The sequence below is a fragment of the Sorghum bicolor genome, chromosome 4, assembly GCF_000003195.3.
Source record: "Sorghum bicolor cultivar BTx623 chromosome 4, Sorghum_bicolor_NCBIv3, whole genome shotgun sequence".
NCBI lineage: Eukaryota > Viridiplantae > Streptophyta > Magnoliopsida > Poales > Poaceae > Sorghum > Sorghum bicolor.
The window spans coordinates 10,921,694-10,982,641 of record NC_012873.2 but is presented as its reverse complement, the minus strand read 5'-3'; the positions used below and the strand labels follow the sequence as shown (position 1 = coordinate 10,982,641).

Sequence of the window (60,948 nt, the reverse complement as noted above, 5' to 3'; positions counted from 1 at the left end):
CTGATGGCAAGCAGTGGAAGCGGTTTGACGCCAAGTTTCCGAAAGAGTTCGGTGATGAGGCGAGTAATGTCAGGTTCGCACTAAGTACCGATGGGATGAATCCGTTTGGTGACCTCAGTAGCTCCCACAACACATGGCCAGTCATCCTAACCATCTACAACCTACCTCACTATCTATGTCAGAAGCGCAAGTATCTTTTACTAACCATGATTATTTCTAGACCACGACAGCCAGGCAATGATATAGATGTGTTCCTAGAGCCGCTCATGGAGGACATGAAGATACTATGGGAAAAAGGGGTCAATATGATGGATGCATCACGAAAGGAGTACTTCACTCTTAAAGACATCATCTTTGTCACCATCACCGATTACCCTGGCCTTTTTTCACTATCAGGGCAGATCAAAGGTAAGTCAGGTTGTGTAGTCTGCATTGACGGTACATGCTATACTTACCTTAGTGCATCAAAAAAGTTGGTGTACATGAGGCACAGGCGATTCCTTGACAAAAAGCACAGGTACCGACACCCTTCAATGAATCAATTCTTTGATAACCAGGCGGAACCTCAAACTATTGAGCCCAAGAAGACGGGTTATGGGCAAAAGGTGTTTGACATTGTCAAGGGCATAAACTTTGAGTTTGGGAAGAAGAAGAAAGTTGAGCAAGGTGAGACCATAACAACGAAGAAGAGGAAGCGGGGTACGATGGAGGAAGAAGGAAAGACTACCCCTGCTGTTCCTTTTAAAAAGCAGTCGTGTTTCTTCAAGTACCTGTCGTACTGGAAGGAGCTAGATACGCCTCATGCCATCGACTGCATGCACCTAGAGAAGAATGTGTTTGAGAGCACGATCGGAGTCCTGCTAGACATCAAGACTAAGACGAAGGATGGTCTAAAGTCACGTCTGGATCTTGTGAACTAGGACATTAGGACCGAAATTCATCCAACACCGGCCGCACAAAGCGGGAAAGTGGACCTTCCGGGTGCGAGCTACAACCTCACGACAGATGAGAAGCAGGACATTTGCCACTAGCTTAGAGGTGTCAAGGTGCCAACCGATTTCTGTTCCAACATCAAGAGCCTAGTCTCAATGAAGGACCTCACACTCACCAGCTTCAATGCACATGACTGTCATGTCATGTCACAGTTTTCCTCCCAATTGTGATCAAGGCTATCGAACAAGAGTACATGAAGATGGTAATCACACGCCTATGTTACTTCTTCAACTTTATCACACAAAAGGTCATCAATGAAGCTGAGCTGCCAACACTAAAACAGTTCATTGCAGAGACACTTTGCCAACTCGAGATGTGCTTCCCGCCATCTTTCTTCGATATTATGCCACACTTGATGATGCACATGGTTGATCAGATACAGGAACTTGGGCCCGTCTACCTACACGAGATGTGGACGTATGAGAGGTTCATGTCGACCCTGAATAGATATGTCCATAACCGTGCTTACCCGAAGGGCTCTATGATTGAGGCATACACAATAGAGGAGGCCATCAACTGCTGTATGAAATACATCCGGGATGGAAATGCAACTAGGCTGCCCGTCCCTATGCATGAAGGCAGAACCATGGGTATGGGGTGCACGGGGAGGAAAGTACGCACGGATGTACTAGAAGAACAGTTGCAAGAGGCTCATCACAGCACCCTTAATCAGTTAGTGGTCATGGACACTTGGGTTGAGATGCACCTAGAGGAGATTCGCCGTGGTTGTAACAGACGCACAGAGGCATGGGTACAAAGACAGCATAAGATGAATTTCACAACGTGGATCCAACAGCAGGGCATACCTCCCTATGGTGAAACTGATGAAGCAAAGCTTGCATCCGGTCCATCCTCCCAGATAACCTCATGGCATGGATACGATATCAATGGATACAGGTTTCACACAAAACAGAAGGACGGGAAGAGCGCAGCACAGAATAGCGGTGTTTGATATGAGGGCATCGACGAGGCCACAGGGGAGACCAAGCCATACTATGGGCAGATTGAAGAGATATGGGAACTTTACTACGGTGGTGAACTACAGATACCAATCTTTCGGTGCCAATGGGTCAAGCCAAAGGCAATTGTCGTGGACGAGTATGGGCTAACCACCGTGGAGCTCCAAAGTGTCGGCTATAAAGATGATCAGTGGGTACTAGCAAACCGTGTCGCGCAGGTAGCCTACTATACAAAGCCCAAAGACCCGAAGAGGCATGTGGTTGTGTCTGGAAAGCAGAGGATCATGGGAGCAGATGGAGTCCAGAGTCCCGAAGAACACAACCACTACGCAGAGTTCTCGCTCTTTACCGACCATCCGCGCAAGATCAAGCAAGTCGAGAACCGTTTAACCAAGAGTGGCATGAAGCCTTGGTTCCGCTCCGACGGTCAAAAGAAGTGTGTCATAGGATCACTCCCAAAATGAGATGTATGTCAAATGTAATCGTACTACTTTATTTGTAATAATGTACAAACTTATCGATTAGCAATAACTGTTTGTGTTACTAATTTTTATGTAATGGAACCAAATGTAATCGTACTACTACTATTAGTACTACTACTACCAAAATACTCAATCCATCCCAAATTGTAAGTCGTTTGACTTTTTTAATATCAAGTTTGACCACTCGTCTTATTCAAAGTTTTGTACAAAATATCACTTTTTTGTTGTGTATTGGTTTATTAATAAAAGTTCTTCAAGAAAGGGATGGAGGGAGTATTTGATAGTGTCATCAAAAAAGGGAAAATCATAACTGTGGCGGGCACTCTACTCTACCCGCCACAGTTAATACATTAACCGTGGCGGGCGCCCTTAACCGCCCGCCACAGTTAACATTAATCGTGGCGGTTGGCCTAACCTGCCCGCCTCGGTTAATATACGCCTATATAAGGCTGCGGTCAGCCTGCTCTTCTTCCCCATTCGGCTGCGCGCTTTCCCACCCAAAAGGGCTGCCAAAATTTCTCGCGTGCGCGCTCCGCCCTAACCCTAGCGCCACTAAAGTTTCGGGTGCGCGCTTCCCCGTCTCGGGTGCGCGCTCTCCGTCCCGGCTCCGTCTCCGTCTCCGTCACCGGCTCCGTCTCCGGCGGCTCCATCTCCGTCTCCGTCTCCACCTCTTTCTCGAGCTCTGAGGAGATCCAGTGCCGTCTCCGTGTTCGGCTCCGTCTCCGTCTCCGTCCCCGGCTCCGTCTCCGTCTCCGTCACCGGCTCCGTCTCCGGCGGCTCGATCTCCGTCTCCGTCTCCGCCTCTTTCTCGAGCTCTGAGGAGATCCAGTGTCGTCTCCGTGTTCGTGGTTGGCCTGCCTATCTCGGGCACAGAGGAGTGACCCTGCATCTTCATCTCTCGCTCCACTCTGGTGAACCCTAGCTGCTGCCCTCTTCCTCGCCTATGTTGTCTGTGATGTATGTTTTGGTTGAATTTGAATGTTATGCTACCTGTGATGTAATTGTACTGTCAATTTGCACTGAGCATATGCCACATGCCAATGATTTTCATAATTAGTTGCCTATCATGCATTGCCATTGATTTTGAGCTTATTTTGAAACCATCTTATCAGCTACTACTACTGCTAGCTACTACTACTCCTACTCAACTATTTCTACTACTTTGTTCTCCTACTACTCACCATTTGAGATGAATTAGGCAAAATTAAGATGAATTTTAGATTAATTGGGAGTACATTGCAGTCCTATACATATGCAACACTGTCAATTTTCACTCATCTACTATACTGTCTACTACTTATCTACTATTGTTACATTGAAGGACTTAGCACTACTACTCTACTGTCTACTCCCTCTTACTACTGCTCCTACTCCCTCCTCTTACTACTGCTCTACAACTCCTCTTACTACTGCTCTACTAGTACTCTCTACTTAACTTTGCACTACTACTACTACTGCTGCTATTGATGCTCCTCTACTCCTACTACTCTCTACTCTCTCCAACTGACCACGCAGTAGTAGGAAGTGGCATAAGCAATGATGAACTATTCAAAAATTTAAAAATGTGCTGAGGAAGTGGCATATGCAATGATGTGATACTTTTTATGCTGAGGCAGCGGCTATGATGATGAAATTGCCCCCCTACTTGTGAGCCGCTAAACTAGGATGGCTTGTATACCAAATACAAGCAACCAGTTTAGAAGCGATGTGATTACAAGGGGCAAATCTAAGCCAAAAATGTAAATGATTTTTTTCTATTCTACATTTTTGTATTTTTCTTATACTCTTTTGTAATTTTCTTAAACTCTTCTGTAATTTTCTTAAACACTTTTGCAATTTTCTTAATGTGTACCATACTAGCATGAAAGAATGATGTAATCTTGTTTTCAGATGAATATATATAAGTCATGATTCCATTATATATGTTTTTAGATGAATGTAAATAATATCATTTTCATACAATTGCGAAATGTCCCTATAACTATATCTTCGTCATAGCTTCCAATGTCGGTCGAGCGTGCTGGAGAATGGCGCGAGCCAAGCCCGGCATCGAGTTATAAGGAAGGCTCGTCGTCTTCAGACAACAGCACCTCGTACGAGGAGGAGGTGCTAACACCAAGGCCAGAGAAGAAAGGTAGAACGGAGGAAGAATAGGATCCGACCTATACGCCAGAAAAGACGGGGCCTTCATCACGGAATTCACGCACCACAGCACATAGTGAAGAGGGCCGCGTAAGTAATCAAGTAATACAATGTCAGGGGATCTTGTTTAAAGAAGGAAACTAATGTGCGTTCTTCTCCTATCCAGCTACCAGTGGTTCCTATGGCTTTGGAGTTCCCTGGGGAAGAAAAGGCAGCAGAGGAGGGGCATGCCTCCGTTCTCACCCCGAGCACTTCAACCAACACCGCCAGTGAAAAGATGTCTGGCCTAAAAAGGGGCCAACACGGGCCACACAAGGTGAGCAAGAAGGTGCATGTCATAACCAAGATAGGGCCACATGGAGAGCCCTTGGAGCCACTAACTGTGATCGGTGTCTTCAGCAACCAATGCTCCTGTCTAGTCAGAGAGCATGTGCCGATCACTTGTATGGGTTGGAGAAAAGTCCTGGAGGACCTCAAGGATAAAGTGTGGAGCGATGTGAAGAAGCGGTTCGAATATACACGGGACCAATTCAATGAAGAACTTTGCAAGGGGCATGCTATGGTTATTGCGGGCAAAGCACTTCGCAGCTTGAGGTCAAAACTCAATAAGAACTATGTGCAGAAAGGTAAGACACCTTTTGAGGACTACAACTTCATCAAGCATCATGTCTGGGAGGAGTTCGTCAAAAAAATGAGTACCAAAGAAGTAAAGGCCAAGAGTGAGAAGTTCACTGACCTTGCAAAGTGGAATACGCTCCACCACCACGTGGGCATGACAGGGTACGCCGCTAAGAGGCTGAAGTGGCGACAGGAGGAAAGGGAGGTAGCTGAGGCCGGGCTGGATAATCCGTTCGAAGGAGTTGACGAGCGAGCACGTGACTTCTTCTATGCCCGTCGGTCGAAGAAGCTAAAGGAAGGAAGGAACAAGTACAATGAGCCACAGACCGAGGAGGTAGAGAAGGCATTGCTCGCGATCAAGGCGGCCAAGGAACGAGGGGAGTTCCAACCTCGCAGGGATCACGACGAACTGACCGAGGCGTTGGGAAACCCCGAGCACCGTGGCCGCGTTCGGGGAGTATCCTCGAGGCAGAGCTGGAAGAATGTAGAATCATGGCAGTCCGACGCTGCCTCTTACCACACTAGGCAGAGATACAAGGAGGAAATATTCCAGAAAGGCAAAGAAGAGGCCATGAGAGAAATAGTCATGGGGACGATACAAGATGCTTTCACCAGCACTGACCCGAAGATGGTAGAGTTGAGGGCGCAGATGTTCCGACAGGCAGGTGTGCTACCACGACATGGTGAAGCCGCCGTACAAGGACAAATGGTGATGCATACCTCAGAATTCCAAAAGAACCCGGTCGATGAGATCGTGGTGCAAACACTCTATACGCTTCAGGTGCCCTGGGGTAGGTCGGGGAGGAAGAAGGATGTGGCACAGGGAATGGTACAATCGCATAACCCTAAAGCCATGTACAATGGCAAGCCCATCCCGCCCGACTATGCCTTGGTGGATGTGGCCTGGACACACAATGACTATGAGGAGGATGAACTTGACTTTCCGACTGAAGATGGAGTTAGGTTGATTGGCGGAACTAGGCTCGCGCGTGCTGTGGAACAAGGCAGACATTTTGTTAGAAATGCCAACACCAGCATCTCAGCCCTCGCGACCATCATCGTCTCCCCCAGGTGGCCCAAGTGATGACGACGATGATGACAATGGTGGCGAGGGTAACAACAATGTTGGCGGACCAGACAGTAGTCCTGGACGTACCCCGTGTCCCATCCCTAGCAACCCATCACAAGGTGGTTCAGGGGGTGCACCGGGCAACGACACACCGCCTCCAAGCCAAGGCAAACGACAATGTCCACCTGCGCCAAAGAAGGTTGTAGAAGAAGAGGGGACAAACCTGCTAAACTAACAGAGATGGAATGGGCGGTGTACAGAATAGCACAAGAGTATCAGTACACAACAACATTCCAAAGGTATATGCGCTAATGGCAACTAAATCTAGCCAATAGATTATGTGACGTTCGATAATGCTAACAGACTTCTTGTCTCGATTATAGGGAGCGAACCCCACCGTCAATTTGGCCTCTTTCTCCAGATTGCCCGGATAACTTTGAGAATGGCAAGTTCATGTTGTCGTTGGGCCAGCTCGTTCAGGAGGAGCCATGGGCGGTTCGGAGGTTCCATCTCTGGTATATGCAAGCGGCAAAATTAGGCATGAAGGAGTTCATTGTGAGGGTCCCCAAGGAGTACTTCCACTTGGATGAGGATGCTTATTGCCCTATTGTCTTTCACAACATGTGTAGGCTACTGCGGTGCAAGGATCTAGATGTCGCCCAAGTCACTCTTTTTGCCCTGTAAGTTTTATAACCCTGCATTGCTGTAGGTATGCAAATTCATTACGATCAAGCTAAAAAGCTTGTACGACAACTTGTGTTTGCAGGATGCAATCATATGTGTGCAAGGAACTAGATAAAGATATTATCTACCTATCTCCTATGCATATTTCTCAAAGAGCCATCATTGGATTTGATATACCAGACACGGATCCTAGGCTGGTGAAGCTGAAGGGGATGGAGCGAGTGCTAGCTCGGAACTTGATGCAAGGAGAGATCAAATTTAGAAAGAGACATATGTCTTAGAAGCCATGAAGAAGATCAGGGGAAATGGCTGCATTCTTGCCGCCCACCAGTTTGGGTAAGTCAAAACGATACTTACAATAGCTACTAGTTTTGTCACTTGTTATATTTAAAAATTTGAGATGAATATTATTTCAATGGTATAGCTTGGGCGTCATGGGCTACTGGATTGTATTTATGATCTATCCTCAGGATGGAAAGGCTGTCGTATTCGACTTCTCGCGACACTCGAACAAAGAAGGATACAAGTATTTCGAAAGTATCCTGCGATAGTAAGTGACGACACACCTCATGCACTCAAAGTACGTATGAAATTTGTTGTTGACACTAGTTTTCATACAGTGCTTACCGAAAGTACGTGGAAGACCCCAACTGCTATGATCGGAGGTCTGAGAAAGACAAGCAAAAGTATGGCCACAAATTGGTGGTGAGGCGAGACTTCCCGGTACTTACTCCGCCTGCCTCTAGTTCTACTACTACTGATGGTTGTTTTGTAGGGATACTACTACCAGTCATAATTCTCATGTGTTACCTTCATCTTGCATGCATGCAGTGCGCTAAGCAACCTGAAAGCTCAGTTCTGTGTGGGTACTATGCTTGTGAGTACCTCAGGGCTTGCGGGAAATTCAACAATAGCTGGAGGCAGCTGCAGAAATCCCAAAGTTGGTGGAAAAAAGAAACAATTGATCGAAGGAACATCACACAAACAGTAGCTGACATTTGTAAGTTTGTCACGGATCAATGTTGTCATGTTGACGGACAGTTCTTTTATATCGGGAGCGAGCTAGCGACAGAAGAGAGGTTCGAGAAGCTACGCAGCTGGAGAACCAGCGGCTTAGATATGAACGACTATAGGTTGCCGGATATTTTTGAGTGAACATTATTTTAGATGTGCTTTTTATGAACATTATGTACATTGATGTAATATGAACATAGTTTGTGACATGCATGGACCGTGGAATGATAAAGATAACATATATGGATGTAATATATGTGCTTATCCTTATGTCTTTTGCTGTGTATATGTTTCAATCTAGCAAATTTCGGATTCAATGTGGTCATCCTTTATACATATGTATTTTGCTTTGTATATGTTTCAACCTAACAAATTTTGGATTCAAATTTGAAAATAAACTGAAAATGAGGTTTTTTTTACTCTGGATACACTTAAAGGAGGCGGGCAAGTTACAAAAACCGCCTCTGTTAATTAATTAAAGGAGACGGGCATTTTAAAGAAACCGTCTCGGTTAAATTGTTAACGAAAGCGGTTGCTTTATAACGGCCGCCTCCGTTAAAGCAATTAACCAAAGCGGTTTTCTAACAGCGGGCGCCTCAGTTAACACCGTGGCGGTTGGACAACCGCCATGGTTAAGGCAACAATTAACCGTGGCCTTTCATCCGCGGCGGTTGCCTTGCCCGCCACGGTTAACCTGTTTTGCCGGCCACGGTTAAATATTTCTGTAGTAGTGTTGATTGTCAACCACACAAATGTCTTATACAATATAAAGAATAACACCATAAATATATCCGGTGGAGGAACCCATGCGCAAGAGTAAGTCATCGGCCGCTCCATGTGCGCTAGTCGACATAGTGCCTTGCTCGATATCAAACTATAGTCAATGCAAGATGATATTTGCAGTATAGCCCCTCGAACGTTCAACAAAAAGAAGACGATGTTGTCGATTAGATTGGTAGCGAGCAGTTGCATTAGACGTCCCAAAAAAACTTGATCGCCCGAGACACACACGAGCAGGTATCGCAGACGTGGATGTGGTTCCGCGCGCAGGTCTACTCTTCCAATCCACCATGTGCCCAGAAGATCAGAACTGAAAAGAGGGTGCATTGTGTCTTGTACGCGCAGTTGAAGGCAAGCGCTCCTTATAATCACGAAAGGTGGAAGATAAAGTGTAATGTGTAGAGGATGAACTTGAACATCATGAAACGTCCATTAACTATCAATAACCACCGTCATAAACACAGGGTTAATAGTAACTATAACCATAATCATGAGAGTTACCAGTAACCGTAACCATCAACTACATCCAGTCCACCATTTTATATATGGCGCCTAGCATCTAATGTACTCTTAGAATTTATTTGACTTAATTAAATAAAATATGAGGCCAGCCCACGTTAATCCAACATGACTAGGACCGTTTTTGCCGAAGTCAAAAAATACCAACTGGAACGAAGAAGTCAAATTAAGCTGTTCAGAAATGTATGGTACATACAGCAGCAGCAGCTAGCTAGGTAGATTGGATAGCAGAGTGCAAGACCTGAGTGGGTATCTTAAACGATAGACTCCATAGAATCAACGCCACTCACGTCTTTGGCAATGTCGTTATCAGTGGACATCTGGTTCCGGCCACACTGGACGAGCCGGTGGAGGACCTCGCTCATGGGCGGCCTTAACGCCGGATCCTCGCCGGTGCAGGTCACCCCGAGCTCGAACACGGCTACCATGTCGTCCAGGTAGGCAGGGTCCTGAATTTCACCGTCGACCAACAAGCCCACGCACGGGCTGCCGCCGTTGTTGAACCGCTTGGACGCCCATTTCGCTAGACAGCTGCCGGATTCCGTGCCGCCGTCCTGTGGCCCCCTTCCTGTGGCGAGCTCCAGTAGCACCACTCCGAAGCTGTAGACGTCCACCTTCTCGTTCACCTTAGCCCTGTTAACATACTCTGCAGACCAATGCAAATTAGTACAAGTCAAGTCAGGCACACACGCATCAAATTAAGTCCACGCATGGAATATTTGCAAAGAAGATGCAATGATAATCACCTGGGGCAATATAACCGAAGGTTCCGCAGACAGCCGACACCGGCTCCGACTCGCCGGACTTGGTAAGGATCCGAGCAAGCCCAAAGTCAGCGATCTTGGCTCGGAACCCACGGTCGAGCAAGATGTTGCTGCACTTGATGTCGCGGTGGATGATCGGGCTCGTGAAGCCGTGGTGCATGTAGCTGAGGCCCCTCGCGACGTCGATGGCGATGTTCAGCCTCATCGGCCAGTCCAGCGGCCCGGACATGGCCGCGCGCTTGCCGCCGTGGCGGCGGTGCAGCCACCGGTCCAGGCTCCCGTTCTCCATGTACTCGTACACGAGCAGCTTCGTGTCGTCGCCGGAGATGCAGCAGAGCAGCCTGACGATGTTGCCATGGAGGAGACCGCCCAGTGACCTCGCCTCCGCTTCAAACTCCTTGTCGTTGCTCGCGTCGGGCTTGCCGTCCTTGCCGATCTTCTTCACGGCCACCGTCGAGTGAGAGTGACCAGCCCCGTCGTCCGCGTCGCCACCATGTTTGTGGCTGCCTAGATTGATGCGGTACACCTTTCCTGACCCACCTCTGCCGATCACATTCTCCTCGCTAATGTTGCCGATTATGTCCTGCTCGGTAAAACTCAGAGACCCGAATGGTATCATCTTCCACGACGTTGTCACATGCTTGCGCCGCCGGAGGGCAAACCATCCCGTGACACAAACGAAGCTGATGAAAGAAATGCCGGAAATTGTTGCAGTCACGTTGCTGATCATTCTGGCAGAACTGCGGCCTCCTCCTCCTCCTCCTCCTTGTTGGCACGTCGGGAGGGGCATGCCGGAGTCCTGTCTGGCGCACAAGCCAGGGTTGCCAAAGAAGGCGGCGTTGAACGTGCGAGCCTGTAGTGCGTCTGGCACCTCTCCGACGAGCTGGTTGGACGAGAGATTCAGGTACGAGAGATGCATGAGATTGTTCAAGTCCTCTGGTATCTGGCCTTCGAGCTGGTTGTTTGAGAGGTCAAGGACGGTGAGTGCCGGGAGCAATCCAATGGCGGCTGGCGGGATCGCTCCTGTTATCTGGTTGCCGCTGAGATTGAGGTAGCTAAGAGCCCCAAGGGCTGAGATGGACACTGGTATGCATCCGCTAATCTGATTCCCGGCAAGAGACAGCACGGTAAGGTTGGCGAGCTTGGTCATGTCCCCCGGGAGCCCATAGGAGAATTGATTGTTCTCCGCCATGAATGATCTCAAACCAGTGGCAGATGTTGGTATTGCGCCAGAGAACATGTTGCTTCCGATGTCAATCCGCCTGATGTTAGCGGGCATCTCAGTTGGAAGAGCTCCACTGAACAAATTGTTCTGTATCATGACGGTGCTCAGGTTGGGGGACGCCGACCATACTGCCCTTGGGAGCGTTCCGACGAATCGGTTGTTGTACGCCTTTATGTTCTTCACTGTGTGGCACTCCGCAAGCATAGCCGGGAACACGCCGCTGAAATTATTGTTGAACACCTCGATATTGTAGAGCTTCTTGTTGAAGCAGAGGGTGGGTGAGAGCTCTCCGGAGAGGAAGTTGTCGCTCACTTCTAGGTTGCCCAGCGGCGAGTACCTACCGAGCGCCGGCGGGAGGGGGCCAGAGAGCAAGTTGGAGAATAGTCGGATGTCCGCGAGGTTCGGCAGCAGCACGACGCTCGACGGAACCGGCCCGGTGAGGTTGTTCAAGTGCAGGTAGAGCAACGACAACGTCGTCAAGTTGCCGATGCTCTCCGGTATCGATCCGGTGAGCCAGTTGGTGGAAAGGTCGATCTCTTGAATGTTCGTGGCGGTGATATTTGACATAATTGGACCACTGAAGCTGTTGTCATAAAGGTACAGGATCTCAAGCTTCTGAAGCTTCCAAACCCACGCCGGAATTACACCGTGAAGATGATTGTCGGACAAAGCCAACGTCGTCAGCTCAGTGAGCGAGGAGAGTGTGTCAGGGATGCCACCAGTCAGGTTCATCCCTGACATCCACAGCATCTGCAGCTTCTTCAACTTGCCAAACTCGTCAGGGATGGAGCCTGGCGCGAAGGGGTTACTTGCCAGGGTTAGCGTCTCGAGCTGCGTGAGGTTGCCGATGGCGGCACCCGGGTAGCTCCCATCGAAGCTATTGGTGTCGAGGACCAACGACTTGAGCTTCGGGAACCCGGCGATTGCCAACGGCACACTCCCGCTGAAACCGTTGCTTGACAGGTTGAGGTGCTCCATCCACGGAGACAGCTCGTTGATGTCAGTCGGGAGGACGCCGGAGAAGATGTTGTTCGACAGGTCGAGGAACCGCAGCGCCGAGCAGCCATAGAGTGCTGCCGCCGGGAATTCACCGGTGAGGTTGTTGTGGGAGAGGTCTATGTACGTCAAGTTCCTGAGGCTGCAAATGGACGCTGGGATTGGGCGGCTTATGTTGAAGTTTTGGAAGGAGAGGGCGGTTACTTGGCCGTTGGTGCATGCAATCCCAGCCCACCGGCAGTGAGTGGACGAAGCAGAGGCAGCGGTGGTCTCGCTGCTTCTGTTGCTCATCTTCCATGATCTGAGGGCAGCAGGGTTGCCCCAATCTTTCTTCATGGTCAAGAGAGCTCGGAGTTCAGGGTCGCTGGCCTTCGCCGAATGGCTGATGGAATTAAGCAACAGGGGGGTAATAAGGAGGAGGACGAGAAGGTTAGGCATGGCTACTGTGATTGTGAATGGACTAGACAAGCGTGTAGCAGTGTGTGTCGATGGAATTGAGACTTGAATGTTCATAGACGAATGTGGTGTGCATATAGACCGTGTGGAGCAGGGTCATCTAGTAGCTACCGCGGCTTGCCTTGCCGTGTTAGCTCCGGCTGGAAAAACGAGGTTTCTCTCTGACCACACCACTCAAACGGGATCATCCGTCAAGTCTACTGTAAGCAAATATGGGCTGTGTTTGGCGGCCTTTTTTATATTTTAATCTTCTATTTAATAAATACTCAATATTAATCCTGTCAAAAAATATATTGCATCACATAGTCTCTTTGGTCGTGTCATCGGGCTTTCCATGTGGCGCGACAAGTGCCACACCATTGTATATGGCGCCACTATGGTATTTGGTCGTGTCATCGGGCTTGGCACGACAAAAAGAACTATGTAATGCAATATACTTTTTGAAATATTTATTAAAAAAGAATTAAAATATAAAAACCCATGTTTGGCCGGGTGGCCAGCCCCTAGCTTGAGGCCTTGTTTAGTTCCCAAAAATTTTCAAGATTCCCCGTCACATCGAATCTTGCGGCGAATGCATGGAGCATTAAATATACATGAAAACAAAAACTATTTGCACAGTTCATCTGTAAACCGCGAGATGAATCTTTTGAGCCTAGTTACTCTATAATTGAACAATGTTTGTCAAATAAAAACGAAAGTGCTACAGTGTCGTTTTTCAAAGGTTTTTGCAAACTGAACAAGGCCTGACTCTATGTAGATAATTTTAGAGCCTGTTTGGTTGAGTGCGGTAAAATTTACCGTCCGTCACATCGAATATTTAGACACATGAAGTATTAAACATATACTATTTACGAAACTAAAAACATAGCTAGAGAGTAATTTATGAGACAAATCTTTTGAGCCTAATTAGTTTATGATTGGACAATAATTATAAAATAAAATGAAAATACTATTGTACTCGTTAAAACTTTAACAACCCTAACCAAACATCTGCTTAGTCTGTTTCCAGTAAGAAGGCTAGGGCCTTGTTTAAATGTGAAGTCTTTTTAGATTTCGCTACTGTAGCACTTTTGTTTGTTTGTGGCAAATATTGTCCAATCATAGATTAACTAGGATCAAAAGATTCGTCTCGCGATTTAAACGCAAACTATGTAATTAATTTTTATTTTTATCTATATTTAATGCTTTATATATATGTCATAAGATTTGATGTGATGAGCTTCAAAATTTTTTGGGTTTTGAGTGAACTAAACAAGGCCTAGGGCATGGTTTGGGGGCTGCTGGGTCCGTCCATCGAGCGTGTCAAATAATTTCGCAGAGAGAAGAAAGGGCGGCGGATGCTGCCAGCCTGCTATGCTGGCCCATGTCGACCTCACCGACGTGATTTTTTTAACTCAAATTCGAAATATATTGCAAATTTGATTTGGTTTCAAAAAAAATTCAAAAGTAGTTCGTTTGGCTCCGCCATCATACATGGTGGAGCAAAGAACTGTACCCCAACATGCATGGTGGTTGAGTACAGCTGCCACGTGGCATGCAGCATCATGCACCTGCTGACGTGTACCCCGTCATGATCCATGGCGGGTTAGGCGTTCCCCGCCCCCATTATGACGGGGTATTCCGTTCTAAAATAATAGTTATTTATATTTCTTGAAAAAAATAATTTTGATTAAAATATATATGACAAAGTTATTTAAAATACGTAATTAGTATTAGTGGAAAGATTTTTAAGTCTAGTTTTTTAACAAATGTATTTAAAGATATAAGTATTGTATATATTTTTTATAAATCGAGTGATACGGGAAAAAATGACACTTAAATAGGAACTAACGGAGTACTCAGTATTTCAAAGCTGTTAAAGGCATGCGGTCGTAAATAACGGTGCAAACAACTTTGACTTAATTTATAAAAGATACCATTTCTAATTTCAAATAAATTTATTAAAAATTAAATTTAAATATCTATTTAATGATACTAATTTTATATTATAAATATTAATATTTTTAATATACATGTAATCAAAGTTATTTTCCGAGAAGAAAAAACATTTAGGAATAAGGAGAGACAGCACAGATGACAGCATGCGGGCATAGTGCCACTGACGAGCACAGTGCTGCGTAGGCGAGCACTGTGCTGCACAGTGCAGCAGCAGGCGAGCACAATGCTGTGCCTCATGCAGCAGCATGCGGGTATAGTGGCGCTGTGTTGGTGATTAATAATATTGTTAATGTACTTTCATCTAATTAAGGATTTGAATGCTTTACTCATATTTAGTAATATGTTGTTTAAATAAAAGAGTTATAATAAAAGTTTGTCAACTTAAAAAGCTCACCTGCAGTTAAACAGTGTCAGTTTTTCTTTTGATTAAGCCTTGCATGTCATTATACTTTCCGTCTGTATTTGTTGAGTTCGACATGAACTCATCCTTGCTATTTTTCCCACACCCCCAGTGTGTAGTAAAGTGCTGCTCAGAAGAAGGATAAAGATGTCATAGAGTTTTCTAAAGGCCCAGCAGAAGTGCTTGGCGTACGAAGCCCCTAGTCAGCCGTCCCTGAGAAGATTACTCTATTATAAATATGTTTTCCGCTATATATAACATTGTTTTTGATATTTCTATTTTTTTTATATGTGTGAACTTTCTGGCACACATATGATGACTCTAGTCTTCTTTTGAAAACCAGGGTGTAACAAGTAATGAATACTTAGTTTACGGATTATATAATTTCTTGGCTAAATTCATCCTTGACCGGTTCATATGCCAGTATAGTCCAATCGTTCATGTGCTTCTAGTAAATTCAATCTTCTTTCTACCTACATGGTAGTATTGCACAAAGAACGATAAACCTTCATGGTTAATTAAGGCTTCTTTGTGGATAAAACAATGCAAAACTTATTTAGATAGGCAAAAATAGACAATTGTTTATATGTGAAACATATAATTCTAATTCATTCCATGCAAGATTAACACATATTACTGCAAGTAAGAATTGCAACTAAGAATATTAAATGCTTGATATTAGTCTTCAAGCTAATAAAATAACCATAAACTCTTTTACAAGTTTATAAATTCTACTTAATTCAACGGGAATTAAAACTTAAAGCACTGCCACCACTAATACTTTAATTTCAAAGACAAAACAAATATATAGGCACATAATTTAAGTTCTTCTTCTAGAGAAATCTTAAAAATCCATTTCTCATTATTTCATGTCTTCTATGCTTGACGTTTAGCAGCTTCATGCATGCTTTATTTCATAATAGTAGTGATATATAATAATAATCCTTCTAGGAGGGTAACATATACAAGTCATATATCCTGATTCATAATGTCGTCTAAAAATTCTAACTCAACTTCTATTTGAGTAATTTCTGATGATAAATTTAAATACTTCATGTATTATATTGCTCTTTGATATTCTATATACAAGAGAAATTTCTTTAAAAATATTTATTGATAAAATCTTTATTTACTATCATGTCTTCTATGAAAGCTTTGGGCAATTGTATTTGTTTACAGAGCAACACACACACACACACACACACACACACACATATATATATATATATATATATATATATATATATATATATATATATATATATATATATATATATATATATATATATATATATAGAACTATTACTCTGGCTACAAAATAACTTATTTTGTAGCCACTTTGAGTTACGATAATTACTATATTAATTTACAAGATTATAGTAACTCCTTACTAAGTGGTTTACTATAACATTACGGTAAATATCCCCATGTGTTATAGTAACCCAACTATCATAAATATGTATACATCAAGGAAAAAAATTGCGGGCTATCAAAAATAGTGTTGGCTGATTCTGGCCGCTATTTTCCGCTATAGCGACCGCTATACGACGTAGCGGTCGCGCTATGGCGCCGCTATAGCTCCGCTATAGCCCGCTATTTAAATACAGCACACACCAGATGAAAAGTTTAAAACTAAAATCTCACAAGTGACAAGTAACTCACAAGTCACAATCCATGATCTAATAATCTGTTTATTACAATCCAAATTCAAAAGCAAAAGGCATAAAGCCACAAGTGCCATAGTTCAATAAGCAACTGAAAGTATGAAACATAAATGAAATGACAAGCACTAAGCAGTAAGCACACAAGTTACTGCATCTCTTCATCAGAAACAGAAATGGAATCAGAATGCATCATAGTGTCATTTTCTCCATCAGAAGATGAAGCAGATAACTCATCATCACCAGTAGGAATCAGTCTCTTTCTCTTCCTGCTCTGGTTACCTCTCTTCCTTGGTGGTGGTGCAGCTACAACCTCTTGTGAGGTACCTCCAATTCCTCCTTCCTCATCCTCTTCTATTTCTGTTTGCTCAACACCAGTGATCCACTCATTGTCTTCATCTTCTAAGACATCACTAACAGGTTTCTCAAGTGGATCTCTATCCTTGTTGTCCTTCTTTTGTCTCAGTTTTGAGTTGAATTTGACAAACACAAGATCCCTCATTCTGTCATGCAGCAGCCTATTGCGTCTCTTGGTGTGGACCTACATACAATTGGAATCAGTAAGAGACTAAGAGTCTAAGAGACTAAGAATGTAAGAGTAAGAGTGCAAGACCAATTCTTACTTGTTCAAATGAACTCCAGCATCTCTCACAAGCTGATGAACTGCATGTCAAACTGAGAATTCTAGCAGCTAGCTTTCTAAGGGTTGGTGCACTACTTCCATGATTCAGCCACCACTTAGATACAATACAACAAAGAAGTGGAAAATAGAGGACAATGTAAATTATTTGCCAACAAAGAAATTTATTTGCTAGAGGTAGAAGACAATTTTTCATACCAAGATTAAAATGAATATTTTTGCACTGCCTTTTAGCAATTTCTTTGCCAAAGGATCCTTCAGCATCTTGGAACTTTTGAAGCTCTTCAATAATCTTGTCCTGAGTCTCTATATCTGGAACAAGCTTTGTAATGCAAGTTATGACACCATCTCTAAATGTTTCATTGTCCTCTATAGCCACCTTGTTTTGATAATAGTAGAAAGGGTTGAGGTAGTAACCACCCCTATGCAAAGGAGTTTTCAGCTTACTGTCCCACCTCTTGTCAATGAACTGAAAAACTTCCTCGAACTTTCTCCTGTCATTATTGAACCTCTTAGAGATCTCATTCTTAGCCTCCTGTAGATACCCATATAAGAAACCCATTGCTGGCACATCACTGTCCATTCTCCTCAAGACATGAGCTAATGGCTCAAAGTAAATAACAGCAGTCTCAACATCTCTCCAGAAAGTTTTAGATTTGGCAACCTTCTCTGCTTTCTTCCCTTTGGCACTCTTTAGGTAGCCTAGTTCATGGAGCTCATCCTCCCTAAAAAGCCTTTGCAATTGCTTCTTGTTTTCTAGCATGCTTTTCAAGTTGAGATAAGCTGTAGCAAACCTTGTAACACCACACCTCACCAAATCTCTAGAAAGGTACTTCCTCATCAGGTCCAAAACTCTAGTATGGGCATAAAGAAAAACAGTCAAGCACTTTGCTTTGCTAATTGTTGCAGCAACTCTGGGCATCTTTCCTATATCTTCCAACATTAAATCAATGGTATGGGCTGCACAACCATTCCAGAAAATAGAGGGGTGCTTTGCTCTCAACAAACTAACCGCTGCCTCATTTGGTCTTGCATTGTCAGTCACAACTTGAACTACATTTTGCACCCCTATTTCCTCAATACACTTATCAACCAACTCAAAAATGTATCTGCCATCTTTCTTCACAGCTGAGCAATCCACAGAATCAAGAAAATAAACACCATATGCATTGTGAACTACCAAGTTCATCACACCTCTACCTCTCTTATCTGTCCAAGCATCAGTCATAACTGAGCATCCATGTAGCTCCCAAGACTCTTTGTGAGCCTTTACTAATTCTTGCACTTTCCTCTTCCTTTTTTGCAAGAATTTCCCACTCATCTCATATGGAGTTGGACCTCTCAAGCCCCTGCCAAAGTCTCCAATAGCCTCAAGCATGAGCTCAAAGCTTGGAAGTGTCGTCACATTGTGTGGGATGCTAGCATCATAAAAAAAATTACAGATGTACTCACATGCTCTGTCCCTCTTCTCTTCTCTTTTTTCAGTTGATATCTTGGATTGAACCTTCTCAGAAAGAACACCTTTGCCCTTCCTTGCAGCCACTATTTCTTCTGTTGTTAGTCTACAGAATTTATCAATAGGACCTGAATGACCTTTGCTACTCATCTTCTTCACCACAATAACTGAATTTCCTTCAGCATCACTGTGTTCCTCTCCTTCAGAATGACTCAAATCAACTACAGATCTATCTTCTTCTTTCTCTTCAGCCTTCTTTTGCTTGTTATCTGACTTTATGGCCAGCACTTCAAGGATTTCGTGTTGCACATCAGATGGAACTTTTTTACACTTTGCAACATTGGATTTAGGAACTTTACCAAGGTGGTACTTGATTCTTGTTATTCCACCATGATAGATGCCGCTACAGAAGGTGCACTGGAGAGAACCTTTCTTGTTCACATCTGGCATTGTGCAGTACTTCCAAGCTGGGTCAGTTGGTTCATTTGATTCAATGCCCGTGGATGCAGTGCTAGATAAGCCTACAAAGTGGACATAACAGGGACAATAAGTGCTTGCTCATTGTAGGACTAACTGAACTGCAGCAGATGACTAAACTAAGACAGTAGAACAGGGGAGATTCGGGAACTTGCCTACTGTTGGCGCTGGCGCTAGCGCTGGCGGTGCACTTCGCTCAGGGCTTCGCTCGTTTGCACCTGGGGTATTCTTGGCGGAGTCAGTCTGGCCCTGCTTCCTCGGTCGCGCTGGGTGGCGATCCTTCCTCGATCCGGCAGAGTCGCGGTCGTGCGGTGGGGCGGGCGGAGGCCGCGGTGGGGCGGAGGCCGTGGTGGTGCGGGCGACCGCGCGGTGGGGCGGAGTCCGCGGTGGCGCGGAGGCCGCGGTGGTGCGGGCGGTCGTGCGGTGGTGCGGGCGGTCGCGCGGTGGGGCGGAGTCTCTATCGCGCGGTGGGGCGGGCGGAGGCCGCGATGGTGCGGGCGACCGCGGTGGCGCGGAGGCCGTCGTGGTGCGGGCGGTCGCGCGGTGGGGCGGGCGGAGGCCGCGGGAGCGGGCGGTCGCGCGGTGGGGCGGGCGCCGCCGCGGTGGGGTGGAGTCGGGGGAGGAGTTGGGGGAGCAGAGTGACTGAGTGTTAGGGTTACGTTTTGGGCTCCAGTTTGGGCTAAAGTTCGGGCTCAATTTCGGCCCAAATGCCACTTCAGGCTTAGCGGCAAAATAGCGGCGCTATGCCGATATAGCGGTTTAGCGGCGCGATAGCGGAAAATAGCGGAGATAGCGTTGATAGCGGAAAAATAACTGATATCGTCGCGGCGTTTTAAATATCCCGCTATAGCGGCGCTATAGCGGAAAAATAGCCCGCTATTTTTTCGGTGGTATACATATTATCGTAAATTAGTATATAAAATTATCGTAAATGGAGGTGGCTATAGAATAACATATTTTGTAGCTAGCTACAGAGTATACTCTCCCTAGAACTATTACTCTGTAGCTGGCTACAAAATAACTTATTTTATAGCGACTTTGAGTTATATATATATATATATATATATATATATATATATATATCATAGGGTAGGGCGTTTTCTAAAATTTTTCATGCATTGAGTACCACATGACCTTTGAGATACTCATTCTTGAGAGTAATACCATAAACTATAGTACCTGAGTCCACAACACTTCAATGGTAGTAGAATATTCTACTAGGATTTAACAATGACCATGCTATATAATTCTTTTATTCAAAGCAAGTCCAGGATATCCTTCGTCATGAAGGTATGCATATATATCATTATAACTAGAATCATTATGTGCGCATAAATTTACTGCATGTAAAGAAGTAGCAAGGTTCAAAAAAAATAGTGGATGGTTATAAAAAAAATATTCATAGAAGCATCGTAGCATTTTTTAGGATTATAGTATATGTAAATTTTCAGAATTAATACCACTCATTCTCCTAAAATTTTCATTGTACTAGGAGAAATAAGGCCTTGTTTAGTTCCAAAAAATTTTGTAAAATAGGAATAGTAGCACTTTCGTTTGATTTGACAAATATTGTCCAATCATGAACTAACTAGGCTCAAAAGATTCGTCTCGTCAATTCCGACCAAACTGTGTAATTAGTTTTTATTTTCGTCTATATTTAATACTCCATGCATGCGTCTAAAGATTTGATGTGACGAGGAATCTGAAAAATTTTGCAAAATTTTTTGGGAACTAAACAAACAACATAGGGTTAAACAAACAAAAAAACTATAATATGTATAAAAGCGGATATAGCGACAAATAATCTGACGCTAAAAACTTATAGCGTACTTCTGCAGCCGCTGTAAGTCCTGACGCTAAAAATCTTTAGCGTCGGATAATACTTTTAGCGTCAGATAGTCTGTTGCTCTGAATATAGCCTGCCAGTACTCTACAGCGAGAGACAGCCTGCCAGTAGTCTATAGCGACAGATCATTTGGCATTATAAATACTTTTAGCGACAGATGGTTCGACGAGATCATTTAAATGCATTTAAAAAAATAAAAGACAACTTTGTTGTAATTTAATTCAAAAGTAACATCATTGTGCACATTTCTCGTATAAATAAATTCATTCATGACCAAGTCTAATCACTCATACATACAAGATCAACCATTACATTACAAACATGAAACACTGATTCATCAATGATAAGTCTAGTACCGGCTACCTTTATCAAAATGATCCGAATTGTTACTTGCTACATGAACCAAAAAGATAAAAAACAACAGATTAAAAAAGACAAGGGGAAAGATAACAAGAAAATAAGACTAAGGTTGATGTCGACTCCACTTCCCAGTTCATGCTGACAGAAGTCCACCAAACCAAGTGGTATGTTCTCATGCCTACAATCAGACTAAACTGAGGTAGATAAAATGATATCAGAAAAATTAAGTTTACTAATAAAAATGTTTGCAAAGTACTAAACTAATTTGCAGAGCCAAAGATGTTGGCTGCTAACTATAAAAAACATCAACAGCCACAAGAATCAATTTTTAATTAAAACTATGATAAATATATGTGAAAATTGAAGTAAAGTATGGTCTCAATTTTCCCAAATTCAATTTTAATTAAAACTATGATAAAAAAGAGGTATGATACTTGTCATAAACCTAAATTCATTGGATTGGGATAATAGAACTGCACAATGGTAAAAAGGTCTAAATTTTTTAGTCACAGCATGGCTGTCATAAGGACTAAGAGTAATTACAAAATGATTTAAACCAGGATATATTTATCATAAATATAAATAAATAAAAGCATGTGGGAAGTCCATAAATAACAGCAGTCATTACTTGTCGTAGACATAATGTGCCCCAAAAGCAAATCATAAGTTGGATACAATCAAAATACAATCCTAATTGTAGTATGGTTTCATGTCTTGACAACTAATCTATGCACTCATGTGTCCAAATATTAGACTACTCATTTGATTAATTTTGATAAAATTGCAATAATGAATAAGTAAAGCCAGCACATGCATCTGGAGCTTCTATGGAATCGAACATGTTGAGCTGCTTACATGCATCAAGAGCTGCTATCAGGGAATAGTGGAGACAAATGTAATCCCTGCAGAATACAAGTTTTTCTCTAGTACCTCACTGCACATGCTGTTTTCACTGTTGTTATAGAGAGCTACACTTGATGTAAAAAGGGAAGATCCTTCACCACTTCAAACAATCCAAATCTGTGTCCTTGGGTGCAGCTAATGGCTTACGCCTGCTCGGTACCTGCAGTTCACAAAGCAACAAATCAGGTGCATTGGACAAGGGTTGAGATTAAACTAAAATCTGCATCTATTCTCAAATACAGCCCAAGACAAGCTTATTCCTGGACTTTATTTGCACTAACCCTCTCAAAAACTATGCACTACTCCACTGCCCAATCTGCATATATACAATGAAAAAAATGGTAGCTGATGTATAAGCTAAATAACAATCTTTCCTGTAGAATATAATTTTTTTACGGTCTCTTGTAGAATATAATAGCTTGCGTAAATATGTAGATGATCTCTTGTGCGAAGACTTGTTAAGTATTGCTAGTTCTATTTTTAACATGTTACACATTTCCTGTGAGGAAGCAGAGTCCTGAATATACCATAAGAATGACCAAGTACCATGAGACTGCTAATTTGCACTTAAAAGTTTGCTAAACAAGCAGAGAAAGGACCTCTGGCTGCTGATTTGCACAGAAAGCTATTACCAGCCAATTAAAGGTCATGCAATGGGTACTTGAATTATAAAATACTGTAGCAAAAAGAATTCGCAAGACAGAGGAGACAATTAAAATAATAAAGCTAATCATATAAATAGTTGTAGCCTTTAGGATTTAGGTAATAAAATTAAAAGATAAATACAGTAGACCACATGCTTACCATCCAGCTAACTTAACATCCTCCTTGTCGCTAAATCATCCATTCACTCTGAACATTAACATCCGTCAGATCCATAGTTTAATTTAGAGACTAGAAGACATCAACTAGGAGCAATCCACGTGCATATCAATAAGAACCAAGTCAACACATGCTTATATACCCTAAAATAATTGGTGTATAATACCTTGCTGGTTGGAGGGGCTGAGCTTGATGGATGCCATTGGTTCAGTTCAAAGCACCTCCAGGAGGATGGCAAGTTTGGGACCGGCAAGGAGAGGGCGCTGGAGCTTCAGTGGGTGTGGCAGATCTGCCTCCAAGATCCATTGACGAGGAGGATGCCGATGTTGGAGATTTGCTCGCTAGCACCACGGAGAGGACCTGAGCACGCCGGCTGCTGGCTGCCGGCGTGGGGATCCTCATCTGCTGCCCCCCACTAGCATGGGTGACGAGAGTTGACCTGGCTGGGCCGGCATCAGGGTCCGCATCTGCTGGCCTTGTAGAATGTCGTGGTTGGCCATAGTCCTCGCTGGATCAAAATCGGCGCAGGGGCGCCCAACCCTATTCAGGAACGCAGAGTTTGGGCAAGGCGTCGGCGAGCTCGCCCCTGGGGCACTTGATGCCGCGGATCCGATGAAGTATCTGGCGGAGGAGTGGAGGACGCGAGGGCGTGAAGTAGGACGGCGGCCGCCGCAGTTGCTAGGGGCATGGATGAGGTGCCTGGTGGTGTGGGATGCATAGAGGATGTAGCCTCTGGCGCCCGACGATGCTGGGGGCTGCGCTGGCACGGAGGAGCAAGGGACGGGGGAGGAGCGAGAGGAGCGTGTCGCAGGCTTGTAGCACGGGCTCGTGGCTCTCGTGGCGGCGTGGGGAGGGCAAACTTCGTGAGGCCAGTGGATCTTGCACCGAGCAGATCTAGGCGTTGTTTAGTTCAAAAAAAATTTTGTAAAATTTTCCAGATTCTCCATCACATCGAATCTTTAGACGTATATATGAAGTATTAAATATAAACGAAAATAAAAACCAATTACACAGTTTAGTCGGAACTGACGAGACAAATCTTTTGAGCCTAGTTAGTCTATGATTGGACAACATTTGTCAAATACAAACAAAATTGATACTATTCATATTTTGCAAAATATTTTGCAAGTAAACAAGGCCCTAGGGTTTTGTGGAATAGAGAACATGGGCCTTTTAGCAGGCCATGGCAAGCACAGGGCCGCGTAAGGAGCGTGCTTAAGCTAGGTGGAGCCCACTTATTTTTTAGCGATAGATAGTGTAACGGTATACGTATATTTAGCGACAGATAGTTCAACGCTAAATATAAATATGTATAGCGACAGACAGTAAATCGCTAAATCGAGATTTAGCGTCAGATGGTCTCTGAGTTATCTTTAGCGTCAGATCATCCATCGCCAAATATAATTTTTACTATCAGATGTCTGACGGTAATGCGGTGTTGTGGTGTAGTGAATTTTTAGAAACAGTAGATATTATTCTGCAAGAATATAGAGCATAAAATCTTTCAGATTTTGTGGACTATAAAATTTTGGATTTATATAAGTCTCATACTTATTTTATGAAATTCTTATAGATTTATTTTTTTCTCGGAAATTTTCATAACATATTTCCTTTTCTTGGCCCAATTCATTTTCTTTCAATTCTGTAGGTACCAAGGAGTCAAGGACTACTTGATCCGACATGGACTACCTCCGATCCCTCTAGTCAGCACGAACGGCGACGTGGGAGCTGCATATCAGTGGAGACAATGAGGTATTAGAGCACTCCCAATGCAGAAGCCATCATAGTTTCTATAGATATTAATTATGGTGCCACCTAAACATTTTGCTGATGTGGCAAGGTAGTTATTGAAGAGAGAGAGCAAAAATCATAGAAACTGGGTCTAAGTTAGAAACCATGTCTATGCGAGATCCAAGACATGAAGTGATATGATTGGTTGAGAATGGAGAGAGAATGAATGTGATTGAATAACAAATTATTATATAGAAACTATTTATTGGGACTATAGTTTCTATACATAGTGTCTATAGAAATTAATAGGTATAGAAACTACATGTGGTTTTTAGCATTGGAAGTGCCCTTAGCATGCATGCGCTGCAACATCAAGGAGTGATTTTCAAACATGTAGGCAAAGCGGCATGCATGTCATAAGGGCACTCACAATGCAAGACTCTATCACAGAGTCCAAGACATTTAATTACATATTATTTATGGTATTTTGCTGATGTGGCAGCATATTTATTGAAGAAAGAGGTAGAAAAAATAAGACTCTAAGTCTTATTTAGACTCCAAGTCCACATTGTTCGAGGTAATAAATAACTTTGGACTCTACGATAGAGTCTGTATTGTGAGTGCCTCTAAAAATTTGTGAGGGCGACAATGAGTTGGCCATTAATACGCGACAGGCTGAACGGCTGCTGCCAGCAAACCGTGAGCTATGGTGCCGCATTCGTAGATGTGCAAAGCTGATTTAAAGAAACTTAACCAATTATATTTTTATGTAATCTCAAACAATTAACACTACTACACAAAATATTAACCGAGGCGGGCAAAAAAGATTAACTGAGACGTTTTAGCCAACCGCCTCGGATCAAAGGTCACAGTTAATGAGATCTTTTTCGAAGCGGTTTGATGCCCGCCTCGGTTAATAACATAAAAAAACAAAAAAAATCCAGCGATCCCATCGATGGAGCCCGCAGAGCCCATCGACGAGGCCCGCCAAGCCCATCCAAGCGCAACGCCACCGCTGGTCGGATCTAGCAGCACTGTTGGGCTCCGGTGGTGCCACCGGTGAAGAGGGAGAGGTGAGGCCGGCGCCACCACCGGTGAAGAGGTGTGCTGCCACTGTGGCCGATGGAGAAGGACGTGGCGCCCCTGCTCGAGACCACGGTCGCCGGAGAAGGCCATGGTGACCCTGCTCGACGTTGTGGCGCCCTTGGTCGAGGTCGGAGAAGGTCGTGGCGCCCCTGCTTGTGTGCGTGGACGCCGGAGAAGGTCATGGCCGCGTGGATTGCAAAGAGAGGCCTCTCCGGACCCGCAATCTAGACAAGAACACCACCGCGGAGAGAGAGAGAGAGCGTCTGGCCTCACCGTCGAGCGCCTGGGCTCACCGCAGAGAGAGAGACTGTGCTCAAGAAGGGAGGTGCGCAGAGTCGGGGAGGAGAGGTGTGTTTTTGTTAGGACATTTTAAGGTGACCGTCTTGGTTAATCGATTTTGCGAGGTGATTACTTATAACCGCCTCGGTTAATAAAAAATGACCGCCTCGGTTAATCCGAGGCATTAACCGAGACGGTTCAAAATTATGCCTACCTCCGAGGGAGGTTTGAAAATGTCGTGGTTAATTTTTTTTGGTAGTGTATATTAGCTTGATTCGAGTACGAGTCATATTTGCTTGCAACAATTTCAATGTGTCTTTGTATCCTTTAGAGATACGTTAATAATGTTGACTTCATGCCTAACTTGCAAATATTAGGATGGTTGTGGCATACATGCCACAATCGTTATCGAGAAAGACTAGTTCAATGGCGAATAGCCTAAGCGTGCTGCGTTCAGGCCATACTCAGTGCATTTAGGGATACCAGAGTTCCAGTCGTATTCCAGAGAACATACGACATACTTCTAGTATACATGACATAATCGGAGGAAACAAAAGCCTTTTTTATTTTTAACCCTAGATACAAACTCTGTAATTTTTTATTTACTCTATAAATATATACTTCGTGTATATTTATATACTTCGAGTATATAGATACTTCGTGTACGATTCAATATGCATAGAAAATTTAGACCACCTCAATGACCGGTATAAGCAATCCACTAGATGTGTTTCATACCTTGTAGAGGATGCCAATTTAATCTACCTCACATGCCGCGTAGGACAGTGGTTAGTAGATACATACCGCATAGGGCGTTTGGCATTGTCGTAGATCCGTCTGCTCGATGACGTAATACATGATTTTGTCGATATAGTAGATAAGATCCAGGTAGAGGTAGCAAATCAGTTTCGCTAACAACGTCGGGAGTCGACGTCGTCGAAGTAGTCATGTCCGGAACGTTGGCGGCATGAGCGTCGGCGTCGAAGATCGGCGGCGGCTTCAACGGCGATGTTGACGAAGAGCTTGTCGTGCTGATAACGTGTTATAAAACATGTTGCTAGCGGTTGGAACCTTTCCCTCTCTGTCTCTCATGATCAGCATAGTAGATGAAAGTAGAAGAACAAATTAAATAGACACAAGATAGGGAGACTATTCTTTATTCCTTTGAATATCGGTGATTACAAAACATAGAGCTTTCACGTATATATAGTCCTGCCAAGGGCTAAGAATTTTAGTAAGAGTCCACGTATAAACGGACTAGGATTAGGATTCCAACTTCTTCTTTCGTTCTAAGAATTAAGTTTGTATGTTTTACAACAGAAACTACATGGGGGCACAGCGCCTGGAGGGGAAAAAAAGGAAAACAAAAAAAAAACAAAAAGTGAAAGTGTGGAACCACACTATGGCGAGGCGCGTTCGTTCCTGGGAGGGAGGAGAACGACCCAACGCCGTTTCTCAATTTTGGGTACAGAAGTAGACTTGGCCGAAGACCCAGCAGCCCAGGTCATTAGTCCAGCCGGAGCTAACACGGCAAGGCAAAGCTTCATTGAGCCCAGGTCCACGGTCTACTGCACATCACATTCGTCTATCCACATTTTTCAATTTCTTCTGATAGTGTGGGGTTCTTCTAGTATTTTAGCATTCAAAATTTAGTATAAATTTTTCCTAGTAAATACCTCCTAGTGAGGATTTCCTAGTATTTTGACTAGTGTTAGTGTTTTATTACTAACTAAAAACACTAGGAGAACTCCATTTTGGTAGTGATCATCAACAGTCGAAGAGTCTCAAGTCCAACGACACGGAAGCTGCTACACGCTTCTTCCGGTTCATTCACCATTACCAGTAGCCATGCCTACCCGAATTCTCGTCGTCCTCCTTATGATCCTCCTCTTGCTTACTTCCATCTCCGGTTCGGCGCAGACCAACGACGCCGAGCTCCGAGCTCTCCTGACCATCAAGAAAGATTGGGGCAACCCTGCAGCCCTGAGATCATGGAAGAACAGCAGCAGTGCCTCTGCTTCGTCCACTCACTCTCACTGCAACTGGGCTGGGGTTACATGCAGCAGCAGCAACGGCCAAGTGACCGCCCTCGTCTTCCAAAACTTCAACATGAGCCGTCCAATCCCAGCGTCCATTTGCAGCCTCAAGAACCTGACGCACATGGACCTCTCCTACAACAACCTCACCGGCGACTTCCCGGCTGCTGCACTCCACGGCTGCTCCGCTCTTCAGTTCCTTGACCTGTCCAACAATCACTTCTCCGGTGCCCTCCCAGCTGACATCGATAAAAAACTGTCGTCGTCGGCGGCGGCGGCGATGGAGCATCTCAACCTGTCAAGCAATGGCTTCACAGGCAGTGTGCCGTTGGCGATCGCCGGGTTCCCGAAGCTCAAGTCGTTGCTCCTCGACACTAACAGCTTCAATGGGAGCTACCCGGGTGCCGCCATCGGCGACCTCACGCAGCTCGAGACGCTAACCCTGGCAAGTAACCCCTTCGTGCCAGGCCCCATCCCTGACGAGTTTGGCAAGCTGAAGAAGCTGCAGATGCTGTGGATGTCAGGGATGAACCTGACTGGTGGCATCCCTGACAAACTGTCGTCGCTCACTGAGCTGACGCTGTTGGCTTTGTCCGACAATCATCTTGACGGTGAAATTCCGGCGTGGATTTGGAAGCTTCAGAAGCTCGAGATCCTGTACCTCTATGCTAACAGCTTCACTGGTGCGATTGGACCGGATATCACCGCCGTGAGCCTGCAAGAGATCGACCTTTCCATGAACTGGCTCACCGGACCGATACCGGAGAGCATCGGCAATTTGAAGAACTTGTGGTTGCTCTACTTGTACTTCAACAACCTCACCGGGCCGATTCCGTCGAGCGTCGGGCTGCTCCCGAACCTCGTGGACATCCGGCTATTCACCAACAGCCTCTCCGGCGCCCTCCCGCCGGAGCTCGGGAAGCACTCGCCGCTGGGCAACCTAGAAGTGAGCAACAACTTGCTCACCGGCGAGCTCCCGGACACGCTCTGCTTCAACAAGCAGCTCTACGACATCGTGGTCTTCAACAACAGATTCTCCGGCGCGTTCCCGGCGAACCTCGGGGACTGCGACACGCTGAACAACATCATGGCGTACAACAACCAATTCACCGGAGAGTTCCCGGGGACAGTATGGTCGGCGTTCCCTTACCTGACCACCGTCAAGATACAGAGCAACAACTTCGCTGGAGTCCTACCAGCAGAGTTGTCATCTAACATCACGCGGATCGAGATCGGAAACAATAGATTCTCCGGCGCAGTACCAACATCTGCCACTGGCTTGAAAACATTCATGGCGGAGAACAATTGGTTCTCCCATGGGCTCCCGGAGGACATGACCAAGCTCGCCAACCTCACTGAGGTGTCTCTCGCCGGGAACCAGATTGGCGGATCCATACCAGTGTCCATCTCAGCCCTTGGGGCTCTTAGCTACCTCAATCTCAGCAGCAACCAGATAACCGGAGCGATCCCGGCAGCCGCCATTGGATTGCTCCCGGCACTCACCGTCCTTGACCTCTCAAACAACAAGCTCGACGGCCAGATTCCAGAGGACTTTAACAATCTCCACCTCAGTTACCTGAATCTCTCGTCGAATCAGCTCGTCGGAGAGGTGCCAGCCGCACTACAGAGTCCCTTGTTCGCCGCCGCCTTCGCTGACAACGCTGGCTTGTGCGCCGGACAGGACGCCGGCATGCTCCTCCCGACGTGCGACCAAGGAGGAGGAGGAGGAGGTCGTAGTTCGGCCAGAATGATCATCATCCTAACAGCAACAATTTCCAGCATTTCTGCCATCACCTTCGTCGCTGCCATGGGATGGTTTGTCCTCCGGCGCAAGAGCAACTCGCTGGATGTGACGTCGTGGAAGATGACAGCGTTCGGGACCCTGAATTTTGGCGCGCAGGACATCATCAGCAACATCAGCGAGGAGAACGTGATCGGCAGAGGTGGGTCAGGGAAGGTGTACCGCATCCATCTTCACAAGGCAAGAGGAGGGCACGGTGGCGACGGCGACGGCGACGGGGCCGCCGGTCACTCGACGACGACGTCGACGGTGGCCGTGAAGAAGATCCGCAACAACGACGACGGGAAGGTGGGCGTGAACGACGACAAGGAGTTTGAGGCGGAGGCGAGGTCACTGGGCGGTCTCCTCCACGGCAACATCGTCAGGCTGCTCTGCTGCATCTCCGGCGGCGACACGAACACGAAGCTGCTCGTGTACGAGTACATGGAGAACGGGAGCCTGGACCGGTGGCTGCACCGCCGCGCGGCCGCGGCGTCAGAGGCGGAGCCGCCGCTGGACTGGCCGACGAGGCTGGGCGTCGCCATCGACGTCGCCAGAGGCCTCAGCTACATGCACCACGGCTTCACGAGCCCGGTCATCCACCGCGACATCAAGTGCAGCAACATCTTGCTCGACCGTGAGTTCCGAGCCAAGATCGCCGACTTTGGCCTTGCTCGCATCCTCTCCAAGTCCGGCGAATCGGAGCCGGTGTCGGCTGTCTGCGGAACGTTCGGTTACATTGCTCCAGGTGTGTGTGCCAGAGGACATTGGAAGGCTAAAGATTTCCATGTGTGGCCTGTGATTTGCCTGTGCCTGACACTGAGATTTTGGCTGCAGAGTACGTGAGCAGAGTGAAGGTGAGCGAGAAGGTGGACGTCTACAGCTTCGGGGTGGTGCTGCTGGAGCTCGCGACAGGAAGGGGGCCGCAGGACGGCGGCACGGAGTCCGGCAGCTGCCTGGCGAAGTGGGCGTCGAAGCGGTTCAAGAACGGCGGCGGCCCGTGCGCGGACCTGGTCGACGGTGAAATTCAGGACCCGGCTAACCTGGACGATATGGTGGCCGTGTTCGAGCTCGGGGTGATGTGCACCGGCGAGGATCCGTCGTCAAGGCCGCCCATGAGCGAGGTCCTGCACCGGCTCCGCCAGTGTGACCGGAATCAGACGTCCATTGACGACGACTCTGCTAAAGACGTGTGTGGCGTTCATTCTTTGGAGTCCATGGTTTAACGTGGCCTTTTGAGATGCCCCACCATCTCTTATCTCATTCCTATAATATAAAAACTTGCAATTTAAATGATTGGCATTTGATTACTCGTCCTATACAAAAAAAAAAGTTTCATCAAGTATATAATTACTCATAATTCACCTTCTCTTCCTCAAATATAGGAGATTCACCCCCTCTTGTTCAAATGTAGGAGATTCACCCCCTCTTCCTTTTCACATATAATTGGTATAGTCTGTAAGAAAAGAAAAATCTCCAATAATTATTATAAACATCACATATATAGGCTTTTAAAAGACGAGGGATGTATGTAATATGTTGGAAAGGCTAATCCTACAAAATACCACTTTAATTGAAAACAAAGAAAGCAACAGTTAGAAATTCAGGTGGTATATTTTAATCTAGAAATATATAAAGATATTTCTGACAATAATTATGTGCATGTATGGTTTACTCGTTATTCACTTATTCTAAACATGCTGAGCAAATTGATCATGTGAAAAAAAAAGGCAAAGCAACAAAAGTCAGTACAATGTATCCAGAGGTAGGACCAATGCTGAAGGCACTTTCAGCCCCGGCATCATCGCTCCCATTGGTGGACATGGGGCCTATCTGATATAGCTATTCAACACGATTTGGCGTGCACATGCATGTCGCTCTTCACAAATTCTCATGTGGGATTTGAAGCATATAAGGCCAGTCTTGGTAGAAGTTGTATTTGAGTTTCATTCATAATAAATAGGCTACCACATAGGTATTTTGGATGATATGACAGTGTGTTTAAAAAGAGAGAGAAGAAATAGATTTCATCTAGATGAAACTCTCTTGGCACGATTACCAACTCTCTATGAGTCTTGAAATTAAATGCCTATGAAACTATGGAATGAAACTCTCCATTGAGAGTGGATATTTTATCTAAGTTTTATTTCATTTCACATGACATAGCAACCTTGAAAACAACGCTATGAAACTCTCCACTAAGACTGGCCTAAGGCCATTCTCAACGGAAGTTTCATGACACAGTTTCCAATACATCCATATTTTGGAAACAGTGCATAAGGCCAGTCTAAGTGGGGTTTCACCAAGATGTCATGCTGTCGGCGTCTAGACTCGTGGTCTAGACACTAACGAGTATAAGTCTGCGTGACTACCCAAACTTGGATGGTGATGCAAGTGAGACACAGAGGGTTTATACTGGTTCGGGCCACGAATGCCCTACGTCTAGTGTAATCGGGGGTTCTGTATAACCTTGCACCCAAAGGTGCTTGTAGTAGGGGGTACAAGCAGGTTGCGAGAGAGGGCTAAGTCCCAGGTCTCGACTTAGTGGTGGACAGAGTGTGGGGCGCTGCTCTGTGAAAGAGTGTTGTGGGTGTGTGTCAGCTTGATCCTAGCTATGAGCCCTGGCTCCCCTTTTATAGCCTCAAGGGGAGACAGGGATTTACATGGGTAGATTTCCCTCAGTGGAAGAGTTACAGCCCCGACTCTGTTGAAGCCTGTCCGTCTCGTCCTTGAGGGATGGTCGCTCCTGTGGAGGTTTACCGAGCCCTGTAGGAGTCATGGGGGTCGGATCGCCGGTGCTGCTGCATATCGCGTCAACAGTGGGAAGAGACGTCAAATAGTGGTGCTGATTAACCTCCCCCATTCCCCTTTCCACTGTGAGGCGGTACGCCACAGTAAAAAAGGTAAGGTCGCACAGTGAAAGAGGTGGGGCTGCAGTGCTCAGGGTGGTTGGAACAGTCGTCGCCCTGCCCTGCTGCGGTATGGGAGTCATCGCGTCTGTCATGTCGTGGGTACGGGTGCCGTGCGGTGGAAGTCTTGCTGCCCAGGTGCAGTGGGGTCCCGCGCCCGAGCCTGGACGGGGTCGGGCGAGTCGGAACTCGCGTCCGAGGCCCTGAGGGGTCGGGCGAGTCGGAACTTGCGTCCGAGGCCCTGAGGGGTCGGGCGAGTCGAAACTTGAGTCCGAGGCCCTGAAGGGTCGGGCGAGTCGGAACTTGCGTCCGAGGCCCTGGGGGTCGGGTAAGTTTGAATGAACTGGGGCCCGTACCCCGGTGATTGTAGTTAGTATGTTTTTGCGTTTTTTGTTGCTCTAATTTGGGTATCCCCTTTTTATGGTACCCAACAGTAGCCCCCGAGCCTCTGAAGGGGTGGGGTCACCTCTTTAGAGGTTCTCTCCCCGGGGACTGCTTGTTGACTGGGAGCTTTTTTACTTTTCTCCGGAGGGTGCGCGCGAGCGCACCCGCCGGGTGTAGCCCCCGAGCCTTTTGGAGGAATGGTGTTATTCCTTCAAAGGCTTTTACCCCTTGCAGCTATAGTCTGGAGTATTTTTGAGGGATAGGTTGCGCGTTCTTTACACGTAGTGCCTGTTCCCATGGTGCGAGGAAGCCCCCGAGCCCTTTCCCCAAAAGGGTCGATCAGGTTCTTTCTCGTCTTATAATTGCGTCCCTCATTCTTTCTTTCGTTCGGAGGAGGGGTGGGTCGTGCCGTACTACCCTCGATGGGTGAGTGACGACGCTTCCTGGGAGCTGCAGGCGGGTAGATCCAAGTGGATGTCCGAGTCCCATTCGATAGGGGTCGGCTAGTGGCCTTATGGGCACATCTCAAAAAGTACCCGAGGGCAGTCACGGTGGGTGTCGGAACCGTTCGTTAGGTTCCGAGGGCTCGATGCCTCCCTCAATGGGATCCCACTCACGTGACACCCGCATGGGTCTCGGATATGACTTGTAAAGATGCGCCGACCCCCCATGGGGCTCGAACCTTGGCCTCTATTGTGCTCATCTTCAGTCATCCCTCGCTCAGTCATCCTGAGGCGACTGTTCGAACCTGTGTCGCAGGTCAGTCTCGCAACCTCTGGAACGTAGGTGGCCATGGCCTGGGGATTTTGGGCCTCGAAAGGCTTTCTTCAGACTCGTTCTGTAGTGTTGGGGTCAGGCGAGACGGAATCTGCACCCGACGGGAAACCGCCTTGAAACTTCAGCTCGGGGTCTTGATGGGGTCGGGCGAGACGGAAAACTGCACCCGACGGAGACCTTCCTGTGACGCTTGGTCAGCGGGGGGTCGGGCGCCGCGTCCCCTGGAAGGAACCGCCCTGACGTAACTTTTCAGGGCGCTTCTTTTGAGGCGCGGTGCGTGGGAACTCGAAACGGCCGTGCCGTCTCGCTCTGGCTGGATGGGACGTTTCGCCTGTGAAATAAATGCGCGCGCGCAGCGGGCGCGGAAATCGGAGGGAGTTGGCGCTTCGAGTTTTTCACCTGGTGCGGAGTGGGCGACGGTTGCTCTCCTTCCCTCTTGGGCTTCTGCGCAGGAGACGTGGTCGTGGTGCGCCCATTCTATAAAAGCGGCCGCTGGGGGCTTGGTTTCTTTCCTCTCGCTCCTGCGCCAAAAAAGCCCTTGCCTCCTGCCTTTTCTTCTGCCGTCGTCTTCTCCACATCTGCCGCACAGACGCTCCTTTTCCTCCCAAAGCCATGGCCGGCGTTGAGGCGTGGCCGCCCTGCAATGTGACCAAGTCCGCGATGGAGGCGCGCGTGAAGGCCGGGATTCTCCGTCCTCTCAAGGATGTTGAGTTCCCGGAGTGGATCGTTCCCTCGGCGAACGACAGGGAGCCAAACCCGCCACCGGGCTATGCGGTTTGCTTCCTGTCGTTCCTGGACCGGGGGTTCGGGATTCCGGCCGGTCGCTTGATCAGGGCGATCCTCCACTACTACGAGGTGGAGCTACACAACCTGAATCCCAACTCGGTGATGCAGGCTGCCGTCTTCGCCACGGTTTGCGAGGGATTCCTGGGGGTTCCTGTCAATTGGAACCTCTGGCTTCACCTCTTTAAGGCGGAGATGTCGGCCCGTTACGTGGGGAAGGAGAAGTTCCCCCTACGGGCTGGTGGCTGCACGCTGCAGCTTCGTCAGCAGCGGGCCGGGCTGTACATCTGGAGCTCGATGCCCTCGTCAAACCGGGGGTGGCAGAGCGGGTGGTTCTACCTTCGGAATGACGGCGGTCTGCTGCCGAAGTATACCGGGAAGATGGTGACGGAGGTTCCCCAAAAGTGGGCGTGGGGCGCTCCGGCCGAGGAGCAGAAGAGGCTCGCCCCGCTTCTCGCGGGGCTTCAAAAGTTGCGAGATGCCGAAGTCACCGCGGCCACGGTAGCAATCGCCTTCCACAAGAGGAGTCTGCTTCCGCTGGCGCAGCGGCGAGCGTATATGTTCGAGATGACTCGGGACGTCCCCTGGGCTGGGACGAGGATGCTGGCCGAGCCGATATCGGCATCGGACATTACCGCCCGGGTGGAGAGGACGACACACTCGGACATGAAGATTTCCCGGGTGGTTCCGATGCGTCCTGAGAAGGGTTATATTTCTCTGGTAAATGTGGATTTTTTTTTGCGCCTTCTTCTCTTTTCCTTTTTGCCTTTTTCTTGACCCCTGACTATTTGCAGAGGATGGGGGTCGTCAAGGATTCCCCGCCCCCTGTTCCGGAGGACAAGGAGATCCGGGCCAAGAATCGGGCCCGAAATGAGGAGCAAAAGAAGGCCAAGGAGGACAAGAAGGCCAAAGCAGCGCGGAAAGCGCAGCGGCGGGAGATCTCCGCCAAAAATCACCGTGAAGCCGAGAAGGCGGGGGTCGCCCCGTCCCCCTCTCCCGAGACTTCGGTCTCAGAGATAGAGGGCGGGGGCGGCGACACCGACTGGCTTGACGAGCTGATGGAGGAAGACGACGCAGTCCCTCCTGCCGGGGGGATCGAGGCCCCGGAGGGGTCAAAGGCCCGAGGTGGGTCGGAGGCCCCCGAGGGGACCCAGGCGCCGGGGGGCGGACAGTCCGTCCCCCACATCATTGTGGACGACGAGGACAGCACCCCTCGTGAGGGTTGAGCCCCCGTGGGTCCTCAAGAGGGGGGGAAGGAGTCGGGGGCCGAGCCCGAGGTGCCTCCTCATCCGGTAGTGCCGGAGAGTCTGGCCGAGCCCTCCCCAGCGTCCGGGGCAGGAACCGGTGCCCTGGTGGGGGCGTCGCAGGCCGAGGCCACCATGGTGCCCCCTGCGCCGTCGGCACGCGAGGCGGGGGTCCGACCGACGGCCCCTAGCGCCGCGGGAGACCCCCAAGGAGCTCCGAGCTCCCATAAGAAGTCTGCTCCCCGAGCGAGGTACATATAGGATTTCTGATCCTTCTGCTGATTTTTTGTTTTTCTCTTTCTTCTAACCTAGTGTTGTTCCCCCAGCCGTAAGCAAAAGGCGCCTTCGGTGGCGCTGGCCCCCCTGAAGGTTGTGAAGAGGGGGGCTCAGTCGACTCCCGGGTCGGCTAGGACCGTGTCGCCGCCGCCTCCGGGCTACGAGGAGGGAGGGCGCCACCAGGGGCAAGACACAGGGGCGCCGAAGCCCCAAGGACCGGAGGAGATGGCCCTTGCCCCCGGGGCTGCGCCTCCTCCGGAGGATGCTGATCTGGGAGGTGCGGTCCGACCTGCGCATACTGAGGAAGGCCGAGCCATCGTGGCGTCCAGCGCGGCGCCCGAGGCCCCCACGGCGGGAAGGGAGTAAGATGCCGGATGGGGCAAGAGCCCCGTAATTTGGCCTAACCTCGGCGTTGCCGAGGGGGGGCCCAGATTCGTTCTGGACGACCCGTCGAAGAATTACCACTGGCAGGGTCTGGAATCATGTGGGCGTGCCAGCGTCGAGGCCATCAACCGAGCTTCTCAGCTCGTGGCCCGGGACATGTTCAATTTGGCCCAGGTAAGGCTTTCACCCATGTTGTAAAGTATTTTTGTTCTTATTTTGCAATGCTAACTCCTTGTGTGACTTCCGATTCTGTAGGCGCTCAAGGCAACATCCCTTGAGAAGTCAGTTTTTCTCCGCTGGGAAAGGGATGCCTGGGCGTCTTATGAGAATGAGAGGGCTGCCAGGGAGGCGGCCGAGGGGGAGCTCGCGAAGGAGTGCGAGATTTCTGCCGAGCTTCGGCAGAAGTGCTCGGCACTGGCTACCGAGGCTCGGGAGGCCCGGGACGAGGTCGCCCCCCTGGAGGAGAGGATTGGGGCTCTTGCCCAGGAATCCGAGGTGCAGAAGGCGGCGGCTGAGGGGTACAAGGGTGAGGTTGCTCGACTTGAAGCTTTGCTCGCCGAAAAAGACCTTGCCCTGAACCAAGCTCAGACTGACCTAGCCGGGGCTCTCAGCCAGGTGGCCCGCTGGCATCAGAGCTCGGCGGAGCACGAGAAGCTGTTGATGCAAAACTGATCTGCAAACACAAAGGGCTAATACCCGATTCAAACGTTAAGGCGTGCCAGCCGATTTGACCTTGCTATCGGCAAAGGTGATAACTCGAATACTTTAGTCCTGACAACAGCGATGCGCCCGGATGTCACGGCTAAGAGGTACTCACGCGGAACTTGAGAACACGCCGAGCTTAAGTCGACGAATTCCTAAGAACTCGTAACAAAAGGAAAAAGTATGACGAAGTCGTCGAAAAGTAAATGCTGGAATATGAGTAAAAACGTGTGTTTGATTCATTGATTCATTTTTACAAGGCCCTAGGGTCTATATTTATACCCTGCTCAAAGAGCTACAACCAGACACGATTAGAATTCGAATTCCAAATTACACGGAATCCGTATACAAAACGATGCAAATAATTAAGGAAATAACAAAACTATCCCTCGTGACAAACCGAAACTCCTCCACATAACGACCGGCAGCTTCCGGACTCCCTCTTTGCATCATCGGCAGACCCTTTGCCATAGTCATCGGCAGATTTTCTTATCTAGCCATCGGCACCATATTACTGCCTGTGGACTTAGTCACGTTCAACTTCTCCCTCATCGGCAACCATCCTCATCGGCAACCCACTTTGTAAACATCGTACTGCCACCTTATCCTGCCATCCTAGACACGTGCCCAAAAACGGTGTCAACACATGCCCCCCAGTTTCGGAGTATAAAACTATTAATGCTCCGAAATTCTCTGCAGTAATGATGCCTTTTCCCGCAATTAATGCTCCTAATCTGGTAACCGACAACCTCAATCTGAACAACTCTGATCCTATTCCTCCGCAGATTTCTCGAAATCCCCAACTTCCTAAACGGGCATTTTTCTCAGCCGTACATCGGCAACAATACCGTTACAAAGATCTGTCGATGTTCTGACCAGGATATTCGCACAAACAGTTACTTCCCCTCTATCCGCCCATCGGCAATATGACCGTTATAGAATATTGCCGATGGACCGACCAGGAGATCTCGCACAGTAAAATATCTTCAGATAATGACCGCTTCCCGTCAAATCACCTGCACAATCCCTAGATTACCGTGCGAACAGTTACCATATCCACCTGAGTACCCTCGGATTTCTCGGATGCGGCAAAGAGATAAGTCGGATTTGCCCTTGCCCATTTTGTCCTATAAATAGTTCCTTCTTGGGTTCTCCTTCCCCATCACACCATTCTACTACCCAACTTTACTTTTCCAGCGGCGGCGCCACCAAAAACTCTCAAGGTCTCCGACAAGTACCCCTCTTCACCAACTCCGGCGTCTTCAAACGCTTCCTTCGCAGCAAGATGGCCGTCGGGTTCGTCGTCCCTGAGGTCAAATCTCCACCCCGTCTTCTGTATTTTTCTTCATATCCCTGTTCACTCGCAATTCATTTTACTGAACATCTTCCTTTTCTTTCCTCTTTGTATTTCTTTTTACGCCCAAAATCACTAGGAATTGTCCAACAAAATCGTCATCCCCACCGATCAACCACACCTTCAATGCCTCGGCCCTCTAGGGGACCCAGATCCAACTGACCTTATCAACGCAGAAACCAACAGGATCCCCTTCAGAGCCGAAAATTTTTCCTTAGATCTGTGGAAGGACACCTTCCGCTCTTGGCCCAGCCCAACTGTAGGGTGGAAAGACTGGTTCTTGAGGGTCAGCAACTCTAATGAAGTTCAGTGGGGTGAAAGGAATCTAGCCCAATGCATTAGATTGTCCATTGCCGATATGCATAGGAACGAGTCACTGCTGATAGCTGCATCCTACTTTTGGTCAGACACCCTCAATGCTTTTGCCTTTGGCCACGGCCCTGCTTCTCCTACTCTTGCCGATGTAGCCATGCTTACTGGTCTAGATATATCTTCTGCCGATAGCACCCACTTTTTTGATACTGCCCCTAGTGCCAAAGTGGAGACTCGCGCTATCGGCGGTTGGTCGGGGTACATTCAGAAGTACCGTGGGAAAGGATCTGTCACCATAAAGGAACAAACCACCTTTTTGAACATGTGGCTGGACAAGTTTGTATTCTGTGGTCGATCGGCAGGACCGACTTCTGTCTACCTATCAGCAGCAGAAAAACTGGCTAACGGTGGCCGATTCCCTCTCGGCCGATACTTGCTTGGCGCTGCTTACCACCTTCTCCATCAAGTAGCCCAGAAACTTCTGCTCGGCCAATCCACTGGCAACTTGGGAGGCCCCTGGTGGTTTGTCAACATGTGGCTCAATCTGCATCTGCACAAGCGTCTCAACTTCAACCTGTTCACACAGCGTATTGGGTGAAGAGGAATCGGCAACACGCGCCCCCTTGAACTTTGGCGAAGCTGTCATAGTTCTGCCTGGTTCAGGGGGTAATCCAGATCAGATCGGCCGATTCTTCCAGACACTGTATGAGGGTTTGACCAGAGACGAACGACCATGGTTGGCTTATGATGACCCAGATAGCATGCTCCCTCTGACCTTCAATCCATTTGATGAAGCTCTCGACAGGGACAATGAGGCGATGATGGCAATTGTGACTCCCAGAATCATTCCAGTGAATTTCTTTGGTAACAAAAACCTCCCCTCAAACTTACGAATTTTACAATCCATCGGCATTAGCTCGCCAGTTAGCTTTCGGCCTGTTGCCGATTGCACTTCCTTATGCCGATGTGATAAAACCCAGAGAAACTATCAACAACCTTCTTGAGTGGACTCGAGCAGCCCAACTACCACCAAACGCCGATATAGATGTAGATCTGTCAGAATGGGTTCCGGCTGCTTTTATCACTCAGGCATACAAGTTATGGTGGGCAGAATGGAAAGAGCATCTATTCTGCAGATCGGCACTTTCATACCGCGGCATGATTGACTCCGAATACGAAGTTCCTGATGACACTGTAAGTAACTCAAACCAACGTTTCATTTTCCCAATATTACCTCCATCGGCAGCTTACCCTTGTATTCCTTTTGTAGGTTGACAATATTCCTCCATTGGTTAGCAGGAGTGGCAGGCCGATCGACTTGTTTCCAAGGCCCGATTTCCTCAATCGGCCACAATGCCCCCACTCTATCTTCCATCGTGCATCGGGGTGTACGCCTCAGGAAAGTCACCACCAGAAGAACCCAGACATCACCAACGGTAGCTGCTCCCACTCTTGCGCGGGCTTTCAAGGTAATTTGTCAAATATTTTCCTTTATGCTGACTATCTTTATATCGGCTATATTTATGCTTATAAACTCTTGTTCATTATTGCAGCAAACCGGCGCATCGGCGAAAGCCAGGCGTGAGAGTACCGATGCCCCCCAGTCTAGCCAACCCAAGAGAAAGGGCACCACGGGTGTTAAGACTGGAACAAAGCGCCAGAAGGTAGCAATTCCCCCTCCTCCTCCGGTATCTCCAATTCCGGTGGAGTCTTCTCCTTCTTCTCCAGAAGCCCAGCCACAGCAAGCACCATCTCCCCCACCTATGCAGGAAGCACCACAGATAGAAGAACCCCAACAGGAAGGATCTCAAACAGAAGATACATCAGCTGACATGGGTGAACAAACAACTGGCCCGGTGGGTCCAGTTATACCGGCAGTTCTCCCGGTTCAGACAACCGTTGTCCCTCCTCCAGGTAACATACTTTAACAATATCGCTACCGATGAACTTATTCTTATTTAGTCTCATAACTCCTTTTGTCTTCTTTCAGTTGATATCGTTCCATCGGCAATCTCAGCCGATCAACCTGTAGCTCCATCGACATCTTTGGCCGATCAGCCTGCAGCTCCGTCAGCACTTCTCAGTCAAAGACAAGAGATCGCCTTGAAGCAAGTAAGTCACCGTTTACCGTTAGCACTATTTGCCGATTCTCTAAGTATGAGCTAATTTTGCTTTCCCTCCCAGGAACAAGATTCTCCCGATAGCCTGTTCTCCTTCGCCATCGATCTCTCTGAAGAAGAAGGTGAAGAAGCAAGCTCTTCTCAGACGGTCGGCATCACATCGGCAGAGATCAGGGTCAGGCTGGAAGAATTGTCAGCTCTCCTTCACCAGGACACAGCGCAATTGGTTGATGACTCCGACCCTACCAAGACCCTGTTCAGAACTCTCAGAGGCCAAATCCCAGCCGATGTTGAAGAAATCCTGTTCCAAGCCGCTCATCTGGAGAGTCGCCAGCTGCAGTACCAGAGAGCTTCTCGGCGTCTTGCCGATAGAGCCGCTCAGACTCAACTCTCCGATGAAATGAGGAAAGAGAAGCTTTTGACTGATGAGAAGCACAAGAACATCGGTATCCTGAGATCTTCTGGAGACGCGCTGAAGCAGAAGATATCCGATCTGTCGGCAAGAAAAGAATCCCTGTTGGCGGAACTCAAGGAAGTAGAGAACGCTCTGTCCCAAGCCCAACAGGAAGAGAGCCAATTGCTAGAGACCATCAGGCTTCTTGAGCACGAGCGAAATGCCCATGGTCGCAAGGCACTTCAACTGAAGAAGAAGCTGAAGCCGATAGAAGGTTCTGCCGATGATGACATCAAGGAGATAGAAACAGCCAACCAAATTCGGCTACGCGCTATATCGGCAATCCAGACGCTGCTTAACACATAGAGTTTCCATCGGCATTATATCTGCGCTTTCCTGCTTCCTCAGCTTTTAGTCTAGCCGATAGGACTGTTATCGGCACCTAAACTTTTGAAACACCAAGTCTTGTCCCCAAGCATTTGGATCCAGCCGATAGGAGTGTTATCGGCACCTAAACTTCTATGCATCGACCCATATACTGGGGTAGTACTTCTTTAAATATTTGCCGTTTAATGCTCTTGGAAATTCAATTCCTTCGAGGGTTTCTAGAATGTAGGCATTACCAGGAGCCGATCGACTTATCCGATAAGGACCCTCCCAATTAGGAGACCACTTTCCAAACTTCAAACTTTTGGTCCCAATTGGTAAAATTAATTTCCATACCAAATCCCCATCGGCAAACTCTTTAGCCTTCACTTTCTTATCATACCATCTAGCAACTCTCTTCTTATTTTCTTCTATACTCATTAAAGCTTTTAACCGATGCCCTGCTAGATCGTCCAATTCATCGGTCATCAAAGTGGCATAACCATCGGAAGTTAATTGATCTTGAAAAGATAATCGCCTAGATCCGGCCTTAATTTCCCAAGGCAACACTGCATCATGTCCATACACCAATTGATAGGGTGATACTTTGGTCGATCCATGACAAGCCATCCGATAAGACCACAATGCTTCATTTAATAATGTATGCCACCGCTTAGGATTTTCTTCAATCTTTCATTTAATAAGCTTGATAATTCCTTTGTTAGACGCTTCGGCCTGCCCATTGGCTTGAGCATAATAAGGAGAAGAATTCAACACTTTAATTCCCATACCGATTGCGAATTCATCGAACTCCCCCGATGTGAACATGGTGCCCTGATCGGTAGTAATCGTCTGGGGAATCCCAAATCGGTAAATAATATGCTCCTTCACAAAATCAATCATATTGGCCGATGTGACTTTCTTCAAATGAATAGCTTCAACCCACTTAGTGAAATAGTCAGTGGCAACTAGAATGAACTTATGCCCTTTGCTAGATGGTGGATAAATCTGGCCGATCAGATCGATGGCCCATCCCCGGAACGGCCAAGGCTTTATTATAGGATTCATAGCCGATGCGGGTGCTCTCTGGATATTACCAAACTTTTGACAACCTTGACATCCCTTGAAATATTTAAAACAATCTTCAAGTATGGTTGGCCAAAAATATCCATTCCTTCGAATCATCCACTTCATCTTAAAAGCTGACTGATGCGCTCCACACACTCCTTCATGGATTTCCCCCATCAAACTTCTAGCTTCATCATCACCCAAGCATCGGAGAAGAATTCCGTCGATAGTTCGATAATACAATTCATTTTCAAGGAGCACATACTTGGTTGCTTGAAATCGAACCCGTCTTTCAACTTTTTTGGATGGATCTTTTAGATAATCAATAATTTCTTTCCTCCAATCACCGGCACCGACTGCCGATGTCGCATTAATTATTGGCTGATATCCCGAGGCATGCTGAGCTAACCGATTAGCGTTTTCATTATGCAATCGGGGAACATGCTCCAATCGGAAATCCTTGAATTCCTTTAACAGTTGCATACTTCTCTCGAAATAAGTTATGAGAACTTCACTTCGGCATTCATAGCTTCCGGCCAATTGATTTATAACCAACATACAATCCCCGAATATTTCAACAGCATCAGCACGAACTTCTCTTAACAACTCCAATCCCTTGATCAGAGCCTGATACTCAGCCTGATTATTTGTTGATGTGGCAACAATCGGCAAGGAAAACTCATACTTCCTCCCCTTAGGGGAAACTAATACAATGCCGATTCCTGCCCCCCGGTCACAGGTAGATCCATCAAAGAAGAGCGTCGAGGGTACAATTTCCAAGGTTTCCACTAGACCGCAATGCTGAGTCACAAAATCGGCCATAATCTGCCCTTTGACTGCCTTAGCCGATTCGTAACGCAAATCGAACTCCGACAGCGCTAAAATCCATTTACCGATCCTACCACTCATAATCGGCATAGATAGCATGTATCGGACCACGTCATCTTTGCAAACAACAGTGCATTCGGCCGATAACAGGTAATGTCTCAGCTTGATACATGAAAAATATAAGCATAAGGATAGTTTCTCAATGGCCGAATACCTGGTTTCAGCATCAATCAACCTCCTACTCAAATAATAAATTACCCTTTCTTTCCCTTCAAATTCTTGAACTAAAGCTGAACCGATAACCGATCCATCGGTAGATAAATACAATCTGAAGGGCTTCCCTTGTTGAGGTGGAACTAGAACTGGGGGATTTACTAGATACTTCTTGATTTCATCCAGAGCCAACTGCTGTTCTTCTCCCCAAATAAACTCTTGATCGGCTTTCGATTTAAGAAGAGGACTGAAAGCACGAATCCTACCAGACAAATTCGATATAAATCTCCTGATAAAATTTACCTTGCCGATCAAGGATTGGAGCTCGGTTTTGTTGGTAGGGGCCACTATTTTATTGATGGCATCAATAGATCTTCGACTAATTTCAATACCCCTCTGATGTACCACGAAACCAAGAAACTGCCCTGCCGATACACCAAATGCACACTTGTTGGGATTCATCTTCAATCCAAGCTTCCTTGTGCACTCTAACACTTTTTGTAAATCGGCAAGATGCTTTGAGAAATCTCCAGACTTAACCACCACATCATCAATATAAATCTCCACGAGCTTGCCGATGAACTCATGAAATATAAAATTCATAGCCCTTTGATAAGTAGCACCAGCATTCTTCAACCCAAAAGTCATGACTATCCATTCAAATAGCCCAACATGACCAGGACACCTGAATGCGGTTTTTGGAATATCCTCCTCCGCCATGAATATTTGATTGTAACCTGCATTACCATCCATGAAGCTGATGACCTGATGACCAGCCGCAGCATCAACCAGTAGATCGGCGACAGGCATTGGGTGTCCATCCATCGGCGTAGCTTTATTGAGATTCCTGAAATCAATGCACACCCGAAGCTTCCCGTTCTTCTTGTAAACCGGAACAACATTGGAAATCCACTCGGCATACCGACACTGCCGAATAAACTTAGCTTCAATAAGTTTGGTGATTTCGGCCTTAATATCAGGTAGAATGTTAGGATTACATCGGCGGGCTAGTTGCTGATGTGGCCGAAATCCAGACTTGATGGGTAACCGATGTTCAACAATTGATCGGTCTAAACCAGGCATCTCGGTATAATCCCAAGCAAAGCAATCTTTATATTCCTTTAACAAACTAGTCAATTGTTGCTTACTCTCAGGATCTAATTTAGCACTAATAAAAGTAGGCCTAGGCTTATCACCACTACCTATATCTACTTCTACCAAATCATCGGCCGATGTGAATCCCTGGCCTAATTTTCCATCATCGGCGAATCTATCCATTAAAAACCGTCGTCAGAACCGACTGCTTGGATCGGTGGAATCTCATAATCGGCAACTTTGAGAAAATCTTTCTCCCAAACTTCTCCTGAAATGCACCTGGTCCTTTCGTAAGTATCCGCTTCTGCCGATGCGATAACATAAGAAGAATCTCCTGGGACAATCTCAATCTTGTCACCTACCCACTGAACCAAGCATTGATGCATTGTAGATGGGATACAACAATTGGCATGAATCCAATCTCTTCCCAATAATAAGTTGTAAGCACCTTTTCCGCTGATCACGAAAAAAGTTGTCGGCAAGGTTTTGCTGCCGATGGTCAACTCTGCACATATCGCCCCCTTGACTGGAGACACGTTCCCTTCAAAGTCTTTGAGCATCATATCGGTCTTGGTCAAATCTTGATCCCCTTTCCCAAGCTTCCGATATACTGCATACGGCATAATATTAATAGCAGCTCCACCATCAACTAGGATCTTGGTCATTGGCTGCCCATCAACCCTTCCTTTGAGGAACAGAGCTTTAAGATGCTGCCTCTCGTCACCGGCAGGTTTCTCAAAGATAGCCGTCATCGGATCCAGAGCCAACTGAGCTATCTGATCAGAAAATTCCAACTCATCATCACTGGCTGGTGCAAGAAACTCCATCGGCAACATGAAGACCATGTTGACGCCTGCCGATGGACCTTCCCTCTTAGTGTCTGACGGCTGCCGACTTCCAGAGTTCTCTCCCTTGTTTAGCTCTTCTTGCCTTTCACGTTGCAATCTCCTTTTATGTGTCTTGGTTAATCCTCCAGGGCACCATGGAGGAAGTGGCCTTTGCCTTGCCGTCGGGCGTCGGTTCTCCCTTGACTCCATACGATGCGTGTTAGCATCCCTGCAAAATATGAATTCATCGGGAACCCGCGCATCAGCCATTTCCTCGAGCTCTTCTTGGTTCCTGGGAAAATACTGGACACGGTCACTAAGTCTGTCGTGCCCACTAAATCTGCCCCCCAGCCGGTCATGAACTGACACCCTTCCTCTGATCGGCCCATTAAATCGCCGTTCATCATCATGATAATGCCGATCGATCCTTTCGTACCGATCATAACCGTTGCACTCAGGGCAGTCTCTGATAGTAGGAAGCTTGATATTTTCCTCCCAACAATGGATGAAGAATGGACAATTCCAATGATCCCTGTGCCGATTCCACTCCTGTCGGCGTCTTTCTTCTTCCCGTCGATAATCTTCCTGCTGGCGCCGATACCGATCTTCCCGTCGTTGCCAATTTTCTCGAGGCCTTCTATGAGTTATGACGATACCAGATCGAGGAGGCCTTCCTGAGCTAGTTCCTTCCTGGACCAAGCCCTTACTTCTTGCATCGGCAGTAGTAACTTGATGCTGAGGATCTACCGATGCACTCTTCTCAGCTGTCTCCGATGTTAAGACCTTAGCCTTCCCCTTAGCATCCAACATGTTTGTCGGGAAAGGATGTTGGTCTATCTTCATCGGCTTCTGGGCTTTGGAACTGTCAAACTTGATTCTCCCTGACTCTATAGCCGATTGCAGCTGCTGTCTGAATACTTTGCACTCGTTCGTGTCATGGGAAGTTGCATTATGCCACTTGCAATATCTCATCCTCTTCAACTCTTCTGCCGATGGGATCACATGGTTAGGTGACAGTTTGATCTGACCTTCCTGAAGTAGAAAGTCAAATATCCTATCAGCCTTAGCGGTGTCAAAAGCAAACTTCTCTGGTTCCTTCTGCCCAAAAGGACAAGACATCGGCTTCTTGTTTTTTACCCACTCTGCCAAGCCGATTACTGGTTCTTCATCAGAATCTGAGCTTGTTGCTTCATCGACAAATGACACTTTCCTATTCCATGCTCTTTTAGGCTCGAAAGGCTTGATGTCTTGATCAGAAATCCTCTGCACCAAATGACTTAAACTTTCGAACTCCTGAGAGGCATACTTATCCCTGATATGTGGCAACAAACCTTGGAAAGCCAAATCGGCTAGCTGCCGATCATCCAGAACCAAGCTATAGCATTTATTCTTGACCTCTCGTATCCTCTGCACAAAACCCTCAACCGACTCATCATTACGTTGCCTCAACTTGACCAAGTCGGTGATCTTCTTCTCATGAACCCCCGAGAAGAAGTATTTGTGGAATTGCTTCTCTAGATCGGCCCAAGTAATTACTGAGTTGGGAGGTAATGATATGAACCAAGTAAAGGCCGATCCAGACAATGATGATGAAAATAGACGAACCCTCAATTCGTCCCTGTTACCAGCCTCTCCACATTGAATGATGAACCTGTTGACATGCTCCATGGTTGACGTGTCGTCCTGCCCGGAAAACTTTGTAAAATCCGGTACCTTGTACCGATGTGGAAGCGGGATCAAATCATACGCGGGAGGATACGGTGTCCGATAAGAGTAAGTGTTGACTTTGGGTTTTATCCCAAATTGTTCCCTCATTACTTCAGCAATCTTATCGGCCCAATATGCATCGGCATCTTGCTGATGAGGCGGCTGCGGATCTGGCACTTGGTGGCGAACCTCCACGTGTCTGTTCGGGACGTGATCTGCACGGAACATTGTATTGATCACCTGTCCTCCAATCTGCGGACCACCAAACTGCTGTCCACCGATTGGCTGTCCTCCGAGTTGCTGTCCAAAATTCATTGGCTGGTTGGGAATCCCCTGACCTTGGAACTCGGGATAGACCTGCCCTTGCTGGAACCCTGTAGTCTGGTAACTCTGCTGGGGCGATTGTGGAAAGGCTTGCTGTCCAAGCCATCCATTATTAGCGTTCATCGGCATAGGTGCTGCCGATGATTGGTAATTGGGTACCGTCGTTGAATTGACATACCCCGACTGAGCCATAGACCTCTGTTGCATCAGCATTGACTCTGCCAATGCGTTGGGCATCTGGAACATTGAATCTTGAGGATTTCCAGTGTGAGGCCTTGCAGTAGTAGTTGTGGTATACCGAGGACTCTGGTTCACCGGCGCATTGGGGGTTGCCGATGTCATAGGAGTTTTGCCCCTCAGGTCAGTTATTTGTGATGTTCCCGGTGTCAACTCTGGAGGCATACCGTAACCCCACCAGTTGGGAGGAAGAGTCAACCCTGACATTGCCGATGCCAACATATCTGTTGTCAGTTTATGCTGCCCAACTGAAATTTGTGGGTTGGTTGTCATCGGCATAGATAGTGCACTAGTAGTCCCCGATGTACTTGGAGGGACGGCAGATTGTGCACCTGCAGTCGTCAAGGCAGCCGATGGAGCCGTGACCTCTGGTGCCGTTGGCTGATGATGGGAGGGGCCCACATAATCTGGTGGGATTTGTCCTTCCTTGAAAGTTCTTGCCATGGCATTGAAAACCGTATTAGACAGTACACCAGCTTGGTTAATCAACGCTCGATTGATGGCATTGTCAACCATATCTTGAAGCTTGCCAGGATTGGCGTCAAAGGTAACCTGCCGTGGTGCCGGCAGTGCATCTTTCTGGACCACTTCGCCGCTCCTGTTTATGCTGAAAGACCCCAGGCATTGCTGCTTGAACTCTTCCATGGCTTGGGCAATAGCTTGCTTCTGCTCATCCTTGAGGTTGGCCTCCGTCACGGGGATGACGTTCTCTTGATCGAGGTCAGAGATCGACATGTTGATCTTAATCTTGAATCCTGTCCCACTGGGCGTGCCAAAAGATGTGTTGATGCAAAACTGATCTGCAAACACAAAGGGCTAATACCCGATTCAAACGTTAAGGCGTGCCAGCCGATTTGACCTTGCTATCGGCAAAGGTGATAACTCGAATACTTTAGTCCTGACAACAGCGATGCGCCCGGATGTCACGGCTAAGAGGTACTCACGCGGAACTTGAGAACACGCCGAGCTTAAGTCGACGAATTCCTAAGAACTCGTAACAAAAGGAAAAAGTATGACGAAGTCGTCGAAAAGTAAATGCTGGAATATGAGTAAAAACGTGTGTTTGATTCATTGATTCATTTTTACAAGGCCCTAGGGTCTATATTTATACCCTGCTCAAAGAGCTACAACCAGACACGATTAGAATTCGAATTCCAAATTACACGGAATCCGTATACAAAACGATGCAAATAATTAAGGAAATAACAAAACTATCCCTCGTGACAAACCGAAACTCCTCCACATAACGACCGGCAGCTTCCGGACTCCCTCTTTGCATCATCGGCAGACCCTTTGCCATAGTCATCGGCAGACTTTCTTATCTAGCCATCGGCACCATATTACTGCCTGTGGACTTAGTCACGTTCAACTTCTCCCTCATCAGCAACCATCCTCATCGGCAACCCACTTTGTAAACATCGTACTGCCACCTTATCCTGCCATCCTAGACACGTGCCCAAAAACGGTGTCAACAGAAGCGTGCCGAGGGTAAGACTTGCGCCCTATACCTTGGACCCCTTTATACTTTTGAGTTAGTCTTTCTTGACTTTTTGTTTCTTACTCTGTTTTTCGACAGAGTTAGAGAGGAAGGTGGTCGAGGCAACCTCTACTGCCGAGGCCCTGCGGAAGACCCTTGACGCCGAGGCTTCGGACCGTTCGGCTCTTGAGGCCGTGGTCACCTCGGCGTGTGAGGGGCTTGGGGTATCAGCGTCGGGATCGTCGCTGCGGAGTCGGGTTGAGGCCCTTTACTCCCGAGCCAGGGAGAGGATGAGGGAGGCGCTCCACGCCGGGGTGAAGAAAGCCCTCGCGGTGGTGAGCTCTCACTATGCCGGCATTGACTTGCCGGCAGTCTGTGAGGGCTACGTTCTCCCGGATGATGAGACTGAGGCCCGGGAGGAGGTGCAGAGGCTTGAGGACGCTGCGACTGTCCCTGGAGACGCCTTGGCCGCCTTCTTCGACGATGAGGTGGAGCTTCCCCCCCTCGGGGTTCAAGGACCTGGGCAGACAGGGCAGCAGGAACCTTAGTTTTCTTTTTTCTTTTTGTGGGTGTTGAGGCCAGTAGGCCTTGTATCATATATACAATGTTAATGTATGTAGATATTTGTGTAACTGCTCTTTTTAAGCTTTTTTCCTAAGTGTCTTGTTTTCTTATGCCGATCCGACCTCAGCAGCGCGAGGTCGGGTAAGCTATTTAGAGTTTTTGCGCTAGCCAGAGTCCCGAGCCTAAGTCCTTTTCCTTTCTCCTTAGTATTTTTTAGAAGTCCGAATCCGTCCACCGAGTCTAAGGTGAGTAGGAGCGGTCTTTGCTCGTGAGCGCTGACCTTTCCTAGAGATCATGCCTTAAGATTTGTGGGGTGAGTTTTCGGTTTCTTAAATCTTTTTAGGAGAAAGGAGGAAGACCTTGGGTCGGAGTTCTTTTAACTTGCACGAAAAAAGGAAAAAGATTTGGAGTTGACACGGGGGGTTCCCCCCATGTAGCCCCCGAGGGAGGCTCGGACTCTGCTGGGCAGGTCCGAGGCTCCCTGATAAGAAAAAGGGTCATATGACTTAAACTTTCATTTATTCCTTCAAGGTGATGAACAAACGAAGAAATTTTTACAAAGTTCTAAGGGTAAAAGCGACGTAGCTGTTCTATGTTCCACGCGTTTTTGAAGACCTCCCCAGCTTCATTGGCGAGCTTGTAGGTGCCGGGTCGGAGAACTTTGGCGATGACGAAGGGTCCTTCCCAGGGGGGTGTGAACTTGTGACGACCCTTGTTGCTCTATCTGAGCCTTAGCACCAAGTCGCCGACTTGAAAGGCTCGGCCTCGGATTCGTCGCGCGTGGTATCGGCGGAGGGCCTGCTGGTATTTGGCAGAGTGTAGGAGGGCTACATCCCTTGCTTCATCCAGCTGGTCCAGCGTGTCTTCTTGGAGCGTTTTGCCGTTATTTTCATCGTAAGCTTGTACCCTCGGGGATCCGTACTCCAGATCTGTGGGGAGGACGGCTTCCGACCCATAGACCATGAAGAACGGGGTGAAGCCTGTGGCTCGGCTTCGGGAGGTTCTTAGACTCCAGACCACGGCTGGTAGCTCTTTGAGCCACCTTTTTCCAAACTTGTTCAGACGGTTGAAAATCCTGCGCTTCAAACCCTGGAGGATCATCCCATTGGCACGCTCCACTTGACCGTTGGTCTTGGGGTGAGCCACTGCCGCCCAGTCCACACGTATGTGGTGTCTGTCGCAGAATTGTAAGAACTTTCGCCCGGTGAACTGTGTGCCGTTGTCGGTGATTATGGAGTTCGGCACTCCAAATCGATGGATGATATCTGTGAAGAACAACACCGCTTGCTCAGCCTTGATCCTTGTAATGGGTCAGACTTCGATCCACTTGGAGAACTTGTCGATTGCGACAAGCAAGTGGGTGAAGCCCCCGGGCGCTTTCTGCAGAGGCCCGACCAGGTCGAGGCCCCAGACAGCGAAAGGCTAGGTGATGGGGATCGTCTGCAGGGCCTGAGCGGGCTGATGTATCTGTCGAGCGTAAAACTGGCATCCCTCACAGGTCCTTACGATCTCTGTGGCGTCGGCCACAGCGGTGGTCCAGTAGAAGCCTTGTCGGAAGGCATTTCCTACCAACGTCCGAGGTGCGGCGTGATGGCCACAAGCCCCCGAGTGTATGTCCTGTAGGAGCTTGACCCCCTCTTGACGTGGGATGCAACGCATGAGGACGCCCGAGGGTCTTCGCTTGTACATCTCCCCATCAAGGAGGACAAAGGTCTTGGCACGACGAGCCACGCGCCTTGCTTCAGCCTGGTGCGGGGGCAAAGTGCCGTCGACCAGGCGTTGAAGCAAAGGGTAGCGCCAGTCGGGCGAGTCGTCAGATGTAGGTGGCTCTGGCTCGATGTCCATGGCCTCCTGTTCTTGAGCGGCAGCGTCTTTGGGGTCGAAACTCTGTTTGCTTGGGGGTTCGTCCGACCCCCCGTCGTCCTTGTAGTCGACGGAAGGCTTGTAGAGGTCGCTGACGAAAACATCCGGGGGGACCGTGGCCCGCTCGGATGCCATCTTGGCGAGCACGTCGGCGGCCTCATTATACTTCCTTAACACATGGTTAAGTTCGAGGCCGTCGAACTTTTCTTCCAGGCGTCGGACCGCTTTGCAGTACGCGTCCATCTTGGGATCGTGGCAGCTAGACTCTTTCATGACTTGCTCGATGATGAGTCTAGAATCACCTCGGGCGTCGAGCCGTTTGATCCCAAGCTCGATAGCGATGTGGAGGCCGTTAACAAGGGCCTCGTACTCTGCTGTATTGTTTGAAGCGGGGAAATGGAGCCAGATTGCGTATCGCATCCTTACCCCGAGGGGTGAGATGAAGACAAGGCCCGCGCCGGCCCCGGTTTTCATCAAAGACCCGTCGAAGTACATGGTCCAGCACTCGTGCTGGATTTGAGGTGGTGGGAGCTGAGTCCTAGTTCACTCTGCCACAAAGTCTGCCAGGACCTGGGACTTTATGGCTTTCCGAGGCTCATAGGTGATCCCATCACCCATGAGCTCTATGGCCCATTTAGCAATCCTTCCGTTGGCCTCTCGGTTCTGAATCACTTTTCCCAGAGGGAAAGATGAGACCACTGAGACCGGGTGAGATTCAAAGTAATGTCGGAGCTTGCGCCGGGCCAACACTACAGCGTAGAGTAATTTTTGGATCTAGAGGTATCGGGTCTTTGTGTCGGAGAGCACTTCACTGATGAAGTACACCAGCCTTTGGACCGGCAGGGCGTGCCCTTCTTCCTTCCTCTCGACCACGATAGCTGCGCTGGCCACCTGATCAGTGGCTGCGACGTAGAGAAGTAGTGGTTCCCCCTCGGCGGGGGGCACCAGGATGGGAGGGTTGGTGAGCAGAGCCTTGAGTTTGTCAAGGGCTTCCTGGGCCTCGGGGGTCCAGGAAAAATGCTCAGATTTCCTGAGTAACCTATACAGAGGCAGCCCTTTTTCCCCGAGACGAGAGATGAAATGGCTCAGGGAGGCCAGACATCCCATGACCCTCTGTACTCCCTTTAGGTTACGGACTGGGCCCATGTTTGCGATGGCTGAGACCTTTTCCGGATTAGCCTCAATTCCCCGTTCAGACACAATAAACCCGAGGAGCATGCCTCGGGGGACCCCGAAAACGCATTTTTCGGGGTTGAGTCTGATCCCCTTTGCCCTGAGGCATTGGAATGTTTCTTCCAGGTCGGCGACCAGGCCGCTCGCTTTCCTGGACTTGACGACAATGTCGTCTACGTAAGCCTCTACTGCTTTGCCTATAAGATTCCCAAAAACCTGGAGCATACATCTTTGATATGTAGCCCCTGCGTTCTTGAGGCCAAAAGGCATGGTTACGTAGCAATACATTCCAAAAGGGGTGATGAAAGAAGTCGCGAGCTAGTCGGACTCTTTCATCTTGATTTGGTGGTAGCCGGAATAAGCATCAAGAAAAGACAAAATTTCACATCCCGCGGTAGAGTCAACTATCTGGTCAATACGAGGTAATGGAAAGGGGTTCTTTGGACATGCTTTATTTAAACTAGTATAGTCTACACACATCCTCCACTTCCCATTTTTCTTTTTAACTAGCACGGGGTTGGCTAACCACTCGGGATGGAATACCTCCTTGATGAATCCGGCCGCCAGCAGCTTGTGGATCTCCTCCCCGATGGCCCGGCGCTTCTCCTCGTCGAATCGGCTCAGGCGTTGCTTCACGGGCTTGGAGCCGGCTCGGATGTCCAATGAGTGCTCGGCGACTTCCCTCGGTATTCCAGGCATGTCCGAGGGACTCCACACAAATACGTCAGCGTTTGCGCGGAGAAAGTCGACGAGCACCACTTCCTATTTGGGGTCGAGGCTGGAGCTAATCCTCAATGCCTTGCCTTCAGAGGTCCCGGGGTCGAGGGAGATTAGCTTGGTCTCCTCCGCCGACTCGAAACTCCCGGCGTGCCGCTTGGGGTCAGGGACGTCCTGGTCACAGTCGTCGAGGCTGGTGAGGATGGCTAGAGACTCAGCCAGAGCCTCGGCCTGCTCAATGCACTCGACGTCGCACTGGTAGGCGTGCTGGCTGGTTGTGCTGACGGTGATGATGCCCTTCGGCCCTGGCATCTTGAGCTTGAGGTAGGTATAGTTGGGGACGGCCATGAACTTGGCATAGCATGGTCGTCCCAGGATCGCGTGGTAGGTCCCCGGGAACCCGACTACGTCGAAAGTGAGGACCTCCCGTCTAAAGTTGTCGGGGTCTCGAAGCAGACGGACAGATCGATCTGTCCGAGGGGGTGGGCACGATGCCCCGGCACCACTCCGTGGAATGGCACGGTGTCGTTCCTCAGCCGGGACTTGCTGATCCCCATGAGGGCCAGAGTCTCGGCGTAGAGGATTGAAAGAGCATCTAGGCCCTTAGTGATTTCGGTGATTAATGACATTGTTGATTACTATGACTAACGTGTGTTTTGCAGAGGCAAAGTCATAGGTAAGGTCATGGTAAATAGGTACTCGATGGACAGGGACGTACATGCCAACTTAATAGTGGAAATCGTTTCGGTTTTCAAAGGGTGGATGGACATCGTCGAGACTAGACTAGGTCTAAGTGCCATATGGTGAAGAAGGGCACTTAGAGTAGTTTAGGACTTTGTTTTCCTTTGACCGTACTATTAAGAGGGGCTTTGATCTAGTAGCTTGACTTAGGCAAGGCTTTAGGTTTAGGTGTGGTGCACACTTGGTAAACCTAGCACTAGGCAGCTCAGAGATAGTCCTTAGATCGAGAGAAACCAACTTCGTCTTGGAGCAATCGCGTTTCGACGGAGTTTGGATGCCCATAGGGGCACCGGACGCTGCACCGGACGCTCTGTGAGTGCGTCCGGTGAGGTCCTTAGCCGTTTAGAACAGTGCCGTGCTTAGGGTTAGGCACCGGACGCTAGCACCGGACGCACCGGGTAGCGTCCGGTCCCTTACCCAGGGAGCTTGCAATGTTCCCCTGAGCACCGGACGCTAGCACCGGACGCACCGGGTAGCGTCCGGTCCCATGCGCAGGGAGCATGTAAAGTTTCCCCGTGCACCGGACGGTGCACCGGACGCTGAGTGTTAGCGTCCGGTGACCTGTCAGAGACTTGTGCAGGTAGCCGTTATGTCACACCGGACGCTCGGTGCAGTGCGTCCGGTGCAACATAATGTGCGTCCGGTGACCCCGTTTTCAGTGGAAAACGGTTGGCCGACCTTTGGACTTTGTGGATAGTATTTATACTCCTCCACCTCGTCCATGAGAGTTCTCTTGCCCATTTGAACATCAGAGAAACTTGTTGTGCAGCAAGAGAGTAGCAAAGAGCTTAGAGAGGATTGAGGTTTTGAGTGAATTCTTGAGAGAATCCTCCTCTAGTGAATTCCAAGAGTCAAGTGTGCATCCACCACTCTCTAGTGCCTTGTTTGGGTCAAGTGAGAGTTCTTTGCTTGTTACTCTTGGTGATCGCCATCACCTAGACTGTTTGGTGGTGATTGGAGGCACGAAGACCACCCGGAGTTCTTGTGGGTGGCTCGTGTCAAGTTTGTGAGCGGTTTTGGGCGATTCACCGCGACGGAGTGTCGAAGAATCAGCCCGTAGAGAGCACTTGGTCCTTGCGCGGACCAAGGGGGAGCAAGACCCTTGCGCGGGTGCTCCAACGAGGACTAGTGGAGAGTGGCGACTCTCCGATACCTCGGCAAAACATCGCCGAGCACTTTCTTCACTACTACTTTACTTTCTAGCATTTACTTTGTGCTTTTACATTCTTAGAATTGCCATGCTAGAATAGGATTGGAACTAGGTTGCAAAACTTTTATCCGGTAGCTCTCTAAGTCACACTAGGCACAAGGGGTTGAATTGGAGCTTATAGGTTGCTTAAATTTTTAGAGAAGCCCAATTCACCCCCCCCTCTTGGGCATCTTCATCCTTTCAATTGGTATCAGAGCCTAGTGCTCACTATTTAGGCTTCACCGCCTAGAGAAAGATGTCTAACGGGGATGGAACGCCACCCATGTTCGATGGGGATGACTTCCCGTATTGGAAAATACGGATGGAGTCATACCTTGAGGCATGCGATGTAAAGTGCCTAAAAGCCGCGACCGAAGGGTTTGCCCCTCCGGAAAGAGCCACCGCTCTTACTCCACAAGAGCAAGAAAACGAGAAGTGGAATGCAAAGGCCAAAAACCACATTTTTAGAGGTCTTTGCAAAGAGGTGTTCAACCGTGTTCGGAGCCACAAAACCGCAAATGAACTTTGGAAGGAACTTTGTGCGCTCCATGAGGGAACTAAGAGTACGAGAGGAACGCTATCACCTAGTGATGAACAAGCTTAATACATTTGAAATGCTTCCTAAAGAAAATGCTAATGAAATGTATTCTCGTTTGAATGTCATTGTAGAGGAGCTAAATGGACTTGGGCTTACACAAATGAGTACGGCGGATGTAGCAAGGAAGATACTATGTGTGCTTCCCATTGAGAAATATGGGCACATAGTAACCGTGCTTCATCAAGGCGATCTTTCCACCGCTACACCAACCGCCATATTGGGGAAGATCAATGCTCATGAGATGTACATGCACATGAACCCCCAAGAGGGCTCCTCATCGGCCAAGAAAGAGAAGAAGGACTTGGCTCTCAAGGCTTCTCACAAGGGCAAGGCCAAGAAGGTTGAAGTTGAGTCATCAACTTCAAGTGATGATGATGCATCCATTGCCCTCTTGGTGAGAAGAACCACAAAGATGTTGAAGAAGCTCAACAAGAATGGAGTCAACTTTGACTCTAAAAAGAAGAAGTTCTTCACAAGTAGCAAGAGGAAGCCCATCTCCGAGATGGATTGCTACAATTGTGGTGAGCTTGGTTATCTTGCTCATCAATGTCCAAAGCCCAAGAAGGACAAGTACAAGAAGAAGAACAAAGAACAAGATGACTCAAGTGATGATGAGAAGAATGACAAGAAGCAATACAAGAAGAAAGGTGGTAAGAAGAAGGAGCACTATAAGAAGAAAAATGGCAAGGCCTACATTGTTGGTGATTGGCTCACCGACATTGAGAGCTCAAGTGGTGACTCCTCCGGAAATGAAAGTGATGATGAGAAGGTCGCCGCCATTGCCATTGATGCTCCATCACCATCATCTTCACCACCATCTACATCCTCTACACACCTATGCCTTATGGCTAAGGGTGACCGGAAGGTGAACTACAAGACCGGTGGATCACATTGGGTAATTGATAGTGGTTGCACTCAACATATGACCGGAGATCCCCGGATGTTCACCTCTCTTGATGAAGATGTTGACAACCAAGAGAAGATCACATTTGGTGACAATTCAAAAGGGAAAGTCAAGGGACTAGGAAAGGTTGCTATTTCAAATGACAACTCCATCACCAATGTGCTCTATGTGCAATCCTTGAGTTTCAACTTGCTCTCGGTTGGACAACTTTGTGATCTTGGATTTGAATGCCTATTCAAGAAGAAGGAAGTAATTGTGACCAAGGAAGATGACAATGAAGTAATTTTCAAAGGCTTCCGGCACAACAACTTATATGTAGTTGATTTCTCATCAAATGAAGTTGATGTCAAGACTTGCCTATTCACCAAGACTTCACTTGGGTGGTTGTGGCATAGAAGGTTAGCACATGTTGGAATGGGTACACTCAAGAAGTTATTGAAGAAAGAATTGATTAGAGGCTTGAAGGATGTGACATTTGAAAAGGACAAACTTTGTAGTGCATGTCAAGCGGGCAAACAAGTTGCAAACACTCATCCAACCAAAGCCTATCTTTCTACTTCAAGAGTGCTTGAGCTACTTCACATGGATTTGTTTGGACCAACCACATATGCTAGTCTTGGAGGAAACAAATATTGCTTGGTCATAGTTGATGATTTCTCCCGGTACACTTGGACATTCTTTTTGCAAGACAAGGCCGAAGTTGCATCAATATTCAAGAAGTTTGCAAAGAATGCCCAAAATCAATTTGATGTGAAGATCAAGAAAATTAGAAGTGACAATGGCAAAGAGTTTGACAACACCAACATTGAAGAATATTGTGATGAAGTGGGAATCAAGCATGAGTTCTCATCAACATACACACCACAACAAAATGGGGTTGTAGAAAGAAAGAACCGGACCTTGATTACCTTGGCAAGAACAATGCTAGATGAGTATAACACTTCGGAGAAGATGTGGGCCGAGGCAATCAACACCGCATGCTATGCGTCAAACCGGCTCTTTCCTCACAGGTTCCTAGAGAAGACACCATATGAGTTTCTCAATGGGAAGAAGCCCGATGTCTCATTCTTTAGAGTGTTTGGGTGCAAGTGCTACATCTACAAGAAGCGCCAACACTTGGGAAAGTTCCAAAGAAGATGTGACATTGGTTTCTTGGTTGGCTATTCATCAAAGTCCAAAGCATATAGGGTCTTTAACCATGCCACAAACATGGTTGAAGAAACATTTGATGTTGAATTTGATGAAACTAATGGCTCCCAAGGAGCAAGTGATAATCTTGATGATGTAGGTGCTGAACCATTGAGGGATGCCATGAAGAACGTGCCGGTGGGAGACATCAAGCCTAAAGAAGATGATGATGATGTGCAAGTCATTGAGCCACCATCCACCTCACAAGGTCCACAAGATGAAGACAAGGATGTGAGAGATGCCCATGAAGACACTCAAGTCACTCATGAGCAAGCGGTGGCACAAGCACAAGAAGTTGATGCTCCTCAACCAACCCCTCAAGTGGCACCAAGAAGAACATCACATCTCCTCCAAGATCACTCTCAAGATCTCATCATCGGGAGTCCATCACGTGGTGTAACTACTCGTTCTAGACATGCTTTATTTATTGAACATCACGCTTTTGTGTCTCTTGAAGATGAACCAAAGACTATAGAGGAAGCTCTTCGTGATGTGGATTGGATCATGCCCATGCAAGAGGAGTTGAATAACTTCACTCGCAACCAAGTATGGACACTTGAAGAGCGACCCAAAGATGCAAGAGTGATTGGAACAAAGTGGGTCTTCCGGAACAAGAAGGATGATCAAGGCAAAGTGGTGCGCAACAAGGCAAGACTTGTGGCAAAAGGCTTTTCACAAGTGGAAGGTCTTGACTTCGGTGAAACCTTTGCGCCGGTGGCAAGACTTGAAGCAATCCGTATCCTACTTGCATATGCATCTAGTCATAATATCAAGTTATTTCAAATGGATGTGAAAAGTGCTTTTTTAAATGGCTATATTAATGAGCTTGTCTATGTTGAGCAACTCCCCGGTTTTGAAGACCCTAGGTACCCCAAGCATGTCTACCGGTTGTCCAAGGCTCTCTATGGTCTCAAGCAAGCTCCTAGAGCTTGGTATGAGAGGCTAAGGGACTTCCTCATTGAGAAGGGCTTCAAGATTGGGAAAGTTGACACAACACTCTTCACTAAGAAAATGAATGGGGAAATCTTCATTTGCCAAGTTTATGTTGATGATATTATTTTTGGCTCTACTAATGAAGATTTTTGCAAGGAATTTGGTGATTTGATGTCCAAGGAGTTTGAGATGTCCATGATTGGCGAGCTATCCTTCTTCCTTGGATTTCAAGTCAAGCAAATGAAGGAAGGGGTCTTCATCTCTCAAGAGAAGTACACTCAAGATCTTCTCAAGAGGTTCAAGATGATGGATTGCAAGCCAATCAAGACTCCTATGGCATCAAATGGGCATCTCGACTTGGATGAGGGAGGTAACCCTATTGACAAGGCTCTCTATCGTTCCATGATAGGAAGTCTACTCTACCTCACCGCATCTAGGCCCGATATAATGTTTAGTGTGTGTATGTGTGCAAGATATCAAGCAATGCCTATGGAATCTCACTTAATTGCGGTTAAGAGAATTCTTAGGTATCTAAAATACACAACTTGCCTAGGCTTGTGGTATCCCAAAGGTGCAAGATTCCAACTTGTAGGCTATTCCGATTCGGATTATGCCGGATGCCGGATTGATAGAAAAAGCACATCCGGAGGGTGCCACTTCCTAGGTAGATCACTTGTCTCTTGGATGTCAAAGAAACAAAATAGTGTTGCTTTGTCAACGGCCGAGGCGGAATACATTGCCGCCGGTGCTTGTTGTGCACAAATACTCTACATGAAACAAACTTTGCTAGACTATGGAGTAGTACTAGACAAAGTACCTTTGTTGTGTGACAACGAAAGTGCCGTAAAACTTGCAAACAACCCAGTTCAACACACCCGCACAAAACATATTGACATCCGTCACCACTTCCTTAGGGATCATGTTACTAAAGGTGACATATCCCTAGAGAATGTGGGAACGGAAAATCAATTGGCGGATATCTTCACAAAACCCCTAGATGAAGCAAGGTTTTGTATGTTGAGAAATGAACTTAATGTGCTTGACTTGTCAAACTTCACTAAAAGATAAAAGTTGTGTGTTGAATCTTGTAAATAACTCTTGTTTTGCATATCATGCATACTTAAAACTAAAATCCAACTTGCATGTAGGGCTTGTCTAACATGGTTAAGATAACCCCCTTG

General features: G+C 47.6%; 3 protein-coding genes and 1 long non-coding RNA gene across 5 annotated transcripts; 1 reads left to right on the top strand and 3 right to left on the bottom strand.

The window, feature by feature from the left end:
- Positions 9,148-12,765, bottom strand: LOC8078335 (receptor-like protein kinase 5). The gene is made up of 2 exons (XM_002451832.2): positions 10,007-12,765; positions 9,148-9,906 (listed from the first exon to the last, which is right to left on the bottom strand). Exons 1-2 carry the CDS (start codon positions 12,756-12,758, stop codon positions 9,515-9,517), a joined length of 3,144 nt encoding a protein of 1,047 aa, XP_002451877.2. The 5' UTR covers positions 12,759-12,765; the 3' UTR covers positions 9,148-9,514.
- LOC8059038 lies at positions 16,849-20,422 on the bottom strand. The gene is made up of 5 exons (XM_021459452.1): positions 20,408-20,422; positions 19,492-19,915; positions 17,539-19,317; positions 17,324-17,355; positions 16,849-17,241 (listed from the first exon to the last, which is right to left on the bottom strand). Exons 1-5 carry the CDS (start codon positions 20,420-20,422, stop codon positions 16,849-16,851), a joined length of 2,643 nt encoding a protein of 880 aa, XP_021315127.1.
- On the bottom strand, positions 21,365-24,061 carry LOC110434305. Of its 2 annotated transcripts, XR_002451726.1 has the most exons (4): positions 23,371-24,059; positions 23,187-23,234; positions 22,410-22,542; positions 21,365-21,673 (listed from the first exon to the last, which is right to left on the bottom strand). It is a non-coding gene; the product is annotated as an uncharacterized LOC110434305 (long non-coding RNA). The 2 variants fall into 2 exon arrangements; XR_002451725.1 differs by having other exon boundaries at positions 21,365-22,542; positions 23,371-24,061.
- LOC8078334 (receptor-like protein kinase 5) lies at positions 27,457-31,399 on the top strand. Its single transcript, XM_002453575.2, has 2 exons — positions 27,457-30,864; positions 30,954-31,399. The coding sequence occupies exons 1-2, from the start codon at positions 28,149-28,151 to the stop codon at positions 31,340-31,342; spliced, it is 3,105 nt and encodes a 1,034-aa protein (XP_002453620.1). The 5' UTR covers positions 27,457-28,148; the 3' UTR covers positions 31,343-31,399.

Bases quoted from the DNA above. Each gene is read 5' to 3' on its own strand.
- LOC8059038 (XM_021459452.1), bottom strand. The intron at 19,318-19,491 runs GTGCAAACGAGC...TCCACTTTGTAG, and splicing joins CTCCGCCAAGAATACCCCAG to GCTTATCTAGCACTGCATCC. The intron at 17,356-17,538 runs GTATGAAAAATT...GCAGTTCATCAG, and splicing joins AAATATTCATTTTAATCTTG to CTTGTGAGAGATGCTGGAGT.
- LOC8078335 (XM_002451832.2), bottom strand. From the start codon at position 12,758: ATGAACATTCAAGTCTCAATTCCATCGACACACACTGCTACACGCTTG. The intron at 9,907-10,006 runs GTGATTATCATT...ATTGGTCTGCAG, and splicing joins CTTCGGTTATATTGCCCCAG to AGTATGTTAACAGGGCTAAG.
- LOC8078334 (XM_002453575.2), top strand. From the start codon at position 28,149: ATGCCTACCCGAATTCTCGTCGTCCTCCTTATGATCCTCCTCTTGCTT. The intron at 30,865-30,953 runs GTGTGTGTGCCA...TTTTGGCTGCAG, and splicing joins GTTCGGTTACATTGCTCCAG to AGTACGTGAGCAGAGTGAAG.